This window comes from Pipistrellus kuhlii, unplaced genomic scaffold (genome assembly GCF_014108245.1).
Source record: "Pipistrellus kuhlii isolate mPipKuh1 unplaced genomic scaffold, mPipKuh1.p scaffold_m20_p_4, whole genome shotgun sequence".
In the NCBI taxonomy this organism is placed as follows: domain Eukaryota; kingdom Metazoa; phylum Chordata; class Mammalia; order Chiroptera; family Vespertilionidae; genus Pipistrellus; species Pipistrellus kuhlii.
In genome coordinates this window covers 24855255-24926205 of record NW_023425540.1, presented here as the reverse complement: position 1 = coordinate 24926205, position 70951 = coordinate 24855255, and the positions used below count along the sequence as shown (strand labels likewise).

At 45.7% G+C, this 70951-nt stretch overlaps 2 protein-coding genes across 10 annotated transcripts; one reads left to right on the top strand and one right to left on the bottom strand.

Annotated features, from left to right (window-relative positions):
• Positions 1-21158: 21158 nt before the first annotated feature.
• IRX2 (iroquois homeobox 2) lies at positions 21159-55357 on the bottom strand. 4 transcript variants are annotated; one of them, XM_036409942.2, is made up of 5 exons: positions 54947-55357; positions 53153-53555; positions 52110-52850; positions 51266-51345; positions 21159-21496 (listed from the first exon to the last, which is right to left on the bottom strand). In XM_036409942.2, the coding sequence occupies exons 1-4, from the start codon at positions 55193-55195 to the stop codon at positions 51293-51295; spliced, it is 1446 nt and encodes a 481-aa protein (XP_036265835.1). In that variant the 5' UTR covers positions 55196-55357; the 3' UTR covers positions 21159-21496; positions 51266-51292. The 4 variants fall into 4 exon arrangements, with proteins under 4 accessions (XP_036265835.1, XP_036265832.1, XP_036265834.1 ...); XM_036409939.2 differs by lacking the exon at positions 21159-21496 and adding an exon at positions 50052-50659; XM_036409941.2 differs by lacking the exon at positions 21159-21496 and adding an exon at positions 50581-50771.
• On the top strand, positions 55037-59129 carry LOC118703206. 6 transcript variants are annotated; one of them, XR_006739665.1, is made up of 5 exons: positions 55595-56296; positions 56461-56559; positions 56680-56773; positions 56886-57112; positions 58720-59129. XR_006739665.1 is itself a non-coding variant. In XM_045571214.1 (2 exons), exons 1-2 carry the CDS (start codon positions 56093-56095, stop codon positions 58969-58971), a joined length of 456 nt encoding a protein of 151 aa, XP_045427170.1. In that variant the 5' UTR covers positions 55696-56092; the 3' UTR covers positions 58972-59129. The 6 variants fall into 6 exon arrangements, 1 of the variants encoding a protein (XP_045427170.1); XR_006739664.1 differs by lacking the exon at positions 56886-57112; XR_006739668.1 differs by lacking the exons at positions 56461-56559; positions 56680-56773; positions 56886-57112 and adding an exon at positions 55037-55174 and having other exon boundaries at positions 55904-56296.
• Positions 59130-70951: the final 11822 nt, after the last annotated feature.

The following is a 70951-nucleotide window of genomic DNA, read 5'->3' as shown; positions in this document are numbered from 1 at the left end:
ATATTCAGGGTGAGAAATAAAATAAATCTGGGGTTTTAAACTATTGGAATTGTAAAATTACTGACATCACTAAAAATAGCTTATCATAAGTGATACTAAGCTTGACACCAGAAGTGGGTGCTGTCATAATAGAAAATCTAAAATCTGTGTCACTGATATAGAAGACAGATGTCAGCCAATGGGAAGACTGGTATGCCAATGTACCTAATAGATCGAAGAGATGGGATGATGGTAGGTTAACAGCCTGTGCTAGTTATTGTTGGCTGCATTTAACATGATACTAAAAGGAGATTTGAGCTCAGAATAGAAAGTAGATAAAATCCAGAAATTCTCCATTCTCTCTGCCCTAGCCTCTGACAAGCAAAATTCTACTGTCTGTTTCTATGAATTTGGCTATTCTTTGGTCAGATCTCATATAAATAAAACCACATACTACTTGTCCTTTTGTGACTGGATTACTTAACTTTGCCTACTGTCTTCAAGGTTCATCCATATTGTAGCATGTGTCAGAACTTTCTTCTTTTAAGAATATTCTATTGTATGTGTATAACATGTTTTGTTTACCCATTTATCTGTCAATGGTTATTTAGGTTGCTTCCACCTTTTGGCTATGCTGCTATAAACATGGATGTACAAATGTCTCTTCTAATTCCTGTTTTTAATTATTTTGGATTGCTGGATCCTATGGCAGTTCTATTTTTAATTTTTAAGGAACATCCATAATTACTTTCCACAGTGGCTGCAACATCTTACATCCTCACAACATTGCACAAGAGTTCCAATTTCTCTATATCTTTATCAACACTTGGTTTTTCCTGGATTTTCTTTTATAATAGCCATCCTAATGGGTATGAAGTGGTATCTCGCTGTGTTTTTTATTTGCATTTCTCTGATGATTAGAGATGTTAAGCATCTTTTCATTCTCTTTCTGGATATTTGTATGTCTTCTTTGGAGAAATGTCTAATTAGGTCCTTTACCCATTTTATAATCAAGTTGTCTGCTTATTTGTTGTTGAGTTGTAGGGGTTCTTTACACATTCTGGATAGTAACCCTTTGTCAACTATGTGATTTGCAAATATGTTCTTCTAGTCTGTGTGTTGCCTTTGCCTTTTTACTCTGTAGATAGTGTCCTTTGATGGACAGGGAAACTTACTATGTTTTAAAGATAATTGTCTTTTCAAAAACTAATGAGCTAGGATTAAAATACTCTGGAAATTAGCCGAATCCAGTTTGGCTCAGTGGTAGAGCGTCGGTCTGCAGACTGAAAGGTCCCAGGTTCGATTCCGGTCAAGGGCATGTACGTTGGTTGCGGGCACATCCCCAGTAAGGGGTGTGCAAGAGGCAGCTGGTCGATGTTTCTCTCTCATTGACGTTTCTAGCTCTCTATCACTCTCCCTTCCTCTCTGTAAAAAATCAATAAAATATATTTAATAAATAAATAAATAAATAAATAAAATACTCTGGAAATTAAACAAGATTATACATATAAAGCAGTTAGCATAACACCTAACAGTTGTGTCCAAGTGATGTTAGTTTTAATGTACTGCATACTTGCTCTAAATAGTAAAGTCATGACTTAAAAAATTCAGAACTTAAAAAAATCCTTGGGAATCATCTTATAAAACACGTTTTAAAATTTCAAAAAGAATCAGTCTCCAGATTTATAAACAAAATTTTTTGAAGTCGCCAAAACAAATAGCATTGGTTTGTTGGTTACTGGATTTTGCATTTACGTTTTCTTCACCTGCTAAGTGTGAATAGTCTGGGATAGTTCCATACAGTAAATCTACCCTCAGCAAGAGAATATCTGCTGTCACTGTAGTGCACGGAACAGTGGTGCCATGTAGATTCTGGCTATTCTGAATCTTCATTGTCATAGGTGAAATGGACCTTAGTTTAAATGTTCTTCCCCACTGGAAACATCATCTTTAAGAGAGAAAATATTCTTTTAAAATACAATATGAAAGTATAATTCTAGTTCAGTCACTGGGCAAACAGCAACCTTCTTCTTTCCTTGTATTACTCGAAAACTCCACTGCTGCTTGGTATTGTTACTGTGGCTTTGACACCCTCTGGTCCTCTGATGAGCCTGGACGTGAGCCATGTTCTTCTTCCTCCACCCTATCTGTCACTAAGTCACACAGCCAGCATCACCCACCATTACCATCTGCAGGATTACATGACCAGCCAGATATACGAATGGAAAGGCTTCAGAAACCCAAAGGTGATTTTGATGCTATGCCACTATTGAGCTGTGATTGGCACTCTTTGTCACAGACAAAGCTCTATAGAAACTTATAGAGAAGAGAACGTTGTTCATTTATTCAACCAATAACTCTGACCCCTGGCAGTGCTTCATCCTAGACTTCAGGTGTGCCTGGGTAAACAGTGATTTGATCAAGCTGAAAATTCTGTGTGTTCTTATGGATACCAAGAAGCTCTGTACTCCTCTTTTTAAATTGCACAGAACAGGAGAAGTCCTGTTTATATCTGTTACCTCAAGAAGAATATTTTTTATTGGTTTGGTTTACCCAACCAATCATTTAATTATGTGCTTCCTAGAGAATGATTTGCATAACTAAATCTGAAAACACAGAAATGAGTGAAGTTCGAACACGCTAGTTGTTTGATCTTTGTGTTCGTACAAAAGTGTTGCCTCACTAGCTTCAGTGACTCTATTTGTGCTTTGTCTTCAGCTCCAAACCTTCAATAATGATATACTGTGAGAGAGGCACTGGCACAGTCTGAGCAATGACACAGTATTCTCAGCCAAAATAAATTCAGACAAAGAAATCGAAGCCTGCCTGGTTGAAATGCTGTGCGCTACACAAAGCCAGCGGTGTGCACAACTTACGGAATCGAAGCCAGTGGATTCCTCAGCCGACTCACCATCACAAAATCCCAAAAGCCCAAGAACTAGAAGAGCGCCAAAGAACATAGCTCATATTACATGATACACACAGGGTGCCAAGCGCAGGAGATCAAAGCAGAATCTCCAGGAATGAAATGCAGCCTAATGTGGAAGTTGGCAACCAGAGTTTTAGTAAAAGTTGATGAATGAGATGATTCTTCTGGAAGCCATTCTATTACCTGTTTATTTTAATCCATTATCAATAGACAGAAGTGTATGTGGAGATATTTTTAAATTATTTCTGTCTTGAGACTAAATAATAACTGGATTCTATTCCATTTATAGTTGAGGAAGAAATATGCCACTGAAGAGGCAAGTAGTGGTTCCCAACACCAGTCAGCCACAGAGTTCCCAAAAGTCTTGGATAAATACAAGAAATCAGAAAAATGTAATGTTAGATAGGTTTATGGTTGCCAACCAACCATGCTTGGAAAGCATTCATGTTTCTTCTTAGATTACACCTTCTTATGGTTTGGGGGTTAAAATGTCCTTTCCTTTTCAAAAGTTGATGATAGTATTTAATAGTAGTTGTGTTTTGGTTTTGTTTATTTTTAACTAGAGGCCCAATGCACAAAATTCATGCAAGGGTAAGCTTTCCTTCCCCTGGCTGCCACCTCCACAGTTCCGGCTCTCTCAGTCCCAGCTATCTAAGCCCCCTTGCAGACCTGGCCCCATCCACCACCTGCACCCACATTGACCTTTGAGTCCCCTGCCACACACTCCCAGTGCCCTGGTTCGATGGAGCCCCCAATCTATCACTCTACAGAGGTTAGCTTGGGCCTCCCTCTTTGGGGTGACTGCAGAGATCCCCGATTGATTGTTCTGCTGGCCAGTGGCATGGCCCTCCCTCTGTGGGGCGATTGTGGGGTGATGGCAGGCCCCCCGACTAATTGCATGGCACACGCCTGAGCTGGCCTGGTGCCAGTGTGTGTCATAGTGTGGTCATCCAGAAGGCCATCCAGACTGTCATTCTGCAGGTTTGGTTCTGCTGTTTGGTAGTTTGGTCAATTTGCATATTACACTTCTATTATTATAGATGTCTTTTTTTAAAAAACAAAAGTTGGCAACTTTTCATCCAACCTACAAGACACTTATTTTAATTATGAGTTCTTAAACATTTTTGGTTCTAATCTATTCCTACAGAAAACAATGTAAACTGTACACAAGAGCTTGAGTTTGAGTAAAGTGTGCAGAGATAGTGATGAAAAAGAGGCAAAGGGAGGCAGGTCACAGGAGGAGAGATGCTGGGCCAGGTCCTCATCCCTGTGACTACAATTAGTCTTTGAGGACTAGACCCCTCTCCCTGGGCCCTTGACTTTGACATGAGAAAGATTCACTGAATGGGAGAAGCTATGGAATTGGAGAGAGTCTATGGCCCTGGAGAAATGTTGGCACATTATCTTGACAGATGAAGAGGTCTTACAAAGGGGAGACAACTCTCTTGATTTCGAGGGAAGTCAAGAACTTTTTATTTATCATTCCACACTTCAGGTAGTGTGGAGCTGAACAGGTAATTACACAGACCTTGGTCAACTACTACCAGAAGTATGCATGTCTGTTGGACCAACTACTGTCAGAGCTGCTTTGAAAAGCCAACCAGCTCCACCATGAAAAATGTGGCCATCATGCTGGGCATGGAGCTTCCATTTAACCTCACAAACAATTCAACCAGTTATAGCAACCACAGAAGCAGGCATAAAACACAATGCGGGAAAGTCAGCGACTTCCAAACTCCAAGGCCAATGACCTTGAATTGCTTTGTGTCCTGCTGCTCATCCTTTCTCAGCTTGACCAGGGGCAGGTGGCCTTGTCACATGCAGTGGGGCCCACTAGAGGTTAGCTCAGCTCACCAAGCTCCAGCAGCCATGCATACCATGTATGCAACATGTATGCTATCATAGCAAGTTGACTTGCCCAAATTCTCCCTGTGTGCTATTTCACTGGATAGGACTTAAAAGAAAGAAATGAGGGTTAACCAGAGAAAGCTAAAAAGAATGGGAACTCAAGCTTAGGCTCACATTCTTTACCACCAAGTTCCATCTTTAAAAATGTTATGTGGACCATGGAGTCAGCTGGAGGGAGACTGAGCTGCCTTGTCAGCTCCACTGGGCTACAGACACTAAACCAGGAGTAGGCTACTCATTGAGAGCCAAGGTCACTCAGACAAGCAGACACCCCATAGGCATCACACTGTTGCAGGGGCTCCTCTTATTGAAGAAGCTCTTAGCAGGAAGGCCTTTTTCACAGTTGATCATGGGAAGTTGCAAATATCCATCAATCCTGGGACTCTGTTTATGGGAAGTCCTGGGAGGGACTTCCAACTGGACTCAATAGATCAAGAGTACTTCCTTAAACCATTCCTTTGGTTGTCATGTCCTGGACACATTACATAGCTAGTTTACTATTTGCATTTTTTTGTGTGTGTTTTTGTTTGTTTTTAAGTAGATGATGAAAGCAGGAAGCGATGTGTGGGAAGTTTATCATTCCTGCCTCCTTCCAGCTCCCGTTCTCACCACTTTTTGTCTCTCTTTCCCAGCCCTCACCCCTTCAATGATGTTAAATGTCATTTCATGTAGACTGGGAGGCACTTCACATTCTCTCAGGAACATCATGGGGCATAACTAAAGAGTAAGTGTTATTTGAAAATTTGATTTAGAATTTTTTAGGATTTAAAAAGTACACAGGCAAGGAAGAATCACTGTTTGTATTAGGAAAATGCTATATATTTATCAAATCTTGCAAATTATAATAATCAAATAGCAACAAAGAAAAAAGGGAAAATTCAATCTCTCAATGAATTTGTACATTTTAAATTTAAACATTTTTTGTTAACTTCCTCCAAACAACACATAGCAATAGATGGCATGTGGCAGTGCAGGCATGGGCCCACCAGCAACCCCTCTGGCTATCACCCTCTGTGAACTGTTTTCCTGCTTAAAATATGGACATTTAATTTCCATCTAGTTCATATTTTTTCCCATCAGCAAGGTTGCAAACTTCTGGTAGGTTTGCAGGCCATATGTGTGGTTACTGCCATTATAAAAAATATCTGAACTTTGATTATTTTTCTATTCGGGGGTTTATGTCCTACATTTGTAGAGTTCTTTTTGTTGTCATAAATGTATTTTCTCCATTTTACTATTTATTCATACTTTACTTTTTATTTATCCTAAGTAGATTTTAAGTTTTTATTAGTCAAATTTTTATTCCTTTTCAGAATCATTCAAACCCATATTTTAAATGCCCTTCCAAAAACCAGACCAATGTTACAAAAATGCACTTATTGATAATTTTTTTTCCTGAACTCCCATGGTTTCAATTAGAATATTTTATTCACCTTAAATTAATTATTTTTGTAGATTAATATTTGTATTCTATCAGATTAATTTTTCACCTGATATGTTTTTTTTCATATAATATACATATTTTTTTTTTCCAATCAGTTAGTCCAAAGTCTCATCATGGTGTAAATATCCTACCATTTTCTTGTCAACATAAGTGTAGCCTTTGTAATTAGTATGATGCCCCTCTGTGTGTCATCCTCCTTGGAGTAGGAATTCAGTTCCACTCATTGTTTTGTCTTTTCCTAGACAAGAACTCTAGTTAATGACTAGAACTATTTTGTGAAATAATATGATAATCCTCCAAGAAGTATTTTAAAATAAGTCATCTATGAGTAAAAATATATAACTACTTACGAAAAATCACCCTAAGCTGATAATACAAAAGTCAAAGGGAAACATTTAAATCAACAGCTGAAAGAAGACACAGAAGCCAGCATAATCAAATACCTTGTTGACATGTAGTTGGGAGAGATCACTAATACCAAAGAACAGAATCCAACTTTGCAAAGCAAGCAGGGGGGGCAGGCTTAGCAGGTTCTGGTCGAGGGATAACACTTAGGACTAGCAAACTGACTCCTCTTGCATTGGGATAAAAAGTCTGGTATTAGCACGGCCTCTTGTGAAAAGACTGAGGGGTTTAACTCACCACAAGGGCACCGGCAGCCAACAGGCGCGTTTGGGCAGCACCAGCAGAATCAGTCTTGGAGCAGACAAGAGTAGACCTGAACTTTCCACTCTGTTTGGCCCTCATGTTGCCCCTACATAACATTTACTTTGGGATCCCCAGTAAACCAATAGCTTGGGGCCAGGGGTTTGCTTTCTCTATCTAGTGTAGCTCTTGGTAGGGACCCAATAAATGTTTTTGGAAGTAATAATCTGTCTTAAGGCTAGAACTTGCCTACAAATGTTCTCTCAAAACTATGTTTTTAGAAAAATAATCCTTTTGCCAACCAAAACTATGATATTCAATAAGACTGCTAACCACCACCTAAATACCTTTTGGAAAGGGTGCTAAGAATACTCCCATCTCTACTTCCATCAACTAAGCTGAGTGCAGGTGGTAGGAAAACTGAGCATGACCTTAAGTGTCCTGAAGGTAGAACGTTGAGAGCTTATTGTTGGCAGAACAAGACACTAAAGTTGATCATGAAACAGAAGATACTATAGAAAAAAAGGAAAATGATAAGAACATAGATCTAAAAATATATCAATCTTTTTGCAGAAAAGAAACTCAATGAATTTCTGTTATCACTTTTGAAAGATAACTGCATTGAAACAGTCCAGATGAGCATGGATTGGCCTTGGAACCCCATTTTCTGAAACTTACAAATAAACTTTTGGAATTCAATCCATTTGTAAGCTGAAGACTACCCATCTTTCCCCAGCCAGCATGGCTCAGTGGTTGAGCATCGATCTATGAACCAGTAGGACACGGTTTGATTCCCAGTCAGGGCACATGCCCAGGTTGTGAGCTCGATCCCCAGGAGGGGGCATGAAATTGGCAGTCAATCAATGATTCTTGCTCATCATTAATGTTTCTATCTCTCTCTCCCTCTCCCTTCCTCTCTGAAATTAATAAAAATATATTTTTAAAAAAATTTAATTAATTAATTAATTTTAAAAAGACTCCCCATCTTAGCCATGAACAAATTTGCACACTGCTGGGGTGTGAGCCAGTTGATTCCAAGTATTTCCTTTGAGAGCCTGCAGCTGGAAACTTGGAGTGGAGGTGCTTGGATCTTCTGGAGCTAAATCTGCTCTGACTCCTGCTGCCTGCAGACCGGGCTCTGGTGGTTCTTAGGGTCAGTAACCCAGATGTTAATGTGAGAGATGTATGGTCCAACTAAAGCCCAGTCACACAATTACCATGGGAGATCTCCTAAGAACTCAGTGCTCACTCCAACCCAGGCTCGTCATTATTTCAGCCATGTCAGCAACACACTGGGCCCTGTTGCTCAACAGTTTTAAGTGACTGATAGAAGCCACACTGTTGCTTATTTATTTCTCTAAACACAGTTTGGAAAGTGTCAGCCTGTAGTTTAATGTATAATTGCTACCAAAATATTTGTATGTCAAGTAAACAGTTACAGATAAAAGGAAGGCATTGTTCAGAAAATGGATTAATTAGCATTTAATTGCTATAACTTGCAATTAATCTGTTAATATTAGGAATGCAAGCTTCTAACAAATTACCAAGGAACAAAAGAAAAGCAATAAGGAATCAGAGATCCATTGCAAGTCCCTAAGCCTCCAGCTTCCAGCTCCTGCAGAGGGGACTCAGGCTGGTCAGGAACCTCAGGGTCTTTACACTGGTTAAAACTCAATTTCTCTTTCTAACCTCAAGAGGCATGTTACATGGCTAAGGTGGATTTGGTACTGGTTTGGGTGACTCACCTTAAGGTGAGACAGAGTGGGTGTCTTCACAGAGAATACGTCTGAAAATAATTGCTTCGCCGGGAGGAAGCATTTAGTGAGGCGTGCTTGGGAGTACACAACACCCTGCATGTTCACGGCCCACTCAGATGCTCTCTGGCAGTTCTGGAAGCCTGAGCTCACACCAGGCAAACCTCTGTCCTGGGAGGGGGCTGGACACCCTGCCCACGGGCCACTGCTGGCTCTGCTCAAGCTGTCCACCCCACCTGCTCAGATAGCCGAGCTTGAGGCACTTTAGGGTGAACACATTCTCAGCACCCATCCCAGGCATTGCCCAGGACAACCTAAATGGTGCGGACCCCATCTGGCTTCACCTCACCCCGGCCCAGGGCCCAACCCAACCCTGCCCTGATCCCCCTGTGCTGACTTCAGCTGCTCATTAGGAAGCTGGAGCCCCCACACGACGGGGTTCACCGGCAGCCCAGTGGCTCCCTCCCACACGGTCCACCCACTGCCAGCTCTTAAAGGCTTCTCGGCATTGTTTGCTGTCAGCAAAACAAGTGTGTGCCCTCCGATCCCACAGACAACAAAGCCCGCAGCAGCATTGCACACGGGTGATGTCACCCAGGTAAAATTGTACTGACAAGCTTTTAATTAAAGTTTTCCCACACATCTTTCCGAGGGTCCCCGGAGCGATTATTCACTGCACGCCGACTGCCAGCCAATTGTGAGTTGGGAGGGAAGTGTTTTATTTTCAAAGCTCTTGCTGACAGCCAGAGAACACTTTGTTATACAATCTGTTTACGTTTTTTCACACACACACACACTCACACACGGTCTTGCTAAAGGGGAAATGGCTATACAGGGTGTTCAGCGTGCATGGCAGTAATTAAAGACATCTGGTGCTGAATGAACCAAAGGGGGGAGGAGGGCAGAGCTCCCTCTATAAACAGTCACCCCATCTCGGCGAGAGCTCCCCCAGCTTGTCAAGGGAGGTGACTCCAGGAAATCACAGGTTCAAACAGGTGCACGGAACTCGTGGCTGCAGTGCGGAGGCACCCGTGCTACCTGGGAGCAGATACCAGCGGAAAAAAATGCACAGACAGGTGGGATGGTACCTGGAGCAATGGGCAGTTTGGAGCAGGCTGTGTCCACACTCAGACATTGTCCCGCATTTCTGTCTCTGAGGATCTATTTCGGTAGGAAGGGTCCAAGATTCAAGGAGCAAGGTGAGCTATGGATAGATAGGTGTTCCTGTGGTCCCTGGTTCCTGCTGATAGAATTTGTGCAGGACACGGACCCTGTCTGAAACCTCTCCTTCTCTGTGACAAATTCTTCAAAACCTGGAAGGGAAGAGGGACGGCCCTGCTCTGGACAGGTGCCTGGGCCTCCAGCCTTCTTGTAGGAAGAAGTTCCTTTTCATGGTGGCTGGACCACTCTTGGCATCTTCTCTCTCAGCTGCCCGGCACCTGCCTTCAGACTGGGCTCCCACTGTGTCTGTAACCATTGTTATGTAAGAGACTTCGTATGTAGCATGCCATCCTTAGCCTCAGTTTTCCCACATGTAAACTGGACACAAGAACACCTGAGCCAGGGGCGGGTCATGACCTGAATTCAAAAGCACCTACTAGTGTCCTAGTGGCATCATCCAAGGCCATAGACACTGAAGCACAGGAACATGTCTGAGTGGGAGCCCAATCCTAAGAATCAGGAAAGGCTCCAAGGAGAGGCACTGAGAATGGGGCTGTGCTGCTGAGTGAGAATCACTCGAGTGAAGGAAAAGCAAGAGAAGGGGGCTCCATGCAAAGTTACTGAGGCCGAGAAGAGAGACAGAGAGAAAAACAGGATGAAGTAAGGAGGGAAGGGAAAAAGAAAAAAGGAGATAGAGGGAGAGGGAAGAGCAGAGAGGGAGGGCATTGATCCCTGTAAACACAGCACCATGTGCTGGGCTCCTGCCCTTGGCTATCTGCCTGGATAGCAGAACCCCTAAAAGTAATAAAGAAAGCTTCTCTGTCGACCCAAGAGTCCACACAAAGAGGGGGACTCCAACACTCAAGACAACCGCTGAAGGTCACATCCTGGAGCAGCTGGAGCCACAGGTGACAACCTCGCATCCCTGCTGCCTAGGAGTACCACCCAGCGGCATAGCACTGTGACACAGCCCCTTCCCCCGCTACTTCTGCCTCGTCCTTCCTTCAGGGATGGACTGAGCTGTGATTGGGGGCACACGTGGGTATTCAATACAGAGCACCTTGACCTCATGTCCCATGGACTCATCATGGCCATAGCTAGCCAGTTTGTGGGGGGCAGATGGAAGTGAATTCCTGATTGAACCACAATGGTCTAAGAGGACCCTGGCCTTGTAGGGATGTCCTCACCTGTCTGTCCACCCATGGCAGCTGCTGATGTCCACCTCCTGGGAACCCTGGGCACCAGGCCTGGGACAGATGCCACAGGCAGCCTGGACCACAGACATGGCCTACACTTCTGCTCTCATGTGGGTAACTGCTGAGGTGGGGCTTTTCACCATTTGTTTGTTTTTATTTGTTTGCTTTTTGTATAGTGAGAGCTGTATTTTTCTTTCTTTCTTTCTTTCTTTCTTTCTTTCTTTCTTTCTTTCTTTCTTTCTTTCTTTCTTTCTTTTTTTCTTTTCTTTTCTTTCATGCTTTCTTTGTTTCCTGCAAGAATACTGGAATCAAAAGCCTTGTTTTGGGTACTTTGTTACTTATCATTCAGATGCCTCCCTGGGTATGGGCAGGCACAGTAACTACAATCTCAGACTCATTGGTGGGCGAAGTAAAGAGAGGAGCATCCTTGGAAGTACCGGGCACGTGGGTAATACCCAGAACCTGGCACAAAGGGAGGTTCCAGATGCAGCTTCGGACAACACCAGTCCTTGGACTGAGTTTGGCTAAATGAGATCAACCAGTTGACCTCAAAACTGGTGCTTTCCGAAGAACTGCCTTATATTAGCTCCAAATTGTGACCTCCAGTTTCTCATCACTGATCCCATCCCAGAGACAAATACCATAGAAAGATAAGAAGGGTGGGCTTCTCAGCTCCCCTGCTGTGTGTGAAATGTCCCTGTCACATCAGGGGGTGGACACCAGGAGGTGCTGGGCCAGCAGGCCTGGGGCAGGCATCTGCTCTATGCTCATGCGGCCAGCAGATGTGCCGGGGCTTTGATAACTGGGAAACCCCAAAACAGTTCGTGGGGGGAAATGATCTGCAGATGTGTCACAGGGAGAAGAGTCTAACTATTGCCAATAAATTAGTCAAAACTACATTCCCCCAGATCAGCCTTATCTTCTGAAGTAGAAATTATGGAGCGAGGCATGCAATCTAATTTTCCGAAGTCTTCAAACAAAAGGCACCCAGAGTCCTGGATGTTCTTGGCAAATCTGTGTTTTTCCTTAAAAGTACTCACAAGGGAACTAGGCATGCTCCAGCAGCTTGCCATTTAATAATGGAGCTAGTTAGGCAACAGGGCGGGATGGTGAGGGGCTGCCCTGGGGGCAGAGCCAAGGGCTTGGCCTGGGTCATCCGGGGTCCAGCGAGAGCAGCTTCTGCTCAGCTCCCAGGTGGAGCCAAGGTTTACGCACCTGACACTAACTGTCTGCAGCTGGCACTGCTGCAGCTCAGCCTGCTTCTCATATGGTCTTTGTGTCAATCGCCCCTAGGGGAATTCTAGCCCTCGTGCACTAATGCTGCATTCATCCAGCGCCCCTGACATCATTATGGCGAACAGAGAGATTCCGTTTTTATTAATTCCCACTTTAAATGAGAGGAAACCGAAACACAGAAAGACTGAGGTCAAAACCCCAGCACTCTTGAGATATCTGGAATGAAGCTGGGCCAGTTTTCCTCACGAAGAAAGCTTTATTCTGGTGGGGACGATAATTTTTCAGAGCAGCGGCTCCTGATCTAAAATGCATCCATTATCTCAAAGGATTTTCAGATAGTCTCAAATTCCCAAGACAGAATGCAAAATAAAGCCCAAAGGAAAAAAATGAAGAAAATATGCACACAAGAAATATATTTTTTTTTTTTACAAAATCCCTTTGACATGAGGTTTTAAATAGGTGACTTGAATTTCTGCCCTAGCCATAGAAACTATGTTGATTGGTTTATTATGAAATGCTTAACAAATGGACAAGATAAACATACCAGAAGAAAAACAAGAGAGCTGCTGAGGTCACAGCATTCTGATACCTCAGTAAGTCACCATTTCAGGCAACCTCACCATAGGGAGTCACAAACTGTTCCTCCAAAAGATGCATTCACCTGGAACCTCAAAATGTGACTGCTTAGTCTATTTCAGCTGCCATAACAAATTGCCACCAACTGGTGGGCCTAGAAGCAGCAGAAATGTATGGCTCGCAGCTCTGGAGGCTGGCTGTTCAAGAAGCTGCCAAGGTGGCTGGGTGTGACAGAGGCCTTCTTGCAGGGTCAGACAGCTTCTTTCCTGCTGTCCTCACCTGGCAGGAGGGGAGAGGGAGTTCCCTAAGGTCTCTCCCATATGGGCACTAACTCATCCTGGCAGCTCCACCCTCATGATCTAGTCACCTCCCAGAGGCCCACCTCCTTACACAATCACCTTGGGCGTTAGGATTTCAGTGGGTGAATTTGAGAAGGCAGTGACCTGATTCACAATAAGGGACTTTGTAGATGTAAACATGGTAAGGATCTCCATATGAGACCTTCCTGAATTAGAGTGGGCCCTACATCTAGAGGTGGGTGTCCTTGTAAGACATGGAAAAGGAGAAGGCACAGAGGAGAAGGCGACGTGAGGGCTGAGGGCGAGATTGCAGTGATGCCTCACTGTCTCCATCTGCAAGGACTGCTGGGTGGAGGAGAAAGACATCATGCCTGGCACTCTGGGCAGTGAGTCTATCTGTGCGGGAAGAGGCTGGGCCCTTCTGCCTCCCTGGGGTACCCGGCAGAGGCCACTGAGCCACCAGGATGGGGTCATTGAAGGTGCAGAGAGTAGGGACAAGGCGGGAGCTCCTTGCTGTCTCCTTCCACACTGTGGCTCCAAGCTGTCCTGGGTTTGAGCTGACCCCCTCTTTCTCACCCCCATGAGAGGATTAGGAAAAACTCGGGAGCAAACGTCTCAGGAAAATAGAGCAGAGACAGGAAGAGCCATGGGTGGAAATTTGAGGCCTTCGAGGAGACTGAGCAAGACACTGAAAGGGGCGTGGTCAGATTCTGAGTTGCCTCCGTGGGGGAAGGCCATCCCCAGGACAGCCAGTGCTGAGTGCCCTCTGCCCACCACACCTGTGGCCCATCTGGGATCTGAGGTCAGGTCTGTATGGCAGCTGGGGTTCTCACCCACACGGGAGCTTCTCCTTCAACTTGGGTCAGGAATTTGTTTTCAGAGTCGCCCCTGCACAAGCCTGTTCCTCATTGATCCATGTGTTTTTGTGTCTATTCATGTCCTGACTCACGCGACATCTCACCCAAGAGGAAGTCAGAGGACTGACTGGGAAGCGGCAGGACAGGTTGCACAGTGAGCAAGGGCCCAGCGCTGCGACCACACATACAGAGACCCCAGCACCCTCCAAAAAGCGTGCAGCCAGCTCACCAAGAGGGTGCTCCTGTGCACTTCATGTTATAGGTCAGGAGCCTGTAACCCCCACAGAGAAACCCACGGTTGATGCCTAACCAGGGTTCCACATAAAGCCAAGGAGCCCCCAACCCATCCCCAGAGAGCCCCTTGGGAAGGCGTTCTGGTCTGCTCCCGATCCTGGCCCAGGCCTGCGCTAACTCAGATCAAGCCTTCCAAGACTGCTGGTATTCTTGCTTCCCTTTATCTCCCAACCACGTGGTCCCCTCAGCTCCACACATCCAGGTACAAAGTCAGAATCAATGGGACACACGAGCCTGCCATACCTGCATTTTAGCTGGAATAAAACCCTTCTTAGTAATGACTTGATGCGTCTGGCCCTACAGAGGTGGAAGCTGATCCAGCGAGAGCCCAGCAGCGAGTGGGCAGGTTGAAAACCCACAGCTCTAAATTGGACCCATTTCCAGCTCTCACATTCAGTGCTCCTTATCTCTCCCGCCTTTCCCCCTTCATCCTCACCCCATCTGAGTACTCTCCCGGGCTGTGATGGTTTTCAATCAGCACGAGCTGGGAACCGTGCCTGTGACAGCACTGGAGGGGAGTCTGTCCTCCCCTCTGTAGTTAAACCTGCCTCCTACGCCAGCCCTGCCCAGTGCCAAGAGGCAGTCCTCCTCCTGACTTTTCTTCAGGAGCTCATTCTGCCCTCCCTGTGCAGAGAGGTGCCTGGTAGGGACACTGCCATATTCACACTACAAAGCCTCTGCAACACCTTCTGAGGCAAGAAATGGGATTCCTTTTCCATTCCCCCTCCACCAGTAAGGCTTCCTGCCTCTTCATGCCTGGCAGACCCAAACAATCCTTTGTCCTGTACACAGCACTGCCCCTGGATGTACACCAGCCCCTGGAATAGCACTATTTTCTCATTAGCCCACCAGCTCCTTGAGAGAAAGAACACAGGTTGTCTGTGTTTGACTCTAGGCAGTAGCTCCCAACTCTGTCATTCATTCTCTCATTCATTCATTCACTCATTCACGCATCCATTCACTCATCCATTCATTTATTCACTCACTCTTTCATTCACTTGGTCATTCATTCATTCACTTGGATGGGCTTCAGTGCACCAGCTCCTGCCCTGACATGAGAAGGAGCAGTGAGGAGACAGGTGAGGCACTGTCCCTGGATCTCAGCCATGTTGGGAAAGCTGACACCTAGGTATGTGCAGCGATGAAATTCATGCACATGTTAATGGAAAATGCCAGCTCCAACTTTAAGATGACTAGATCTTAACAACATACTTTTGAGAGAAAGATAATCAGGTTTTACATACACTTTGATCTCATGGGCATTAAACAAGGAATACAAGAGTCTTTTCCATTGGCAACATGCATAAGCAGTGTGTGCCTACCATACGATTACACACATGCACACATTCCATCCTTTTATACCTCTAAACTAGGGGTGTCGAACTCAATCAGAGAAGGGGCCAAAATCTAAAATCCAGCCTAAATCGCGGGCCGAATGGTTTACTGAACAGTCATAAACTGTCATTGTGATGGAAACGCAGCGGAGTGCAGTGATGACAGCGCAGTGCGGGCCACATTGCAAGGCCTGGAGGGACGGATTTGGCCCGCGGGCCTTGTGTTTGACACATGTGCTCTAAACTGTTCACCCCCCTTCCCAAATGATCACAACCCCATCAGCTAATGTTTGCTGAGGGCCTTCTCCACCAGGCAGTGTCCCAAGAAATGATTCTCTGCACCTTCTCTTTCTGTGGCTACCTGAGGTGGCCCCAAGTACCTGACAACTGCCCTGTCTCCTCAGGACCTGGACCAGGGCAGCCTGGCTCATAGGAGGAGAATCCAGCTCCTTTGGCCAGCACCCTCCCTGGTCTCCTCTTGTCTCTGAGACTCAAGGAGCCAGGCTGGAATCACAGCCCAAAGAGCAGGACTGAGTTGGCCACACTGCTGGATGCCCTCCTAACTTTGTGTTTTGTCCACCCTATAAATCACTGTGCTATAGGAGTTTATGTGTGACACACACAGGACCCTGGGAAGGCAGAATGGCATCATCTCCCCAGTCTCCCTGGAACCTGACCTCAGAAAGAAGAAGCCCCAATGCAAGTGGAGGCCCAGCCCCCCCATCTTTTGCAGCTGGGGGTCTTTCCAGACAAGACAGGCCGGAGCCGCAGCAGAGGCCACACTTGGCACGTGGCCCCCAGCGCCGTTCTGCCCCATTGCCTCGTGGTGAAATGAAAATAATAATAATTCCTAAGACTTTCAGATTCTGGCCCCAAAGTACTTTTCCAGGAATGTACTCTGAAAGAATGCCATAGAAAATATGGTGCCTGTGACACTAGACTTCAGACATCCTTGTGATTTAGGGGGCGAGATCGCTGAGGGGCTTCTGGAAGAATTTTTTTGTTGTTGTTCCTGACATTTCAGAAGAAAAAACACACCTTTGAGCTGAGCCCGTTCCGTCAGCATTCAAAATTTCACGTGAGCGTTGCTTGGCCGGCGCTTGTTACAAGTATAAAGGAAGTATTGGCTGTGAGCGACTGTCTGGCTCTCTGCAGTTGCTCCCCTCCTAAGGGGAAGTTGGATCTCAAGGTGGTGTCTGAAGTACAAAGTATTGTAAGATTTCTGTAAAGCACAGAAGAAAATATTCCAGCACAATCCATGGGTGTAAGTGAAGCACAAAGCATTTCTTTGGGATATATGATATGGCTCCAGAATGCGTGTACAGACTCTAGGTAGGGTGTAGATTCACCAAACATGCCCCCATGCATGGCGCAGTTACTGTGTGCCAGGTACATGCTAGGCTCCAGGGAAGGAAAGAGGAAGGTGGAAGCTGTGCCCTGCAGCCGCTTGTCCATTCAGTGGAGACCCCTACAGTTGCCTGTACAGGGACCATGTGGAGTCAGCGCCCAGAGGGCCACACCTTCATCCTGACACCAGCTGGCACTCAGTGACACTTGAATTCTCAGATGAGAAGAGTTTTGCTTTGTCTGAGGGAGGAATTAAAGCTGCTCTTTTCTCACAGATTGACCACAAAGCTACAAAATGTAGGAGGAAGAACTGGCACCTCAGCCTCCCTGAGCACAGCAGCAGTTCTGAAAATTCAATTCAAAACCCCTCATCAGCTGGCAGGTTTTCCCACGACTGCTGATCTAAATTCTCATTTCTACCCACACATCCTTTGCAGCACAATGTTGAAGAGAATGATATCTTTAGCATTGCCCTCATCCTTCCTTGGGAGACAACCTCAAACAATGAAGAAAAATACTTAATTCTCTCAAGAAAATAGCAAATATCGCCTGTGTTGTGGACTGTAGCCACACCTCCTCTTCCCCATATCCTGCCTCACAGGGAGCAGTGGGGTCCTAGTCAGTGGGCAGGTCCCTGGGAAGCTAGCTCTCGGCCGGCTGACGCCTCATTGAAGACCTGCCACAGCCACATGACAGTGATACTGTATCTTATAGGTAAGGAGACAGGACGATGGGCTAGGTTAATACTTTGCCTTTTTAATCTATTAATCTTCCACCTTTGGGACATGATTTTAAATCCACTCCAGAGCAAAGTGACTGAAAATCATTCTGGTCTGACAGCTTTAAAAGATCACAAGTGAAATATGTTAAGAAGGTCTCAACCCGCTGGTGCCGTACACCAATGGCTTCTGGAAGTTTCCCTCACCCTGGCAATGGTTCTACACCCTCCCATTGGGAGTCTGAAGCAGACAGTCATACACCAACACAAGAAAATGTTCCTTTTAGACAGGGTTAACAGGAGGCGTGCCTATTTTGTCAGAATAATCTGGGTTCTGTGCGCTCATCACTGTGAGTGTAAAGATGCTCAGAGTTCCTGGGAACATTTGCTTCCTCCTTCCCCTGCTGATTTCTGGTGTCACATGATGCAGTTGGCAGAGGTTGGGGGAGGGGGATGCAGGTCTCCCTTTGTAGACAGTCATGCTGTGTGACAACATGTAAAACATTTTTAAAGCTTAAATTTTGATGACACGGAAGCAAATGTGTCTTCATTGTTTAAAATACCTTTTTATTGTTTTTTTCTAGAGAGAGAGGGAGGAGAGAGAGAGAGAGAAATGCCAATGTGAGAGTGAAACATCAATCAGCTGCTTCCTGGATTTTGGCTGATTTACCAGGGATCAAACTGAAACCCATGCATGTGCCCTGACTGGAATCAAACAAACAACCTTTCAGTGTATAAGACAATGCCGAACCCATTGAGCACACAGGCTAGGGCTGTGTCTGTATATATATATATATATATATATATATATATATATATATATATTTCAGAGAGGAAGAGAGAGATAGAAACATCAATGATGAGAGAGAATCATGGATCAGCTACATACTTCAGACACCACCACCCTCCCCCCAACTAGGGATTGAGCCCACAACCCGGGCATATGCCCTGATTTAGAATCATACCGTAACTTCCTGGTTCATAGGTCAATGCTCAACCACTGAGCCACGCCAGATGGGCAGCATCTACATTTTTAAAATAAAAGACTGGGTTCTGCTTCCCTGTTCATCCTTATGTTCAACATTCCAGATGTCCTCACGGCCATGGATGATGTCCCTGAACAAGTTCTGCAGCCTGCTCCTCTACCAGGTAGTCCCCACACCACAGACATCTCCAGCCAGCCCTTAGCCAGCACAGGGGTGGGGGTGGAGATCCGTGAATAAATATTCCAGCTTGCTCACCTGCTGTGGACCCCCTGAGGCATGTCCCCAGTAGAACAATCTTTTATACCTGATCAGGCTTCCTGGGTCACACCCCAGACAAACTCCCAACCCTAAACCCTTCCCTCAAGCTGCTTTGGGGAAGCCCAGTATAAGAGATTTTAAAGCATGGAGGAGATATAGCAGAACTTTTATTAAAATGCCTCTTAGGAAAAAAAAAAATCCAAAAGGGTTAGTACTGACAGTGTAGATGGAGAGTAGGTTGATGTGGAGTCTTCCTTTGAGGAATTCAGGGGATGCCCAGGGGGAGAGGGGTCAGAGCAAAGATACAGAAAATGCCCATTTTGTGACATTTCAAAAATTATAATGATGATAATAAGAAATGCAATTACTGCAGTAGTCAAGATTACCAAAACGTGACATTATTAATAATAAGAAGGAAGAAGTTTGGATTAGACCCAAATTTAGGACACCCAGCCCTTCTATGACATCTGCACTCTTTGATTCGGGAGTTTATGTGGATTTGCACACCTGAGTGACACACCTTTTCTTCCAACCCATTGCCCTGCGTGTTGAGAAGAACAATTGCTGTTTTCCCTTCTCTTTGGATGTATTCCTAATTAGTTTTCTTTTTTTTAATTAGAAGACACTCTCTCAACCTTCGCATCATCCCCCAACTTAATGAGCTCCTCCAGATGTTGAATGAGAAACAAAAAACCACAGGGAGAAAAAGAAAACAAACAAACAAAAAAAAACAGCTGGACATTAAATACAGTGAGAATTACCAACAGCTTATTTTGGAAACCAGGCCACATTCTCATATATTCTAAGTAACCACTGGTGTGACATTCTCCCCCTAGAAGTGATCCGCAAGTGGTGTGGGCACGTGGCGAAGATACGCTCCTCGGTCCTGCAGCAGCTGTCCCCAGCGTGTGTGAGACCTGCCTGCGAGGCTCTGCTGATGATGTCGCCCAGATTTCTCACTTCCCATCACGAACACTGACCTCCTCCACCTGGCATAAAGGACTTTGCCATATTTTTTTTTCTTAGAAAACAAACTCTTTTGGGTGACAAGGGGTGGGGGGCAGCATGTGTGGTCACTACTACTGACCTGCTTGCATTGTTGTGGAAGTCTGTAGTGAAGAGCCCCTGCAGGACAGGGCATACTGCAGCCATTGCAGCTTCCCCCAGGTGCTCAATGAGCAATGAGTGACTCTGTGAGCCCAGGACCAGCCCCCTTCCTCGCTGTCAGATGAAGATCAGCTGGGATCCACAGTGGAAGCCCAGCACCTCTAAGGCCATTGTCATTGGTCACACGGAACTTTCTTTATCAGGGGATCCACTCGTGCAAGAAGACGAGGAATGATCTGGTGGTCACTGTTAGTATGGCCTCCTCAGAGCCTGAGACACTGCAGTGCATGCGTGGGATGGTACAACAGGTGGACACAGGATGGCTAAGAAGCTAAGCCAGAGGCAAACTCCATTATTCATGAAATAAAACCAAAGATATGCTTCCATAGTTTTCATAAGTGTGTAATAAACATGTATAAGTAATTATGTAGTAAATAAGTAAATATATATCAATACATATTCAAGTTTGGCTAAGTTCATAGCTATGAATGAACTCATCCATTACAAAAAAAAAATGGGGGGGGGGGAAGTAAAATCACCTATGTGATTTGACTAGCTCTTAAGTTTAATCATATGGCACACATAAGCTAATTACTAAAATTCTTTGGTATACAACACAATATGTTATATTTTTGCCAATGTGACAAAAAATAGGTATAGTTTTGATTTATTAACACCAGAAAGCTATTGTTCCATTGACTGTTGTCATTTTTTATTTAACTATCTAAGGGAAAAGAGGTCAGTGCCTCTAAACAGTCAGGCACTGCATGTTTTAAAATTCTAGAGACACACCTGTTGCAAGTCATTGGCTTAGATCTTCCACTTCAGTGTCTCTTCTATATATGTACATGTTTCATAAAATTAAACATGATGGCTTGCATGATTTCATGAACCATTGCTTTTACTTACTATTATTAAAAAATTATATATTAGGCCTTTGGCCAATTATTTTTTACTTAAAAATGTCTTTGATGTTTCCTATCTTTTGCTATCTGATTTATTTTTAGTTTATCTACTCTGGGAATCTGCAGGATATATTTATCCTGCCTTTAGTTCTTCACATGACTACTTTAAGTTTAGAAATTTCTCAGTTCAGATTTTTATTATTAAAGTCAAAATCATTTTATCTCTTCACAAAAGATAAAGTTTAATTTTAGAAACAAAGGAACCTTATTTACAGCCATGAGAGGGTCCCACAGGAGTACACAAAATACACATAAAGTGTACACACAAGTGAACCTTTGAAGTCTATTCCTTGCCATGTTCCTGGGTGGCAGTGCCCTCATTGGCCTACCGGCATTATCATTACTGTGACTTTGCCCCCAAACCCAGCTGCATCACCTTGTGGGCCAGACTGTTGCAGGCTGCTTCATAGCAAGCATGAATGATGGGTTTCCCTTGCTGGCTCTGGGTCTTCTCATCCTCGAGGCAGACAAGATAAAGTTCACAGCTTCTTTGGGGGTAAGACCTTGAAGAAATAACATTTTAGTCCATTTTTACCATCTCCCAATATCCCAGCTTTTCCTGATGAAACTTGAGAGCCAAGACACACACCACCCTCCTTTGAGGAACCAGGTCCTCCATCTTGCTCCTGTTGGCCACCACCTCTCCTGCAGCATTTTGCATTTACTCAATGTTCCTTTTCAATGCCCTCTGCTGAGTCTTGGCCTGTGCTCCCCAATCCTGTTTGCTTCAACACCTACTCTTCCTTGACATAGTTATATCAAAAAGTTCTGTTTTTCAAAAAAAGTAACATGCTGTGTGAACCATATGATCCAGGTGGCATGCCTGTGTCAACAGGAAGTTTTTGGCTATAGTAACAAAGGCCCTACACCAAGCAAGTCAAATTCTCAGCCTGAGGGCCGCATTCAGCCCACAACAAATATTTTTGTGGCCCAGCCAATATAACTGTTGGTAAGAAGTGTTTTAATAAAAATTTCATAACTTGATTTTTATAATATCCTGTTATACATAATTATTAATAATGAAATAAAATGTTTACTAATGGCTGATTACTATAATCATGTTGCATTCATTTTTCTTATGTGCCTTACACACACAGCCACACTATTTCTCTCCACTAATACTAGCAACAAATATTTTAGTAGCCAACTGCTACTTGGACTGACTTGTTTGTTGTACACAACAGGAAATATTTCTCTTTTGGAGAACAAGAAAAATAGGTTTATTTGTGTTATGCTTATTAATTTGTGCAGTTATTCAGTGTCTGGTAAGTTAATGTTCAAGAAAAAAAATATTAATTTTATTAAAATGTTCTAATATTTTATGTTATTGGTTACTAATTTATTTCAGCCCTTTGTATTCAGCATGTCTCTATCGAAATAAACCTATGAAAATTGAAAGAGTTTTGTTTTTTTGGCAGCCCATATAAACTTATACCGTGTTTATTTCACCCATGTTAGCCTTTGAGTTTGACATGCTTGCCCTACACCAACAGGCTGGAACAAAGGGGACCAACTAGCTGTGCACTGAGGTCTGATCTTCCTCTTGTGCTAAGACATGGAGCATTAGTGTTGTCCCAGGCTGGAAGCCCTCATGGTCACAATGGAGTGGCCAGTGCCCCGCAGCACTGCAGGTTTCCTCCGTAATCCTGCCCTCTGTGCCACAATCAGAATGTTTTCTCAGCAGCCTCCACAGATCTCTCCTATGATCTCTCTGTCTGAATTGGGTAAACTCTCATACCTCCTAGGGGTCAGTCAGGGAATGGAGTCAGTCCTACAAAAAATAAACATGATTATATTTTTGACCATGTAAATAATTTTCTTCTTGCAAAAAAAAAAAACCCTTGTTCTATGCAGAGTTCTCCCTCCCTCTCCATCCCCTCTCCCATCCCCACTCATCTCCTGAGTGACTGTTTCATCATCTGTATTTCATATTATTTTGCTAGAGAGTGCCCAATCCCCTCCACAGGGTAATAGTTCTTTTGGTACAAATGGCATTAAATATATACCCATGTTTAAAAAAGAAATTTGCATGTTTTTTCAATAAAGTGTCTCTTCTTGATGTTTGCACATTTTTCCATTGACTGGTTAACTTTTTTGTTCCTTGATTGCTTAAAGCATATTATCAATTAGGGTTTTTATTAGTACCATGCTCAAATGAGGGTTTTGAGCCCTTACAGGAGGGTAAGAGCTGTTAGTACTTTCCTCAGTGTGCCATTGCTTTTCATCTTACTGTTCTGGGGTAGGAGAAGGAGGGCAAACATTTATATATTGTTGACTTTATTAAATTTTCTTCATTAAATATTTATTTGAATCCTAGTTGGAAGGTTTTCACTACTCAGGTTTAAAAAAATGTCCATGTGTTCTTCTAATAGGCTTGTGGTCTCATTTTAATTTTTATAATTCTCTGACCATTTGTACTTTATTCTCTTGTCTGGAGTGAAATGTGGGTCCAATGTTGCCATTTTTAAAATTCCTATTTAGTTCCCTTGATGTTATTTATTTTTGCCTTGATAATATGAGATTCCACCTTTATCAGAAACTAAAGTACCTTGTTTCCTTGATCTGTTTCCTCCTCTGTCCCCCTGGCCTATTTGTCCAGCCATACTCTAGAACTATATATGGTAGGCCTGGCAATCCCCTTCCTCCTTCCTCATCTTTTATAGAGATTTTCTAGAAATTCTTGCACAATTACTTGTCCATAAAACTTTAGAATTAATTGCACAGCTGTGACAAATACTGGCATGTGTATTGAATTGGTGCTCAATTCATATGCTAACTCACATGGAATTGAGTCTTCCTATCCAAGACCAAGGGACACCTTCCCATTTATTCAAGTCTACTTCATAGGCTTTTGAAAGTTTCTCACATAGATTTTGCAATTGCTTATCAAGTTTATGCATAAGAATTTCACGTTCTTAGTTGTCATTTTAACTGAGTCTTTCTCTTTTCTTATGTCTAAGTGGTTGTTACGATTCCATAGAAAGACTATTGATTTGTGTGTGTGTCACTTTTATATCCTCCTAAATGTTCCCAAGGCAATTTTTAATTATTTCAATAGCTTACTCATATCTCAAGGTCATGTTAATGAATGGAGCTCTCTTTGGAGGCAGTAGACACACAAAACACAGGCACCAAATACCAAAAAAATCTCTACAACTTACCCTTAAGACTTTTAGTGAGCCAATCCCCCAGAAATGAAGGAGACTCCTCCTTCTGAAAAGTAGACTTTACCAGCTGTTGTTCTGAACAACAAAACAAAGGAAAGAAAATATACCAAAAAGTAGAAGCACTGGCCTCTCCCACTGTGTGTGTGGAAAATAGTTACAGAAGACCTGTGCATGGAAGGCAGTGCATTAGCATATTTAAAATATGCTTTTTACAATGTGGCAACTCAGCCAGGGGCCTTCTTTCCTCCACAGGCACTAAAGGACCGATGACAGGAATCACTTGGCAATTGCTCACGGACCCTATTCAAGAGCATGATATTAAAGTTGAGAGTCTACCTCTGCCCTCGGTGTTATTTGCAGATTTAAAATAACAAAGTGCTAAGGATATATATTATAACAAGTTACTCCCTACCATAAATGCATCAAGGCAGCTGGAACTGACTATATTTAAGGTATTAAAATTGAAGTTGATGGTGACCCCACATTATTCATTACATCAAATGGAGATGGCTTTAAATTTATATTAAATTCAATTTAAATGCCATCAAAACCATGGTTGACAAAGTCCTGACAGATGAATATTTTAGTATGATTCAATAGCAGTAAACTTTATTTTCTTACCTTGAGGCAAGGTGATGCCGTTTTATATGCAGTAGGGTGAACTGGGTTTGTAGTAACATGGCTTATGATTTCCATAAAATAAAATTTTATCTTTAAAATGATTTTAAAGGGTTTAAGTCATGAACTCTGAAAACATCTCTTCAGGGTGTTTCTTGCTTTGCTCATTACTTTATACTATGAAATCCATTAACTCCCTAAGACCACTTTTCAAAATATCTTCTGGTTTAGCATTAACAATTAGTCATTTTAAAGGTTTTATGTTTGATGTTGACATTCAATAATATTTCACTTTGACTTTTCCACTTACAGCTCTTGGTCATAGGAGGAAAATTGCTTGCCCAGAAATTCACTTGTCCTTCATTTTGAATGCTTAGGTATTTAGTGAATAAATGAAATGATTAATTAATTGATTAGTTCGCTAGTCTTTGTAACTGTTTCTAAAAAACAGTCTCCTGTCTGCCCACTAGAATTGTTTTTGGCATAATAGTTTTCAGGCCATAACCATTCTCCCTAAAGTGATTATTAGTGAGATACATTGATTCTATATTAATAGAGAGAAATAGCTGAACATCTCTACACTCATGGAAGCATGGAGACTTCAGGGAATGATTTTCTCTTACTATTTGGTTCCTAGAACTGAGAGTTCTGACTTCCCAGTCTATAGCCTTTACTGGAGATTTACAGAGGCTCCCTGGGTGGGATCACATCCTATAAAATACCCTTAATGTACTGGAATTGTCAGTAGACAAGTGCATTTTTAATTTCTGTGAATTTGTGTCTAGCTAATGGCCCATTGCTCCCTAAACCGAAACAGAGGCAGTGCAGTTTTAGAGTCAGAATAGATGAAATTAAAAGTCTAGAAGCCATTGCTCAGCTGTGACTTTCAAAACAGCCTTTAAAAAGCAAACAAACAAAACAAAACAAAACAAAAATTACCTACTGGATTTGGGAGCCAGACGGTTAACTGCAAAATCCAAGTATTTGAGAAAGAAAAGGATTTCTTGAACTTCAAAAATTCCCATGAAACACCAAGAATCCAAGTCTGGTGGGAAGAGGACAGAAAGGGCATCCCAGAGAGGTAGACACAATACAAATCTTTGCCATCAACAGAGGGAAGAAAGGTCTGGAGTTAGGGTACTGCTCAGCCTCTGCCCCAGCCACCAGAGATCTCCCCAACCCTGCAGACAGGAGGACTGGCTCTGCAGTTGCATGAACCCAGAGTGCCCTGGAGGGAGCTAAGACTCCTGGCCACCCAGCTCACCAGTGCTGGGATGGGCTCCTGAAGTCAGAAATCCTGTGTGCTCAGAACTCAACCAAACAGAGCAGCAACCTGGGCCAATAGGGGCCGAGTCTTGGGTTGGGTACAGGAGCCAAGGTGTGAAGTCACACATGCCAGCTGCAGAGGCTGCCAGGGCAGAAGCAGAGAGGAAGGAGAGAAAAGAAGAGCAGACACAGAGTCTCTTATGCCCTAGAAGAGTATGGAGTCTGGGTCAACCTGGTAATGACTGAATACAGCCCAAGCTAAGAAGATACCCTCCCACCCACCCATGCACATGTGGCCACCAGCAACAGAACCAGCTTCTAAGGAAGTTGATCTGATACAGAGAATGGAGCTCCTTATCTGTGTGTTAGGACAGTGACTGCCAATTTTAACTCAAACACTAAAATCTGAAAAGAAGATGCCCCCTTGTTTTTTTTGTCTCATTTCTGTCATGAAGGAAGGCAGTACAGAAGCCCTGGCTGCTGGAATATCAGGGTGTGGGTAGGAGACCAAAGAAACAGAGGTAATCAGGTACCTTCAGACCCAACATTCTTTTGCATTTGAATGATGGTGCCCAGTGGGCCATCTTCACATGGCACACTGGTGTTGGTGTGCACACATCCCTGTGCCCTAATGTCCTGGTGTCATCTTTGAGGTAAATATTTCTCCTCTGGGAGCCTCATCATGAACTTCAACTAAAGCTATTTCAGAAACAGCAAGGAAGAAGATGCAGAACTAAGTGTATTCCTTTGCACAAAAGTATTTCCTGAACAACCCGGGCAAAGGAAATGTGGGAAGGTGACATACACAGCTGCAAACCATGTTTCAATAACCATATGTTGAATGTGCGGTGTCTTCTGCCTGTTCTCCTCAATGCTCTTTCGACATTGACATGGGACTCAGATTTCACAGACTCCATAGAAAGAAGGAAGTGAGGGCTGAGGATGAAATCTGATGACATCAGCCACAATCTTGCAAGCTGTGATTGGCCTGTAAATGTGCCAGACCAAGCAGTGGCCCCAAGTGCATTCCTAGAGTATAGCTAGCGCCCACTTGGCCCACCACTGCCTCTCTCCCAGGGTGGCAGGTATGGCATCCCTGGTAATGAAAGCTTGACCATTTTATGGAGATACTATGCAGACTAGCTTTCATTTTACTCCTTGTCCTCCAAACTCCTTAGAAATGCCTTCTGCCAATAAATAACCATGATCACTGTTGCAATTAACATCATCCATGATTTCATCTCCAGAACAGGAGGGATGGGTCCTGTGGCCTAAGGCAGGTTTTTGGTTCTGGAGTTCCACACTGTTTTCAAGGCTAATCTGATGGGCTGCTCAGTTGAAAGAGCAGCTGTTGATCCAACATAGTTTTTGTGGTGACCATTTCAAGTGCTTCATTTTGATTGTCCCATTATTTTTATAAATGCTTGGAAATTTTACTTCAAAAATATTTTAAAATTAATCCAAAATGGGCCATTTTTTAAATTATAGTGGGGGAGAAAGAATCCATATGTAAAGATGTTCAATTTCTGCACAAGATCAGTCACTGCTGGGTGGAAAATAAAGATTTATGACCCCCACAAAGCAGGTTTCACCTCCTTTCAGCTCTATGGTACCCAACTTGGACTCAGAAGTAAAAATAACTTCATGATGTGATGGTTCAACTAAAGTATTGCATTTTGCTGGCTTTTCACATGATTAATTTAAAAATTACTATGTGATCATGCATATTTACACATTATTTGTCAATTCAAAACTATATTTTTAAAGGAATGTTTATTTTTTTCTATGTCAGAATCCAAATATACATTTATGAAATTAATTACCAAGTCCATTTGATGTTTTTGAATCATCCTAGTACCCAAAGGCTATAGAGAGACACTGGTACCCTTAATGATTTTGAATATAATATCCCTGCACACGCATTTAAAAATAGAAGCCATTACATTTTCTATCTTTTGCCAAATTGCAAATAAGTGAGCAGAGTGAAGGATAACTATGATGAGTCAGTGCCGACTCAGCGCCTAGAATATCCTCAACCCCAACAAGCATCAGAGTTATCCTGCGGCCGTCACCCCAAGTCATGCACAGTGCAGGGGAGCACCCTCTCCTTCGATCCGGCACCAGCACCCCTCCCCTGGTAGGCACAGAAGTCTCAGACCTCACTCAGGGAGGCAGGCACCAGGGTCAGGCTCATCCATACTTCTTGAGTATCTTTGAGAAAAGCCAGCAATGCCCAGCTCCTAAAGATGCCTGGATGTTCGTTAAAACAAACGAAACCTCAGTTTTCTGTCAGTTTTCTACCATGTCTCCCTGCCCAGGCCAGAAGGAGGCAGCCTTTGGGTGACCCAGCACTGGGAAGAATTGCTTTACACATTCACACTCTCACACAGAGTGAGAGTCAGGGTGTCTTCCTCCAGGCAGAATTTCAGGGAAACTGAAGGCTCCATAGCCAGGAACTCAGCTCAATGTAAAATCCCAGGGGATAAAATTTCGTGAATTACTCTGATATCAAAAACTCCTAACTTGGAAAGTCACATGCTCGTGCTGGTCTGTATTATTCGGGGGGGGGGGGAAGATAAAAGATAAAGGCTTATTATTAATTATGTCATTAATCACATTATTAATTATATCATTAATCACATCAATCAGATTCGTCTGTTAGTGAGACTCCTGTGGTCACAGTAGTCGCAGAACCCTAGCATTGCCTTTGGAGATGTGACTATGAGTCATCTGTGACTGCATCAGTGGCTTTGGAATTGCGGGCAGTGGGTGTTTGGGACAAGTATGGGAAGTAGCAGGTAAGATGGGCTGGACATAGGTTGGCCCTGCCTTTCTGGACACTGAATTGCTGCCCCACCCCATACACATGCTTTATTGGTCCTACCAGTGGGGCTGATCCCATTGCAGGTATGAAACATGCGATTGGTCTATGTTCAGGGGCTGGTCTGGGACTGGGATGGTGGCACAGTTCAGGTAATCAGCACAACCCCTGCTCTCAATGGCCACAGTGATGGTCCAGAGATGAGCATCTCCATTAGCAGCCCAGTTAGTGGCCACAGCTGGGATGGTTGTTTCACCCTTCCTTTAGTCCACCTCTCCCTAAAATATCAAGGACACTGCTTCCATGTGCAGACGAACAGGGAGCCAAGGTCTCCTGCATGTTTTGTGGTCATGCGTAGTGACCATTGATGGTCTGAACACGAGGAAAGGGTAAATGGAATTTACCTGTGGGAAATAAAATGGGTTTCTGTAAGCAATGAGTCCTATCATTCTGGGACGGTCCCTGCCCTGGGGGACAGGCTTCTCTTACACTCTGGTCTCCCCTGGGCTCACAGACACCCCATGACACCGCACTCCAGTGCATGTGAACTGCCATGCACTGGTTTAGACAATCGGGCACATCCTATTCAGCCCTCCTGTAATGCTAGCCAGAGAATATGTGTCAAGATAAAGTCCCATTGCAAAGTGAGCATCAGAGACACACTTTTTGAAGGAAAGCATTTTTCATATTCTGAAGTAGAATGAAAGAGAAGATTATACAGTGTCTCACTGGGCATGGGAGTGAGCCATCCACTACACATTACCTGGCATGCTGGTCTCCAACCATCCCGGGACTTCAAGTCCAATGGATTTTAAGAGTAGATATGTACTTGACAAAACAAAGACTTAGCTGGAAACCATTTGCACATCTCCAGAAATTTAGTGTGTGTGATATGCATTAAAGCGTGTCAAAGTTAAGCCTGTACGTCACAGACTGGCTCCTGGATTCAGGGACTGGTTTCAGAATGAAATGATAAAAGTGGGATTACATCGCAGAGCTGCAGTGAGACCACAAGAGTCCCGAGAGTGGCTGGCTTCTCCCTCTCCGCCTTGTCCTCCTCCGAGTGGCAGGAAACAGCTGGCCAGAATTTCTGAGTGCCCTTAATGAAGAGGGCTCTTTGTTGCTCAGATCTGCTGATTAAATGGAATAAGACTAATATTCCTTGGTGGTTCCCAGAAAGAAGCTTGCCTGGGAGGACAGTTGAGTTTCCACATCCGTTCTGGGTTCCTGAGGGGGAAGAAATCGCACTTGGAAATTAAGCTTCGGCCGGGACCGGTTTGGCTCAGTGGGTAGAGTGTCGGTCTGCGGACTGAAAGGTCCTGGGTTCGATTCCAGGCAAGGGCATGTACCTTGGTTGCGGGCACACCCCCAGTAGGGGGTGTGCAAGAGGCAGCTGATGATGATTCTTTCTCGTCGATGTTTCCAACTCTCTATCCCTCTCTCTTCCTCTCTGTGAAAAATCAATAAAATATATTTAAACAAAAAAAAAAAAAAAGAAAGAAATTAAGCTTCGAATGGCTTGGTCTTTGTCAGTGTGCTTTTTTCTTTCCACGTATTTTGAGCAAGTTTCCTAGATTCAATTCAGAGGTCTGGGCTGCTTTACCTGTTGAGACCTCTGTCCTCAGAACTAGAACCCAGGGATTTGTAGAAAGGTCTCCACGTGGCGTCCGTGGAATGATGGAGTGAACCCACAGGGTGCTTAAGATAGAAACAGGCAGCCTGGAAGCTTTCAGAAGCGAGGGCTTCCACAAGGGCACCACAAAAATGTTTCTGAGCCCTGCTAAACACAGTTTGGGCACCAGGAGCCCTCTCTCCCTGGCAAGAAAAGACATGACAATCATGGGTCATTGTTAGTAGTTTGTACCCTTAACTGTTTACTGAGACAGGGACCCATCACCACAGCCCATTTTTCTCCCTGATTAGGTAGTTTCACTCTTGTGTTGGGAGCTATTTAGTCATTTTATTGATAGGCGTGCACTATCCCCAATCTCCTGTTAGTAAAGGATGCTCACCACATGCAGGAAATGGCAGAGGGCGGACTCAGCTTTAGGCTTGCTGAGTGCACTGGCTTTGCCCCACTGAGTCCCACAGAAGGGAGGGTTTCAGGTAGGTTACAACAACAAGCACCAATAATCAGCTACTGACAGATCTACCAGTCGCTTCCGAACCATTCACCACACCCTCAGAAAGAAACTTACTGTAGAGCTACACACACACACACACACACACACACACACAACTGAGACACAAGTTCACAAACCTATCCAATTATATTTTCTATTATATCCCATTTCATCTAAGAAAAACTGCTAATTGAGCTTATAACCCACTATGGGTCTCAACCCAGAGTTTGAAAATAAAACAGTTACTGAGTCCATCTCACATACCCATGGGCATTTCAGACCATGGTCAGCATGTGTCCATGTGACAGTTTCTACATGAGTGAGATACTTCTGTTCCTATAGCCATGCCCTGTCCTATGCCAGGAAGACACACACTATCATATGCCAGGAAGGCTGAATAGCTATGTAATGAAAGTTATGACTTGGCCTTTTATCCAAGGTAATTTAAACAACTTAAAGGACAAATAAATGTTATTGGTGAACAAGATATGAGACTTGCTTTGTTCAAAGAGCTCTTAATAGCACATCAACCCAGAGAACCTTGGGATTAAAAATTCTTAGATCTAGAGTAATTACATTGATGCTCCTTCCCTGTTCTTGTTTAATAGATTAAAGGTACAGTACCTATAAATGGCTAAATTGGAATCCAGCATCAGGAATACAATTAAGTGCAGCAATATGAGTTGAATTAATTAACACGCTGATGTGGGCAAGGCCATGGCCACATAAATTGAGGCATGACATTGAGGTCCATACTTTTGATCCGAGGCTGTGCATGTGGAAAGTTCTGTTTTATACTCTGGGTTCCACAGTCTGAGCTGGTCCTCCCTCCCAGAGAGGAGCTGCTCACTCACAGTCAAAGGCACTCCCACTTGAGTAGACAGAATTATAGACACTTCGAACTACCTGAAGATTCTTGAGTAGTCTCCAGCCCTCTCAGTTTAGAGATAAGATGGGGATTGTGGCTCTTGAAATGATTTTATCTTGCTCTAAACTCAGAGAAGTCAACCTTCAAGTCTAATCTCATTAGCTCTACATTTTGGAAAAAACAAGAAGGTTGTTTTTTTGTGTTTTTTTTTCACCCAAATTCACACCCATGAAATGGTGTCCCCAAAGGAAGTTAAAATGAGACTTTGAAATGAAAATTGTCTAACAAATTATATAAAAGGGTTGGGACCCATTGGGACCCTTCTGCCTACTTTTTACTCGCCCCTGGATGTGGTTGGGACAACTTTTCATTTGTAAAATCCAAGGTCATTTTAGTCACTGGTGATATGCTTGTGAAGAATTATTAATAGAATTTGGAACAACACTGCTCAAACAGAATCATGATCTATATGCCTATGACAAGTGCCATGTTAAGGATTCCGAGAGGTTTGGATAACAATAGCTGGGGTTTCTCATATAAATGGAGCACCTGTCAGCTTTTCCAATAAAGAACTTTCACTCTGAGCATACTAAACTCTTCCTTACCCATCTGCCATCACCCTGCCAGCCAGGGAAAGGTATTTTTAAATGTCTTTCAATCTGTTTCATTACTTCTAAGTGCAGCAGGAACAGTCTGTCCACGGGTAAAACACTTCCTCCTGCAGCCTGACTCGGAGCCAGAGAGCATTTGAGAGGTGGCAAGCCATCACCTGATCACTTTTGCCTTTTTTATTCAAAACCTCTTCATGAACATGCTACAATCTGGAAAAAGGGATTCTTCTCAAGGGGAAAAAGCCGGATTCTGGTTCCAAGTGCAGTGTATCCTGTGACCCGTGTGCTATTAGGGACTGTGGTCACAGCTCCTCCCCAGCTCTGGGACAGGTGCCTGTGTACTCAGGGAAATCACATCCTCTCTGGAATGCAGTTTCTGGGGGAGCCTCCCATGGCTAATGGAGCATTAATGAATTAATATTTGTAAAGTACTGTGAGAGTCTTGAAGATCAGGAATCCCGTTCCTCCTCTCCCAGAGTACAAATACATGGAAAGAAGACACGCAGACAAGAACCTGGCTTTCACGTCATTGCTATGTTTTAAGTTACAAACCCCCGCTGAGTCACTCTGTCCCTTGAGCCCTGCATTCCCAAGCATCCTGCCTAAAATAGGGACTCAGAAGTTCCTGGGCCCACCTGGGACATCAAAGCAAACAATTTGCCAATACTATCCTTCTACTGTTCTAGCAGCAAAAGCTCTAAGTCAGTGAAGTGAACTCACACAGGCTTTCTTTTCAATGTTATTCACCTTCTGCAAATCTCTCTTCTGTCCACTGTCAAGAAAACATACCACCATTGGAGGGTTGCATTGCTTTCTTTTCTAAACATTTCCTTTTAAGTTTGGAATCATATTCATGAACAGTATACCCAACATCCATTTGTAGTTTACAAGTTTTGTGAGCCATTCTAAGTTATTTCTCTAGTAAAAATTTCTGTAAATAATGTGATAGAGTTAATAATATTCAATGTATTGAATAAGATACTAAATAATTATTAAAGTATTATAAGATCATCTGATTTCTGTGTGCTTCACATGTACTTTGTTTTAAATATAACCTTTTCTAAAGAAAATCATTCCAAATTTGTTACTACAATGTTCACTTCTCAACCAAGAAAATTTGTAATGAAAACATTTCATCCGGATAATAAATTAATTGCTCTGTCATCTGATAATTGTTAAAATTGTTAAGTTTTGTAGAACTGTCTAACAGCCTACAAACTGAAAAAGAAATGGAGTCACGGAGTTTCTTAGGAGTGGTTCTGCGGGACCCTCTCTGGTCACAGGAGAGGTGGTGAGACTGGAGAAGTTGAAGGATGTGGCTGCTGGAGTTGCAAGGTGGGCTGTGATTCTACAGCCAATCTGCCCTTCCTACAGCTTCTCAGATTATGAGACACCAACGAATATACATTTAAAATACAGTGTTCAACATATTCACTCTAACAGTCACTCTTTTGAAACACATGCCTCGCACTGTGTAGAGAAGGGACCCACTGCTGTGTGGTGGGCAGTCCCTCCTGGACACTTACAGAGAAGCCTATAAGGAAGCTCACTATGACCCACAGGCCTCCAAGGGGGCTCTCAGGGAGGCCAGGCAATGCAGCAAGGGTCCCCTTGGTGAGGATGGCTCCCACGAGAGGCCAGTTGGGGGGATGTTGAAGTCACACAGCCAGTGGTGGGTGCACATCTGCAGGAGGATGTGCTCAAGAAGAACTGCCCCACTGCTCCTTACTCTTTCAGAAGCAACTTGCTTATTGACCCTCAAGCAGTGCCTTCACGATTCAACTTAAACTTAAAATGTTTACTTCTCAAAACCTGGAGATGAGCGCCCACTGAAACTTGGCATGCGGGCACCTCTTGCCCAGCTCTAAATATATGTGAGAGAGACAGCCTAATGAAAGGAAGAGGGGCTCCACTGTGCCTTGCAATTTCTCCAGGCAGCTGGTGCTAGACAGAATGTGCCAACTTGCTGACTGGTGATGAGTGACAGTCCCAAAATATTCCTGAAATACGCGGTCAACTTAATACGTCTTGCTTAAGGGTTGTTAATCCATGTGAAATAACGTAGACATAACTCCTGCTCCAAAATTAGATTGTGCAGGCGAAGCAGGAATCACAGGGGATGAGTCTCAGTGTGCAATTAGGGGAGCAATGCAGTCTCCTCCAGGAACTCTGTGTGTGTGTGTGTGTGTGTGTGTGTGTGTGTGTGTGTGTGAGAGAGAGAGAGAGAGAGAGAGAGAGAGAGAGAGAGAGAGAGCGCAAAAGGCAAAGATATTGTGCATGATGTTTGAAACTTAAGTGACTTCAACTAATGTTTGAGCCAAGCAAGCTCAGTGGGGAAAAAAAAAAGGGGGAAAGAGTTTAATGGAAAGTGCGAGAGATGGGACATGCTTATGTGGGTTATTCCCTCAGTTCAGTATAAGTATACCTGGCTGGTGTCCCATGGAATCGAGTCAGCAAGAAGCCAACAGTGCACTCATTACAAGAGAGAAAATTAAAAGAATGGTTGGCATAAGCCACAGCTCTATATAGCTCATCTTGCTTTCAGATTTTGAGTTATTCTTAGAAATTTAAACTCTATGGACAAGGGGAAAGATAGGTAGAAGGAGGGTAGAAATAGAGATAGAGAAGTTTATAAAATCAAAAAAGTAAAAATCTCAGAAAAGAAAAAGAGGGCTGAGTTTTTAGTTTCAGGTTCCAGAAGAACAGAGGCTAGAGTACTTTCTTAATCTTCATTTGCTGAGCTCTGGATGAGCCTGAGGTCAGTCCCAGAAGTGTCCCTGCCCCAACCAGCACCCATATATGACAGAAGGTGGCGGCCACCTGGGCCTGACAGCTGAGAACAGTGATCATTGCTACCTTTTTGCTTAGCAATGGTTTTGGATTACACAGTTTGCTTGTTTTTGTTTTTGTTTTTTGTTTTCCAAATGCTAAAGCCCTTTTTGTAAAGTCATTTAAGAAGGACTGATGCTAGCAGCTAGCTACTCTAATCTACTTAAATTAGAAGGGACATTCTGCCATTCCCTATCTGTTACATGTAGAATGGAGTTTGTGTTCATTTTCCTTTGTTATATGTTCACAAACAATTATAGGTGGACACTTACTGAGAAGATTGCCATTGATGATGAGAGCTTGGGAAATCCTCACCCACACAACCCTGGGCTGGTCCTGGCCCATTGTCTTCATTTTATCAATGGCATTCATTTACCCAAAGGCTAGTTAGCTAGTTAGCTAGTTAGCTGAGGGCCTTGCGGGGTGTGGCACAGGGAAGGAGAAATCCTTGGAGGAGCAGACTTTGGGTGAAGGTTTATCTGGGCTGTGTAGGAAATCTAGAGCCTGCCTAACCTGCAGCGGAATCCAGAACAAACGCTTTGCCCTGGATTAATCTGGGCAACTTCTCAGCCTCAGTTTTTTCACCTGTAAAATGGGGATTATAGTCATCACTGTGCCGTAGCACTGCTGTGAGTATTAGATGAGATCATCCATGCTAACTGCACACAGGAAGCACTAAGTGAATGCTGGCAGTGACTGCCTTGATAATTAGCTGTGTGTGCTTAATTGCTCACAGCCTCAGTACTTTCCTGTGTGAAAGTGAAGTAACGTCAACCCAGATACCTCAGGGATTTGTAAGAAGTTTATATGAGACATGGATGTGATGTGCTAAAATAATCTACTGCTAAATCTTGGCTGATCCCACAACTTGCATCAACTTTTGGTCTGAATCAATACTGTTGTGAAGCATCTCAAGCCAAAAGCCCCCTCCCCATGCAAGTTACATGAGAGAGACCCTGATCACTCTTCCAAAGTGCCCAAGCTTCTTATCTTTACCCTGACCACTGGAGTTAACTCAGGTTTCCACATTAACCATAAAACATATGTGTGTTTTTTAAATGAGTAGTCCTGTCCAGCCAGTGTGTCTCAGTGGCTGAGCATTATCCCTGAATCAGGAGGTCACAGTTTGATTCCTTGTCAGGGCACATGCCTGGGTTGTGAGCTCAATCCCCAGTAGAAGGAGCACAGAAAGCAGCAGATTTATGATTCTCTCTTATCATTGCTGTTTCTATCTCTCTCCTTCTCTGTTCCTCTCTCTGAAATCAATAAAAAAATATTTTTTTTAAATGAGTGGTCCCACATGGGACAAAGAAACCATGACATAACAAATGCTGGAATGGCCCACCTGTGATGTGACCATGGATCCTGAATGAACAGTCTCTCTCATCATTGGCTGCTGTCAATCTACCCAATCTCTGTCATCAAAGATTCCTCCCTCCACACCTGCTAAGTCAAATAAGCCCAGAGCAGACCCATTAGCGGAAGTACAACTTAGTTCTATCATAATTATGCCTTCCCACATTCCCAATAGAACCACCCCAAAACAAAATGTCCTTGAAAACCAAAACAAAAACATGAGTATAATCTATTTGTTCCCCAGCCCACAGAATGCTGGCTCAGTTATGATACAGATGATGTTTGTAGCCACTAATTAAACAAATCAAATGCTAGGCTGGGAGGAAATTTTTCAAATGCATTTATCTATTGAACTACTCTTTCAAGGCCATTCCTTAAAATTAATAGCATTTAATGTTCATAAAAATGGTTTTGAATTTCACGAGTTTCTTTTTCATCTTTGAGTTTCCTACCCAATCAAAAGGGCTCTGCGCTAAGTCTTATGAGCAGGGAAGAAGGTCTGGAAAATGATACCATTCTTCCAGGGGAGGGGACCTGGCAGAATATGCACAGGCAGACATGCTCACGCTTGCACACATATGCGCGCACAGAGACATACACAGTGTTCCTGCCCACTTTAAATTTTTGGCTATAACATATACATAATGTATTTATAAGCATAGTTTCCAACTTAATTGATGTCATTGCTAAAATGCCATCCCTTATTCTGTGGCAGTTAAAAGCCCATAAGTTCCATGAAGTAGTAATTAAACTTGTTCTACCAACCCAAGTTCCCTTTGCATATGTACCTAACAGGGATTCAGCACTTCTCACAGAGAGTTTTACTAGAAGACGTCTCAGTTAAGGAAGCGTGTTTTTGCTCACTTTCTGCATAACGAAGAGCTGGAGGCACCACCGAGGTGGCAAGTTAATTAACTGTGAGGAGCTGTCAGCAAGTGGAGGGGCTGGGAATCGAACCCCAGCTGCTGTTTCTCCCCTCCCACTGCTCTCTGCTCCTGTCCTCTTCTGCTTCTCACCTCACACATATTTTAACCAGTGCATGGAATTTCAAGAATCCTTGATTATTTAACAAGTATTTAATAAGAACATATACCTAGAATAAACTAATTGTCTGCAGCTAATTTAAATTGCACTTAAGAGCAGGTGAGCCAATTTCATATGAACAGGTCAAATACCATTAAAAATATTGCACAGATTTTTTGAGAAGACGAGGAGGACAAAGAATGTGAGTCTGAGGGTCTAGCCTCCTGCACCTGACTGTCTACACAGCCCTCTACAAGTTGTCATCTACACAAATCTCTTGAAGTTATCTACACAAGCTTCCTGCAGTTGACCTTCTAGACAAGGAGGCCTCAGAAGGCGGCTGTCTATACTGGGTGCCTGCTGCTAGCAGTCTGCAGTGTCCCAGCACAAAGATGTGTTTTCCAAAAAGAACCAGCTGGAAAAGATGAGGACAATTATGCAAGAGGTTGGCAAGACCCATGACCTGCTGCTGAGGGCTGAGAGTCTCTGACTCTGCAGGCAGGGGTCCTCTTGAGCCCCTCGATCAGGCTGGTGTCAGGCCTGCAATCTGCTTGAGGAAGATGTTTTGAAATCTGGGTGTGGAATGGCTTGGTGAGGGAAAGGTTTTGAGGCAGGAGACCAGTGTTTGTAGGCTGTAGTGGGCAGGTAACAGAATGAAGGCCAAAGGGAGGGTTATATTGGGAGACTGAACAGGCAGGGAAAGGAGAGGAGGCAAATATCTAGGCATTGCCTTTTCAACTATCACATGTCTTCCCTTCAAAACAGCTAAAATGAAAATGTTCCATTTCATGTGGGTTCATGGCTCAGTGTATCTCTTATTTTTCCTCAGTGTAAGTTTTCTGCTTAGGACATACTACTTGAAAGTCACATTTTCTATGAACAAACTTGTCTTTCCACAGACCACAGAGCAGGCACAGTAAATGAGGAGCAAGTAGAGCATTGTGCTGGGTGGGGGACCAAAACCAAAGTTCAGTGGTCTTCCAAATACGTAATCTCAAGGACACAGAGTAATTCCAATCCACTGAAGCTGACAGGAATCTCTTAAGAATGCTATGTCCCCTGTAGGATGTGAAGAAGCTCATTGATAACACTTCTGGCTTCATGAGTGGCATTGCACAGCATTACAATGAAACAAACAAAAATTACTGAAAGCCCCAGTTAGCATCACTGGCTTTTTGTTATTGTTGAACTGAAAAGTGGACACTCTAGCCCAACCAGTATGACTCAGTGTTTGAGCATCCACCTATGAACTAGGAGATAAAAGTACAATTCCTGGTCAGGGCAAATGCCCAGGTTTCTGGCTCTATCCGTGGGGGGCATGCAGGAGGCAGCCAATCAATGGTTCTCTCTCATCATTGATGTTTCTATCTCCCTCTCCCTTTCTCTCTGAAATCAATAAAAATATATTTAAAGACAACCTGTGCATATGACTAAACATCAAAACTGCACAATTCAAAGAATACCTCATGACCAAAGCCATGGCTTTGATTGCATAGTATTGCTTCTTGCCTTCTCCATCTGCAAACACGTGAGCTTACACATATTCCCTATGTGATTTCAGGTCACTGCACACCCAGCAGTGTCCCTGCCACTGGGACACACAGTCTGATAAATCAATCCAGCTCCAGAAAACAAGCCAGGTTCCAGATTTGGATGCTATCATTCCTTCTTCCTGCTGAGTGTGGGGAAAGGTGGCTCTGGGCCCACAGCTGAGTCAGAGCTAAGGAGGTTTCCAGTACCAGGAATCACAGCCTGAAATAGATGTCTTCTATTTTATTTGGCAACTATGTTATTTAGCATATTTATATATTTATGTGTTCATTGTATTATATTTTTATTGTACATATTTGTTGATTGGATCAATTATTTCTCTAGATGTCTAAGAGACACCTCTGAGGTCAGGAAGAGATCTAGTTCTGTGCTGTATAAAATAAAACGTCAGGACATTATGCATTTGTCAAAACCATAGAATTTGCAACAAAAGAATGAGCCTTACTGAAAACCTAAGGACTTGGGTTAACAGTAATGGGTCAATGTTGGATTGTCAGTTGTAAAAAATGCACCACACTAATGCAAGAGGTAAATGAGAGAGGAAACTGGGGGAGGGGGGGGGGGGGGGGGGTTGTCTCTGCACTTGCTGTGTTGTGTTTTGTAATCCAAATATTACTTAAAATATAGAATCTATTTTTAAAATTAAACATATAATATGTACACATGCTAATATTTGATTTTTTTTTTATATGATATGAGCAGTACAATGTGAGAGGGGAGAGCAGGGTCCAGCTTCCTATGTGTGAAGTTAATAGCAAACTGACAATTCAGCTAAGGGAGGCTGCCTTTGGAATCACACCTCTGATGAGCTGGTGCTCCTACAAAGGCAGTGGTCCTTGGTCACTGCCAGAGAGGGGATTCCAAAGGCAGCCTTGACTGTTCCATAAGGCACTCCTGAGTGTGGCTGTATTCCACCCAGGCCAACAGTTGTTCACCTCCAAGGAAAAGAGTGAATTCCAGGCCCTCTCCATGTGACCCTGTCTCCTTTTAGGGCATCATTAGCCTCTGCTCCTTGGCCTCAGACTATCTGAAATCACCTTGTTGCCCACCCAGCTCACCCCCATTGATGTCCAACCCCTGGTGTCTTTGAAACCACATTCCCAGTCTTACTCCCAATTTCCCCACTACACCTTGGCATTTAATGTTCTTTACAGCACTGGTGACGTGGCTTCCCATATGCAGAAGGGCAGAAGGAGGCTCAGCAGGGATGACCATGAACTTGCTCTCTACTGGGCCCTAGCGGAACACTGCCACAGAACTTGAGGGCCAGACCCAGGTCCTTCTACCCATGTCATCTCCACTACCTCCTGTCCGTCTGTGGGGTTCCTCAGACCTTTCCCTATTGGGGATCAAATGCATTATTAATTTTAAAGTTTTTATTTAAATTTCTGATATTTATAAATTATAATCCACACTTTGCCTTTAAATTTTAATAGATAGGTTAGGATATTTTAGAAGAAATTTGATTTGGAAGGAAAAAACAGAAGTTGTTTATTTTTATTTCTTACATCTATCTGGTTTACTGTACAGATGCTGTTGAAAATATGCAGTGTGTCCCCCAAAAATGTACACACACTTTGAATTATTATAAAGTTGGTGTTTATAAACACAGTTCATTTTCAAAATTTAAAATAATCTGCAGAAATGAATAACTTTTTTGTCAATTCCTGTTTTCAAACTGATGACCCTTCTGGTCCAAGCACTGCTGATAATGCAGAGCAAACATCAAGAATCATTTAAATCCCCCATATTTATTCGCCCTCAATTTGTCAGTTGTTGAGGTGCTGTACTGTAAACTTTATCTTTTATGTATCTCCATAAAAAAGAAGTCTAGTGGCAATTTAAGGTTAAATGTTCTTTGTTCAAAGCTTAGTTTGGCTTCACCCATTATTTCAAATCAGTTAAACCCGAAAAGAAGTGAAAATTAAGTGAGTTAAAGCATGGATACATTTATTGGGACACCCTATATTTAATGTACACTTTCAATGAAATTGCTTTTGAATTTTTGAATAATTATTTCAGTGGAGCACAAATTATATGAACATCTTGATTATTATAAGATAAGGAATGATTCTACTGACAAGAAGACAAGAAAAAAATCAATGCAATAAATACGTAATTTATGAATTATTCTGTCTTCACTTTATTACAAATTCAAACACTGCCCCCTCTCAGAACAGAATGTTCAGACATGCACAGCGATCATTACAGTCCATCCTCTTCCATATGTCAATGACTTCCATGCAAATCATATTTTGTAATGTTGTCCTTAGAAGGTATATTTTCCCAAGTAAGAGGACAAAGCACATCCTATTGAGCAGTTTATAAGCCTGAGTTCCAGATGTTCACTATTCAGACTCTCGGTGTGGGATTCATTTGTTCTCTATTCGTATCCTTGGGCCTCGGTAGGGTGAGGACTGTGAATGGGACAACAGGGCCAGTGGGTGATGATGCCTAGGCTGTGTGGGAGGAGGTGGGCTTTGGGAAGAGGGCCACTTGGTCCACTCAGAGAACCACACAATGAGAGTCTTGAGTGTTGCCATCTCCATTTCCAAGGTCATGGAGGTCACCATCATGCATAGCATTGTCTGGGGCACCTTTGCCCATCAGCACCCACCTTCAGAATGCATGTACTACCCCTTCTGCCGGACCACTGCCCAGAGCTAGGGGTGAGACCAAGCCAAGGCATCACCTGGCCTGTACAGAGCTCACACTCCCTCTCGCTTGGAACGCACTCCAGGTGATGGCCCCACCATAGTAGTCAGCACCTGCCCCCAAACATCCTGACCCAGGTTGCCAGTGCCAGGAGCACATGCTTCTCTGGGCCTCTCACACCAGATGGTTTAGGGACCATCACTGGGTTTCTGTTAGGAGCATTTTCAACCTCAGAGTCACGGGCTGAGTGTCCTGGCCTGGGGGTGCCAGCCCTGCAGCCTCAGCCCTAGGAGCCAGCCTCCTGTTCACTGTGCACTGTGCACCTGAACACTTGACGACTGTACAGTCAGTAGAAATTGTTTACAGCATTACCCCCGTGAAGGTCTGTCTCCAGCTTTATCTTCTTTCAAAGCACAGCATTAACCCAGCCCCTTTCTTTAGCAAGCATCCACCCCACCAAAATGTTAAACTGTCTCTCTCAACCTGGCTTAGGCTCAAATTCACACCCCACACCCATCCCCATCCCCAGCCAGACGTCCTTCTGGAGGAGGTATATACACAGGGCTGGGCCCTTCAGTAACCCTGTTTATATCTGGGCCCATTACCACCAAGGGCACTTTTATTTGAGGGGCTGAATATCACATAATTATGGAACAAATGGTTTTTTCACTGCTTGAGAGGCAGGAAGAATAAACCTGGAATCAGCCTGGGCCTCCTGTTTAAATAAACTAATGTCATCGCTTGGTAGGCAAGGAACCTGATTTTGCCCCCACATTTGGGTTGAGCCCCCTCCTCTGCCTGCCAGTGTTGGGGAGCTGGTCCCAGGCACTCATCTGCCCCCCATTCCTCATTCTTGGCTCTGTGGACCCCCAGGGATCGGTTATCCCCAGGTGTAGTTAGGGGTAGGATAGGGCTGAGTTACCTCAGGGCCACAACTTCCCGCAGATCAACATCAGAGCTCCCCCAAATGTTACAAATCACACCACCACCTCAGGCCCTATCCTCACCTGCCCTCAGCCCCAACCCAGGGCCTCCCCTGTGGCCGCCTGTAGGTCCTACAATCAAGGATACTTCCCAACCTGTGAGAGATGTAACTCCTAGGGTCCTGCACCTGACCTACCAGCGCTGGCCTCCCAGTTCAAAACCACCAGTGGCCATCCGAAGAAATGGCCACCAGAAATGGCCACTGAGTTTGCCTATCCTGGTCCCATGAAGGAAAGGGTGGGGAAGGGTTGGAGAAAAGAATCTGATGTTAAAATAACATTTCCCCCTGTGATTCTGTAGCCTGCCCTTAGGGGCCTGTCGCAGGCCCAAACCCAGGCGATCTATCATAGATCTAGAGTGCTCACGGGCGCCCCCATCCGGGCCGAGGACTGCGCTGCGTCCTCCTTGGCTCAGTCACCACCTCCAGGAAGCCCTCCAGCCAGTTTTTTGAGGAGGAGCGCAGAGAGTGAAGGAGTGTGTGGAAACGACTACAGTTGTGTTGTTAAGCCCTGACACGTCTGGAAATTTTCCTTAAAAAGAGAAACTTCCCTGGCCACTTGCCTGCGGGAGTCCTACGGAGACGCCAGAGGCTTACTCAGGGCTCTCGCTCCGTTTGTCCAAGGGCGTCCCCTCCGGACGCCGCTCGCGAGGCCGGCCTCCAAAACCGGTTCTGCGCGGGTCCCCGGGAGGAGGCCAAGGGTGCGGGTCCCCGTGGTCACGGCCGCGCGGGACCGTCGGGGCCTTTCGGGAAGGCCTGTGCGAACCGAACCGCAGCTACAGAGTGTGTGCGCCACCGCTACCCCGCTGGACGAAATGGGGTGCACGCAGGGGGGATTAGGAAAGGAAGGGGACGAAGGGAAGGCGGGAGGAAGATGCCCGTCCTGGACGCTTGGAGGGCTGCAGAGGAGAGCTGCCCCCCCCCCCCCCACACACACACACCTGCGTGATTGCCTCCATGGAAAACTAGGGAGCCTCCGGGGCTTTCGATTCGCGGTGACCTGCCGGGCCCCTCCACCGCGCACCCCCGCTTCCGCGCGCAGTGGGGCCCGGTATCCAACCAGCACTCCCCGGGAGGGGTCTGGACACCCCGAGCCTGCCCCCAGAGACTGGAGGCCAGGAAGCGGTAAAAGAAGGGAAGCTGGGGAGCTGCTGAGGGGAGAGCTCCAGAGAAGGGCCTGGGAGATGCGAGCATCGAAAAGACTGGGGGGGGGGGGGGGGAGGGACAGGAGCTGAACTGGGGGAGCCCGCCAGGTTGGGGGTCACTTGAATGCAGCCTGGGGCGGAGTGGGGCCTCCTCCAGGAGCTCGGTCCTACAGGCGTGTCGGTGGTTTTTTTTTCCAAGTGGTTTGCACCGCGCCGAACCCCCAGATACTTGATAAACGCGTGCAGAGCGCAGACCCCAGACGGGAGCTCGGACCCCAGACGCCCTCTCCCTTCGAAGGGCAGGAGCCTGACGGTGGCGGGAGAACATGAGAAGGCGCTGGACCTGGGCCTCAGGTTCCCGGCCCTGGGGCGCAGCCTCCTGCAGGGAGTTTCCTGGTGTCCGGCTCTGCCCTCTCCTGCCCCCCCCCCATCCCCCGGGCCAAGCTTCCCAGCTGCGACCCTCCCGGCAATGCGAACCGGATTGTCCACTTCCCTTGTCCTGCTGCTGCTGGGTCACCGCCTAAGTCCAGCCGCTGCCTTAGGACCAATGAAGCGCACACGTGGCGGCGCTGCGCTGGCGGGCGCAGGACAGCATAGGGGGGCGGAGGGGGGTGTAAGCTGAAGGATGTCCCCAGCTCGACCGCTCCAGGGCACTGGAGACATGGGGCGGGGGGCGGGGACAGTTCCCCGTGGAAATGATTGCAGTTATGTGGGAACAAAATACGCGCTCGGAGCCCAGCCTGGCGGGGCTGTACGTGCATTAAGGAGGCTCGGGCGCCAGGGCTCCCCGGGAGAAGGTGGGCAGGGAGCAGGCCCGCCGTGTTCAGCGGGCTCCTCCGGCGCCCGTACCTTTGCCCAAGACCGCCGGCGTTTGGAAGGAGGCGTAAGGGCTACCGCGGTGACAATCTCGGTCTTCCTTCCCCGCAGCGGAGCAGCACCCTGGGCTGACACTGCCTCTCTCTTCCATGCCTCTCCAGCACTGAGCGCTGCTCCGCCTCCCGGGCCACCTACCGGTCCCCGGCTCAACTCCTAACTCACTCCCTAGCCTTCCAAGGAACCCCTTCTCGGAGGCCCCGGGGGCGGTAGGTGTAGTGGGAGCGGAGTGCACTCAGGACCTGCACCCGCGCTGGGCGAAAGCCTTCCCATTCATCCCCAGGCCAGACCGCCGCCCTGCCCGGAGTTAGCAAGGCCTGAACACCGGAGTTTGCAGGGTCCTCCCTCCCCCGGACCACCCCTCCCCTATTAGAATAAGTCAGGGGTTAAATGTCCGCTTTGCCCTTTCTCTTGATCTTGGAGGGAAGGCAAGAACTGCTGGCACCTTTCTGGACCTCAGACCTGCGCTGCTGCAAGCAGTCCCAGCCCCGCTAACTTTGATCAGCCTTATTAATTCCAGCTGCGCCCTATTTGTTTGTCATTTTCCCATTTTCCTCTAGAATCATTATTTATGGCAGGAGGGAGCGGGGGAAGGTGCCTTGTGGTAGAATGAAGACAGGCAAGAGATGTCTGAGAACAGGAGGATGAACGCGAGTGTTTTCCCTAAAGGTCATCAAAAAAGGAGGGGGGGCCCAGAAGGCCTGGTCTCCAGGTTCATTACTCAAAGGCATTAACTAATTACCGGATCAGAGAAAAGAAAAAAATAAATATGAAAATAACCAAAGGTAATTATAGCCCTGTTGTTGACACTAAAGATTAATAATTGATCAGGAGTTACACTGGATAAATTGTCAATTTATCTCCCCACAAGGATGCACGTGCTTGGGTAGCATTGTTTTGTTTCTTCCCTGTGGGCATTTCCAACAGAGATCAACTCCGTTCACATGGGGAGTCAGCCCCAAACCTCAGAGCGGCTTCTTTAAGAATATTACATTTCATTTGTCTTCAGTTTCTTATAGAACGAAGTTACTCTGGGACATCTTAAAAACAAACAACTTTTCCTTTTTACCTTGGGGCCAAACTTAAACAAAAACATTCTTCCTCTTTCCTTGTTCCTGGGATTGCACAGAACAGAGGACAGTGATTTCATAACTCATTTCATTTTTATTATGTTAGCAGGGTAGTCTTCCTTTATAACATCTTCAATTTCTATCTTTCTTAGAAAGAGGGAGACTGAGACCGCTCTGTCCTCCGGAGAGGAAACACAGGCCTACTCTGTGTGTGTGTGTGTGGGGGGGGGGGGGGGGATTGGGGAGTGTTAGTGGAGACTCTCTTTGTAGGAGTAGCAGGTGAAGCATGCAAATGGGGGGGGGGGTTGCAGGTAAAACTGGGGTTATAGGTTTCTTCTCCCTCTCCCACCAAGCGCATATCATTGGATACCATTTCCCTAGAGTTCCAGCCAAGCCAAAGGGAGGGCTGGCCTGGCGTGTGCTTTTATTGTGACCAATAGAAAGTAATTTTCAGCAACTGGAAAATTATATTGTCATAGATTACTTTTCCTTATAGTAAGCCTTTAAAATATCTGCAGGGATTTGTCACATAAAGGTTTGAAAAAATACATCAAAGAGACATGTCTCTTTTGCGATATGTAGAAATTCAAATGGTGTTCATTATAATAGCCACCTATCACAAACGTGGATTGTTCCCAAGATTGCCTCTTGGGTTAACACATTTTAGAAATGTTTGAGATGTTATATTTTGTAAAAGCAGTTAAAAACACATATTTAAAGATCTATTTAAATCCTCAATTTGTACGGGGGGGAAAAAGACGTTTTCCTTGGGATTTCAATGCACTGGATAACTAAAGAAAACCTACACGGTTGATAATCATTGTATATTGCTTTGCTACTCGGGAGAACTTTCTAAAAAAAAAAAATCACTATTTAAATTTGAAAAGGGTTGACTCTGAAAAGAGAAATTGGCTTGGAATGGTTTTTAAACTTATGTCTGTTTACCTCAACTCTAGCAGTGGAAGTTTAGGGCACATTTATAACGAAACATTAAAAAATGAAAGGTCCACTTTACTCTTAGCCTTTTTAATAAATAATTTAGTGCAATTTTAAATGACCCTAAAACTCAGGCGGGTTTTGCGCGCGGCTGCTGCATTCTGTGTTTTGTGAGATTTTTTTTTCCAAGTGGTTTGCACCGCGCCGAACCCCCAGATACTTGATAAACGCGTGCAGAGCGCAGCCCGCAGGAGCTCCGCTGCCCGAGAGGGGGTGCAGGCAGGCGCCCCCTGGACTCCAAGCAGAGCGGACAGGCTCCAGTCCTCGCCCTCCGCTCCGCCCCTCCCCTCCTGCCTCGCATCAGACAAAGGTGGATGAAGTTCTTTTCAAGTTTCAAAGGCAGTGGCTGGGCAGCTTTGCAGAAACAATAACTCTTTTATTGGGAACAAATGTTGACATTTGACGGGCGCGGGAGGCAGCGGCCGCCGGGCATGCGCTCCCGGTGCTCTGGGCAGCGCAGGGCCTCCTGGCCCACCTGAGATTAAAGCGTGAATTCCGATAAATCAGCTCTAATGAACCCCGGACTGCAGAGGGCAGAGGGGCCACGGAGCCGGGAGTGTGACCAGGCCAGCACGCAGCGGCTTGCGTGGCACCGGGTCCCCCGTGTGCCCGCTTCCGGGAACAACTGCATGGTATGGCTGGCGACTGTATTTTTAATTAACTACATTTTAAAGCAAAAATAAAATTAGACCCCATTAATCCTTCTCCAATGAAAGATGCCTCCTCACACCCACTTCCCTTCATCTTAACTAAAGATCTGTATGGCGAAGAGCTCATAAATCACTCTGCATTTCTTTAAAAAAAGATCCCTCTAACCACCTGCACGTTTTATGTTCTTAGTGTACATTTTTTAAAAATCAAGTTCTCCAGGAAGAAATCCAGGTCAGGAGGCAGGGTGGGTAAGTTATGGAAATCTCTGATAATTTGTTGGGCATATAAACATCAAAGAAGATTCGTTAGTCTGGGCTAATCTCCTGAGCTGCTCTGAGTTTTCACCAATTGAAAGGTGCAGTTGTCCCTGAGAATGGGGTCTGTCTGGGGTGTGTGCCTGTGTGGGGGGATGTATCACATGTCCAGGTAACACAATCTTCTGTTCCAAAGGGAGGCAGCTTTTATCCAGGCTACAATTTCTGAACATATGCACGGAGATCAATTTTTGCTGGGGTTTTCTACTCGCACTCGCCACCCTTTATAGAAGATGGAGTGTCTCCAGTATCTTAATGAGGCTGTATGGTCTTTCAGTGTTTAATTTGTTAAATATCATTAACTTTCATCCTTTTCACTGCCGTCTTCAAAATGCTCAACTTGGAATATTACATAAAGCAGGGATATTGCCGCCATGTGTGTTGTATTCCCCGCTGATTTAGGAAAAGATGGCTAATATTAATAAAAGCCAACGGTTTATCAGCTCCATATTGTAATCTAAAAATGCTATCTGGGGGGAGGAGGATCATTATCTTCACAGAAATTCTATGGGGTTTTCTGTCTCAAACAAAAACAAGCAAAGACGCCCCAGCAGCTCCCTGTAACTTCCACAGATAGGCATTTGTTTTCCTCCAGACACACTGCCCCAGTGGCCAGGCGCCCACGTGAACAACCTTCCTGTCCCTGAGAGAGAGCTCAGCTCCAAACCTCTCCTCATCTGTTATTGGGGAGGCAGAAAGGAAAGAGTTCTGGATCCCAAATAGTCACGTTAAGTCTAACCTCCAAAGGGTTATGTATCCAAAGCCAACAAAATGCCTAAGAAGTCACAGAAAATCAAAAACTAAATCTGCTCCTTTCCCCCACAAACCACAACTGCTCTTCCCACGGCCCAGTCAGTGTCCAGTTCACAGCCTCCTAGCTTTGCCTCAAGTACCTAAGATTACTTTCAAATACCCTTCCTAACAAGACCCCAGCAAGAGGCCACTAATTTCTACAGCACAAAAAGCCACTGGAGGGAGATCCGTTTGTCAATATCAACCGGTCCAGCAATTTCCCATCCTCAGACACATGGGCCTATCTGAGCTGGCAGATGTTTAGACAAGATTTTATAAATTGTTCAATATCAGCCCATAATGAACCCCAACTGACCATTCCAAAGCAGCTAAAAGCACCCGGGACGTCCCCCGCTGGGATGCAATAATGTGCTCATGCTGCAGCATTATTAATCATGGAATAAAATAGATGAACCTCTTGAAAAATAAGTGTATGATTGATTAAAGGGCAATCTGAGGAGCTATTATTCTTGTTTTATAACCGTAAGTTATATTCACTCAATTTATCTTTGCAGGGGAAATAAATGATTGTTCATTTCTTTTCTGAAATTATATTATATGAATATCCATATAATGTTGCTGAAAATTAAAGTGACAGGTTTCCTGCTTTTATGATACTAATCAAAGGAAATATGTTACTTGCCTACAAATTCTAGACTTGTCCTATAATTAGATAGTGAGTAACACAATAATGAGGCAATAGTCTAAGGGTGTTTAAGCTTTTCTTTTCCCCCAGGGCAAGGGTGAGAGCCACTGAGAGTAAAATAAACCTCTCCTCCCAGTTTTCACCTTGTGTTTAATGTGAGTTAAACAAAAAGGAGAGTTAAGAAATATTCAGTAAATCTGAATAATCTATGCCAATTTGGATAATGTAAGCTTTAAAGATATTTAGAATAAATAGTCATTTCCATCAGTAATTTATGGTGGGGATGTAACTCTTTATTACCCATGTTACCACAATTTTCCAGTTTACTGAGGAGGTAATAAATAAATATTAAATGAATCCTAAGGTTCAGGGATGTCAGGTCATTTTATTTTGCTAAGCTTAAAAAAAAAAATTTACACTAACAAGTATTTTGCATATTCAGAGAACAAAATTTTAATTTTCTTGCAATACATGTGTATATAAATAATCTAAAAATCACAGGTATCTCCCTACTGCTTATTTCTCTCCCATCTGCCTTTTTATTTTTTATTTTTTTATGAGCAGAAAGTGGAGGTTATTTTACACATTATCTTTAAAAAGCCTGAAGTCAGATCACCTGGGGTGGGGACTGCTGTCACCACTATCACTGGGGCTCTCTACCCAGAGCACTCTTTTAAGAAAAAGAAGCCCCAAACACCATATTGCTGTAGTCTAGTCTGTTTTTATTTACAATTTAAGATATAAATTAGTAAAGAATTATTGTTAAACAACCAACAAAGATTGTATAACCAGCAATGTTCAAATAAAAACCAGGCAGAATTTATTTACAAAAAGTTTAGATTCCATTGCAATACAACTTGCATAAATTACTAGAAGCTTTATATCATTATAAAAATAAATATCAAATTTGTTTCCACTTTTTAAGTACTCAAGTTCTTCAATCACGTTTTATTTCTACTGTGTACATCTTTTACAAATAAATTTTACAGTAAATCCTATCACACCTATAGCATATATACCGTGGCAATGAAGTGATCAATTCAAGATATCCTGAGAAAAAAGATTGTTTTCAAAAAGTCACACATACATTGGGGAAGCTATACTAATGCCAACAAATTCATGTCTATCCAACAAAAGTCTGTTCGGTTCGGTTAGTCTGAGTTGACAGTGCTCTGTGGCTCCTTCCTTTACAGTGGCACAAGATGCGGTCCGGGTGAGCGCGGCTTTTTACGTCTGTGTATTTATGAACTTGGGAAGAAAGAATGGCCTGCTGACTTTTTTTTTTTTCCAAAGCAATTGTGACACCTACCTGTGGACCAAGGAAAAAACCAAATCATCCCAAATCCTTCAATTCCACACCAACATCATCCCATTATAAAAAAAAAAAGGAGTTATTTGAAAGGGTTTGGCCTCTTTCCCACGTTTAAGAAGTGAAATAAGTAATTTTGCCTATTTGTAAAATAGGCATTTCCATCTGGACTGGGGGGGGGGGGGGGAAGCAAGATGGGCCTGATAACAGAGGAGTGCTTCTTGTCTCTCAGTTTTACTATGCAAACATCATCTAGAAAAGGTTTCTGATACCAAGTCTCAGTAACACTTGCTCATCAAAGCAAGTGTCTATTCCGTGTCTAGTGGAGCAAAAGCACTCCGTATTGCACACAATTCCCAGACTGAGAAAACAGCATACATATATATAGAGTGATTCTTCAAAGCAGAACTTGAGCAGAAAAAGAGGGACTCGATAAAAGAAAACCAGTCCTCTCCCACTTAAAGGGAAAAAAAGACCAAGAAGATTGCAATGCTGTCTTCAGACCCCATGACAAGAAGCAAGAAATGGACATTAAGGAAGTTTTCAGAGCAATTGGTGCAGGGAGGATCCCCCAGCGTGGGCAGAAACACCAGGGGGCCCACTTACTTGTATTGCTGTACACACACGGCCCTTCTATAGGTAGGACTGGATGCCACTACCAACCACGGTGCAGCCCTCACTGGCATCTGTCAGGGGAGGGGGCAGTTAGTCAGAACCAACCCCATAGCCCATCTATCTCTCAGACACCACAAAGCCACCAGCCCGCACACCCAGGAAGCCTGCTCCCTGTTTGGGGCAAACAGTGATAGGAGCCTGAGTGTCCACCACCAGTGTCAGAGGTAGATTTTGGTCACATTTCTGAGTTCTCATTTTTTACCCCCTCGAGCTCCTTTTACAGGTCTTATCAGCTCAAGTCTGAATTATGAGCAACAGAGGATATAAAGGGAGAGGAAGGAATAAAGCTCTGGTTTTCCATTTTGAAGAACTAAGGCCCCTGGGAATAAACTGGAACGTTTTGTTTCCTTCCAGCCAAAGGCAAAAGAGAGACTGTTAACAACAGAACACACCAAAGCCGAAGCCCAGACAAACTACAATTCGAATTTCGTGGCAGTCTGTGTTTGGCAAAAACTAAAACTCGCTGCCCTGGCCATCATAAGAAATAAATACTAAGTAAATAGTAAATAATAATGAGGTGGGTCTTATTGCAAGGCAGGGATCCCTTGGTCCTTCCCATCTCCTTTTGGAGTCATCACTCCTGCCTGCCTTCACTTCTCCTAACTTTTAGTCAAAGGGTGGTGCATTCTGTGTTTTTCCTCTCTCTTCTAAGTGACAAAGGTTCCCCCTGCACATCCACAGGTCTCCCAGCCCCTTCCCCCGGTCGCTTGGGAGTGCTGACAACCCCGGCCCTGCTGGCTGTCCCTCCCAGAGGACCCGGGCCCCAGCAGCCTACCTTTCTTGGGCTCATAGCTGCCGCCCGGGGGCCGGTAATGGGGCTCCAGCGGGTGCGCGCCTGCCTTGCCCGCGTCGCTGGCCGCCTTGGGCGCCGCGTGCAGAGCCTCTCCCGGGCCCGAGGCCGCCGCGTTGTACCGCAGGAGCCCCTGGCCCTGCAGCGCCGCGTTCAAGTTCCCGTAGTTTGTGTAGTTGCCATAGAAGGGCGACGTGTAGTAGAGGTGGCGGCCGAGCAGTGGGGACGCGGGGTAGGGAGAGCCTCCGGGAGGCGCCCCCGACGAGGCTGGCGCTGCGGCCGTGGGCAGCCCTGGCGGCGCGCAGCCCGGGCCCGCGCTTGGCTGCTTGAGGTCCGACGTGGCGATCTCGGCCAGAGACCACAGCTTGGGCTTGCTGGCGGGCGGCGGCGCGCCCGGCGACGTCCGGTTGCCCAGGGGGGTCTTGCCACCACCGCCGCTGCCGCCGCCACCTCGGGGCGCGGCCTCGGGCGGGGGGCTCAGCAACGGCGCCTCCACGCCGGTGAGCGGCGACGAGGTCACGGCTTTGGACGGCGCCAGGTCCCGCTCTCCCTCCTCCTCCTCCTCCTCCTCCTCGTCCTCCTCGTCGTCCTCCAGGTCGTCGTACTTGTCCTTGCACTCTGAGCCCGATTCGCACAAGGGGTCCCCGGCGCGGCAAGGCAGCTTCTCCCCGTCGGACTCCGCAGAGCAGGAGTGATCCGTGAGCGAGTCCACGTGCAGGCTGATCCCTGCAGGGACGCGGGCAACTTCTGGGGCGTGTGGGGCAGCCCAGGCCACCGGGGACCCCTCTGCCCCACGTCCCAGTGTATCAGGCTCTCCCCATAATATTCCTCACCTCCACCCAGAACCTACCAAGGCCTATGGTGTGAGCACGGCCTCCCTGAAAAGCACCCGAGGAACCTCTGGGCCCTCTAGCTCGCAGGCCCCCTCCTGCTAGAAGGCCTGCAGCCTCCTCCCCTCTCCCTCCGCTCTGCGCCCCGCCTGGGAAGAAAAACTCCCCGGGACTCCCAGCCCGCCAGGCCTCGCTCACCTTCGTCCTCCGCAGAGGTCTCGGTGCCCTCCTGCGCTTTCTCCAGGCTCTCCTTGCCCCTGGCCGCGTCCCCCTCCTCCTCGTCCTCATCCTCGCTTTTGTTCCTCGGGGCCCATGTCATCTTGTTCTCCTTCTTGAGGCGCCGGCGCGCGTTGGCGAACCAGGTGGAGACCTGCGTGAGGGTCATCTTGGTGATGATGGCCAGCATGATCTTCTCGCCCTTGGTGGGATAGGGGTTCTTGCGGTGTTCATTGAGCCAGGCCTTGAGCGTGGCCGTGGCGTCCCGCGTGGCGTTCTTGCGGTACGCGGGGTCGTTGAGCTGGTACGGGTAGGCCGCGCTGCCATAAGGGTGGTAGCTGATGGCGCCCGTCATCCCGGTCGTGTGCGCGTCGTAGGGCGCGCCCTGGAACCGACAAGAGCCTGGGTGAGTGGGGTTGTGCGGGGACCTGGCAAGGCAACTCCCAAAGGCAACCAACCCACCCCTCGGCCCGCCGTGGCCGCCTTTCCCACGGTGAGTCTCCCGCGGGGGAGCCTCGCTTCCCGCAGCAGCAGAGCAAGAAACAAAACGAAACAAAACAAAAACAAAAGCAAAAAAATCGCAGCGGGTTATGAAGGCCAGCTGTTGATCACAAAAAGCGCCGCAGTTTTATTCCCAAATTTTTTAACGATTTCACTTTCCTAAATGGTCTATATCTCCCTCTGCAATTCCCTGGGCCGCGAGTATAGACGCACGCAAGCACGCAGGGCCGAAGGTAGTTTCTTGATATCTAAATTTTTTTCTGGATTCTCAAGCACCGAAACCTCCCCCATTATCCCGCCCTTATATGGTTAAAAATTCACCCCAGCCCCTGCTCCGCCATTCACCAGTCCAAAGCTCCGCAAATCCAATTTGCAACTCAGAAGCCAGTCACCGTTTCGAATGCTTCAAATACGCGGCAATTAGCATTTTAATTCAGACTTTAACGTTTACATTGGAGGCTTTTTTTTTTTTTTTTTTTGCAGCCTTCACCAAGGTCCCTGCTCCTCGGGGCGCTGCCCTGGAATTCCACCGAGGGCGGGCGGTGTCGACCTAAAAGCTACCATCGCCCGAAACGCTCTCCGCCTCCGGGCCCAGGAGCAGACCCGAGGCGCGCGGGCAAGAGCTGCTTTCGGTGCCCGGAGAACCGAGAGGTACTTAGCGGGCCACAGGCCCGCGGACACGTTTATTCCGAAAGCACAGCCTTCGAGATAGTTTAAGAACCAGACCACGTCGGGCTGGGCCGGGCCCCAGAGACCCTGGCAGATGCTTCGCCCCTCCCCCAACCCAGTGCCCCCCCCCCCCCCCTCCCTCCCCTCCAAGCCCAGCAAGTAACTACTAAGCGCCCGCAGCCGCCCCGGAGGTGCTAGTGGCACTGACCCTCGCTCCCCGTGCCCACAGAAGCCAGCCCCGAGCCCGCTCTGGACCCCTCGCCAAGCTTCGGTGTCCGAGCTAAGGACAAATCACAACAGATCCCGACACCGGCCGGCGTGCTCGCACTTCCTTCCAGGCTCTTTGGGAAGTAGCCTAAGGAAGGCGGCGCGGGACGCGGGTCCCAGCCGGGCTCAGGCACGTCGCCTGCCGGTCGCGTCGCCTCTCCCCCTGGACTTTTGTCCCGCCGGCGGCAGAGCAGCCCGAGCCGGCGACGCCGGAGCCACCGCCCACGGCACGTTCCCCGCGCCCCCGTTCGTTCGCGGACCCCCAGGCCCGCTCGACTGCGCTCCGATCGGGGGTCCCCACGCCCGGTGTCCCGCGTTCCCGCCCGCCCGAGCGGTTACCATGTAGGACGGGAAGCCGGCGGCGGCGGCGGCGGCGTCGGCCGAGTACTGCAGCGGGCTGCCGAAGCCGGTGGCCGCCTGCGCCGTGAAGGCCGCCGAGCCCGGGTAAGGGCTGAACGCGGAGCCCGACGCCGAGCGCGCCAGCTCCTCGCTCCGCGGCGCGGCCAGGGCCGACGCGCCGTACGCCGGGCACGAGTACAGCGCCAGCGAGCCGGGCGCCTGGTACAGGTAGCCCTGCGGGTAGGACATGGTGGGCGCGGGGCCCGCGTCACGCCGAGCAGCGGGCAGGGCTCACGGAGCCCTCCATCCACGCCCGGCCGGGGCGCGGCGCGGCGGCGGGCGCGGGGGCCGCGGGGGCCGCGGGCCGAGGTCGGTCGGCCCGGGCACTAGCCGGGGCCCACAGGCCTGGGGAGCTGCGGGGCGGCGGCGGAGACGGTGGAGGCAGCGGCGGCAGCGCGGAGCCGGTGGGCGCAGCCGCGCGCCAGGCCGGCGGTCGGGGTTTGGGGGAATCTGAAGTCGGGAGTGAGGAGTTGAGGAAGGAGCGCTCGAGTTTCCGAGGGACATTGGAACGCTGAGCTGTCCGTCACGCGCTCATCTGCATATTCGGGCGCCCGCCCCTTCCCGGGCTCCGCCTGCTAGGCCTCCTCCAGCGGCCCGGCCGCAGCTGGGGGAGGAGCTGGGAGCCGGGTGGGGAGGAGAGGGGAGGGGAGAAGGGGGAGGAGGGGGGAGGCGGAGAGGGCGGCGGGAGCGGGGAGAAAGGAGGAGGAGGGAGAGACACGAAGGCTTTTGTGGCATAGTCGCCTCTCGCGCAGCCCCAGCCCGCGGCCGGCAGCCCGCAACCTGGCAGGACCGAGCAGCGCGCACCCACTCCTACCCGCATGTACTCCCAGCCCCCCTCCCCACGCCCGCCCTAGCCCCCCCTTCTTACCCCATCCCTGCCATCCTGTCTCAATCCAGCCACTGGCCCGCCCGCCCAGATCAACTCGAAATGATTAGGCTAGAGGCCGCCTGCATTCTGGCCAGGCTGGTCCGCTTGCGGGACGAAGGGCCTGAGCCCCTCTCTTCACCGGGAATAGGCCCACCCAGGTGACTTCCCTCAGAACCCGTGTCCCAGCGGACAGGTTACTGGGCGATGGGGGACGCTAGATGGTGGCACCGGCGGCCCGAATCTTCCTGGGGGTGGCGTGCGCGGCTCTCACTTGCACCTTGCTGGGTCTACTGTGCCTTACTGTGGGAGGCGCCCCGCGTGGCCTCGAGTCTGGTCGCCTACCCCGCGCCGACCAGCGTGTCCCCGTGGGACCCGGATCCGGGGCGCCTTCGTTGCGAGTTGCCAGCCAGGAGAGTCTAGAGGTGAGCTTTCTGCCCCTGAAGTCCTTGATGAAGACTAGGTCCCTGGGTGTTAGCACTTTGGGATGGGAATGTTTTGTCACTCGCTGCCAGTGCTTCATCATCGAAAGGGGTTTAATTTTGTCTTAATAACTTGAGTTTTCGGCCTTGTGTTGTAAAATACGCAGGGGGATGACTGTCACTGGATAGATGACTTTATCTGAGAGGACAGGAAGCCTCGCTGTCACTTGGGCAGGAAGGAGCGGTCGGCAGCACAGGTAGATCAGGTAACACAGGGCTCCAGAAGAGCCTCGTGGAGCCCAAGAGAGGCTTAGCGAGGGACCGCAGCCTCCGAAAAACCCCACTTCCCATCCCTCTTCTACCCTTTTCCCACCGGGGTCCCTCAGAAGAGAAGGCCAGGAATCACCCCGAAGGGCACTTCCAGGTGCTCCACACGGAACCCGGTGTGTGCAGGCCTGAAGGTCGGCGCCCACCCAACAGGTGCCTCTTCCTCAGGGCCATCTCGGGTGGGTGACTGGGAGGGGGGAACACCTTAGGCGGGAGCTCAGGCCTACAGCTCCCCTCCTCCCACATTGCTTCCGCCCCACCCCAGCCCTGTTGGCTCTGCAGCTCTCGCAAGGGCCTCTTTTATTGGATCCGCGTATCCCTGGGACTCAGAGTCGAGTCGCTCGGGCACAGAGGGAGTCTGCTGTGCATGATCGATAGGCTCCAGTCGCCACCAGAACCTTCAAGGCACAGGCAGAGTTGGATCGCCATCGGATCAGAGGGAACCAGTTGCAGATTGTCCTCCTTGGCCCGCAGGCTTGTGGCTCCTGTTAGGTACGGTCCAGGCAGTTATACCAGCTCCTTCCTCTGCTAACCCCCAACCCATTGGTCCTTCTTCAGCCCCCCATTGCTCCCCAAGCCAGTACTCCTACAAACCATAGCCCTGCCCCCTTTACCCATCAATCTTCACTTTACCCTCTAGCACAGCACCCCCATCCTCTCCCCCCTTCTCCTCCACACACACCACTTCCCAGCACTTCAGGCCACTGCAAGAACCCAGCAGTGGCGCGGTCCAACAATGCTTCCACCCCAAGTAGGACCTCCGAGTCCAGTGCAGGGCCAATATTTTATATCAATTATTGTAGAGTGAAAAAGGAAAGAGAAAGGGAGCCCGAGAGAGGCCCCAGCCACCCTGTGGAGCATGCCTGCGACTGGATCTATGACATTTTTGATCTTTCTAAAGGGAATTCAGCCAGGGAGGAGCCTTAAATGAGTCGCACACACTTGGATGACAAGCACTGGCAGCAACAGATCAGATTGCAGCCATTCAATTTGCTTCCAATTAAACAGTTTAAGTGTAGAAAATCAGGTCTAACTTTTTATTTTCTCAAAAGACAGGTCTTGAGAGAATTTCCATTTCTAAAGACCAATTCCTGCTGTGGTTTCATTAGCATTTGGGGCTGCCCTCCCCCCCACCCACCCATCCCCTTTCCCCCCCACTCCGTCTCTGCCTCCGGGAGGAAAAGAAAACAGCGAATTATTACAAAAACATCCCCAGTTTGGAGCGGGAGCTTAAGCTGGGAATACAGTTGATTTTGACATCAATTAAATACCTAACCAGACAAGTGCACGTGGCTTTGGAGGGTCTCTCCGTCACCCAGGCTGACTCTCCAGAAAACATTGCCTGCTCCCGCTCTGCTCAGTGCTGCTGATTCTAAAGACAGCCTCTTCCTGAGTGTATTTTCCCCCCAGCAATTACACTCCTCCACCGAAATCTAAATTTTCCATACTGCTGCCTGCTACTAATAAAAACCGTCTACCTTGCACTATTAAACAGTCGAATCGCACTACATGCCGTTTTTATTGGTAGTGACTGTAGCAAATTAAAATGCCTACGCAGAGACATTAAAACTCACGGTCTGCATTGTTACTGGAATGTAACTCGGTTTCGATTTAAAGCTCCCTGATTTTGTAAAATCACTTTTCCGTTTCTTAGATTAAAGTTGGCTTGGCTTTCTCTTTTTTGAAAAATCAATCGAAAAGACATGCTGCGGCAAATGTCCAGGCCAGACTCAGTGGCTCCTAGCACGCCCACCTGCGACGGTGACCTGGACTCGCTCGAACTGCGTGTCCAGTCACTGCGGGGAGCGCTGCTCCCGGCGAGCGGGGGCCTGGACGCGTCGCTGGTGGGCGCAGAGGGATTTGAGAGCAAAGGACGGTCTGGTACTCAGCTACTGCTACTTTCCAGTTGCCTTTCGAGCTGGAATGGGAGAAATCGGGCGGCCAAGAGGGGCAAACCTAGGAACTCCCTTGACAGCTCCAGCTTTTACAGTTGCGTGGGTCATGTGCACCTCCAGGTTTAGGATGGGCCCTCCGCTCCCCCGTGAATGCATTTTAAAGCAAGTTTAACTTGGTCACGTTTTTGTTTCTTGTCCCCACAGTGGTCGCTGCACTTAGGACAAGGCGGCATGGACGTGCGCGTTTCAAGAAGCCGACTTCCCCACGGAGTTCAAGCGCTGAGAAACGCCAGAAACGCGGCCAGGGCTTCAGGGCCAACCGGCAAAGTGGCAGTCGCGGGCCCAGGCTCTCTGCAGACGCGGACCTTCCCGGCTTGCCGGGCCGCGGGGAGGCCGGCGGCGCGGGCCCGAAGTCGTGCGCGCGGGCGGCGAGGGGGCGCTGTGGCCCGCGGCTGAGGCCTCCTCCCTGCTGCGGTGGCCCCAACAACGGTCCAGGCTACCGAAGGGCGGTGGGCGTCCCTGCCCTGGCGAGCGACCTACCCCTTTCCACTTAGGTTTATTTCGGGGAGGAACAATTATATCAGGCATTGCAATAAAACTTACTCCACATACGATCTTTGTCTTATTGCCCTAACCTTCGCTGGACTTTTTGTAAGTTTGGTGAATATTTGAGAGCGTGTAATTTTCGTTTTTTGTTTTTCTTGTCAATTAAGATGAATACATAGCTCAGCAGATGTGGCTTCGTGGTTGAGTGTAGATCCACGCACCAAGAGGTCACCGGTGGGATTCCAGGTCAGGGCACATGTCTGGCTTGTAGGAGGGCTCCTTCCCCAGTACCTGGCTTGCAGGAGGCAGCCCATCAATGTTTCTATCTCTTTCTTCCTCTCTCTCTCTCTCTCTCTCTCTCTCTCTCTCTCTCTCTCTCTCTCAAAAAATCAATAAAAGCATTTTTTGTTTAAAACATTACATGTGTCTCCTTTCCCCCCAGTCGTCTACTAATAAAAGATGAGTAACATTTAAGAGTAATTTCAATGTATCAAATTGACTGCATTCCCAATGAAGGCCCCTTTGGTCCCGAGATCCTCCTAGCTGTTTGTAGAGGGCGTGACAGCAAGAAAGAAAAGGCAAGGAGAGTGAAAAGTGTGGTTCTGCAATTTCCTTTCTCTCTCTCTCTCTCCGAAGTTTGTGGTTATAAATTGTACAAAATTTAAGTCCAAATGAAAAGTTTCTTTCAAGCATGGCATTCCTCACTCTTGGCATCCCCTGAGCATATTTTTTAGGGGTTCCAACACAGTGGTATTCCCAGAGTCATGCTGCAGCGAACGCCTGGAAAACTTGTTCAGAGGGGACACCCTCCCTCCTCCCCACCAACAGGCTGTGAGCGGTCTCCCCCCCCCTCCGCCCCCCCCCCCCGCCGCTCCTTCCTGGAACCCCAAAGGGGGGCCTAGCTGAGAGGTTTTAAAAGGGCCCCAAGGCCTGAGTCCTTCAGGGAGTGCCTAGGGCCTTTCGAGGGGACCCAGAGCTGCGGAGGCTGGAGAAGTGTCGGGGCGCCGGGACCCTGGACACCGGGCGCGCTCCTTTAGGTTATAAGACCAGCATCCTCACTTCCAGGGCTCCTCCCCATTTAACTGACTCTAGCTCATAATTACTGTGATTTCTCTTCCTCGCTGATTCGTCCCTACCGGTTTCTTTAGTGGGCAGCACCCTCCCAGCCTCTCCTCCGACGATCGCCTCAGACTTGTATCCTGAAGGTTCTCTCCCCGCAGTGCCCAGAGAATCCTCATCTCGCCTTTTCTCTGCATCTCCAGGACTGTCTCCCTGTCCTCTCACTTCGCCCTTCTCCTCCTCCTGTCGCTCCTCTCCTCGCCCCTTAACCGAGTTTCCCGACCCCGAGCTCCCGGTCCTCATGGGAGCCCCGGGAGAGGGAGAAAGGGGGACCTGCGGGCCGGGTCTGGACAGGCCAGACTTCTTTTAGGGGATCAGAGTCTTAGGAGACACGTTTCCCCAGCGGAGAAGACCTGAGCGCCCTGTTCTTGGTCTGCGGCTGTTTGGAAGGAGAAAAGTTAGAGGTGCTCAGCCTTTCCACTTGCACACCGGACACTTGGGCAGGCCCGGACCCCCGACAGAGCGACAGACACAGGCGCGCGCCGCTTCCAGGAGAGGTCCGCGCGGCGCCGCTGCAGCTATTCCGGGCGAGTGGAAACAGATGAAGAGTTGTGAGGTTCTTTCTTTTTCTTTTTTTAAAAATGTTTCTGCAAGACAGTCTTTGGAAGAACTTAGCTCACCTCTGTGTCCCCCGCCTCTCTGGCAGCTGCTGCTCCGAGGTGGCCGAGGCGACTTTCGGGTGTGAGCGCCCAGGAGGCCCCGGGGGCCGCGGGAGACCGCTCTGCCCCGGCAGGTAGGACTCCTCGCTCGCAAGAAAACATTAGAGAAGGAAGATTTCCTCTAGTCTTTCGACAATTGCGTTCATCAAACAAGCGAGGGTTGGTCAGAGGCCATGTTTCCCATCCTTCGGCAAACACTGGTTCGGTTTGAGCCCCGCAGACCGCCAATTCTGCAGCGTGTGGTCGCGCGTGCTTGCCCCCCTTCCCCTTCCTTAACCCGCTGGCACACTCCGGTCACACCAGGGATTGTGTAGATAAGAAAAGGGTATGGTGTGGTGTTTTTTCCCCCCTTTTTTTAAAATAGAAGGGGAGGCAGAAAGAAAACTTTGACAAATTTGATCGTATTTAAAGTAAAAACTCAAGTTAAACGGAAAATAAGTTACAGAAACCGACTCTGAGAGAAGACATATGCAGCACTTATAAATGCCAAAGACTGTCTCGGAGAATTCTGACAGTCTGTGAAGACAAGACCCGGATGGAAAATGGGCCAGGGACAGGCACAGACCCTCTGCCTTAGCTGCACACACTCACTAGTGGTGGGGAAATTTCCAGACAGTATGCAAGATGCCACTCTACACCCGCTCGCTCGCTCGCTCGCTCGCTGACATCAACCTGGTCCTGGTCCCAGTCCCATGTGCAGAGCCAGGCAGCTCTCTCCAGGACTGCACTAGTTTGAATGGCCATAAAGAAGTTGGGAAGACCTGTGGCAACAAACGAAAGATCAGGAGATGCCCGCATCCTGTCACCCTGCAACTCCTGGGCTCATTGTCCACTGTGAAGGAAATGCCAGGCACAGTGCCTACAGCATTGTGTGCAAAGTGCAAGACTGGACACCTCCTGAATGGCAATCAGGAGAGGCCTGAGTGAAGAATGGGGCCCATTGCATGCAGCAGAATGTTCCCTGGGGCGGAGAGTGAGGGAAGTAGCTCCACTTGTATCAACACGAATAAGTCCTGAGAGTGTAAATTTGGGTGGGAAAAATAATAAAGAAAAAGAAGGATGCAGAGAGGATTGGTGCTGATGATGGAGGTGCACAAACAATGCTGTGCTGTTTGCAGGTGCGGGGGAGGGGGCTGTCCTAAGAAGTAGAAGGACCTTTTCCCCCTTTGGGCACACTGAGGGCCCTTGAGGAGGGTTGGGGGGAAGGGGGTTGTCAGTTTCATTAGTAATACTTGATTTCTGAGAAATAGACCTGAAATAAATGACAAAAATGGTAATGATTATTAAAGGTGTTTGATGATTACTTGGGCTTATGTCATTCTACATATTTCTAGTGTGTGAAATATTTTGTCTTGAAGATTAAAACAAAAAATTAGTATTGGCATTTGAAAAGAGTGTCCTAGGACAGAAGTCTAATCTAATTTAGGAGTTCTTTCTTTAAAACAAAAAAATCTTAAAAGTTTGCATTCTTTCATCTCTTTCTTCCTCCCTCTGTTACCCCACCCTTCAAAAAACATAAACAGTATCCTGGATCTGCAGTCTAGACCTTTACACTCATAGTCTCATGTGTGCATGTCCTTGTGCCATGATTCAAAGCATGGCAGGAAGAGACAAGTGTCCTGGGCAGAGTGCAGAGGCTGGTCACTGCACTCTTTTCATGGAGGACACACAGAGGCTCCTGGAAGAGAAGGACAGTGCTGGATGCAGCCAGGCCTTCCGTGGGCCACCTGCACCCCCTCTGGGCTGGGGGGTGACCTGCCTTTATTCTGTTAGAATTCTGCACCTTCTCTTTATATCACAGTAAACGTTTTATGCATGTAAATCAAGATTAGAAAGAGGAGCTGTGGAAAGACAGGAAAGGAAAAAGGCTGAGAAGAGGGGCAGAACACAGTCTGGGAAGGGAAAGAAAATGGAGGCAGGGGTGAAGGAGGACTTCAGGTTTGTGGTAGATCCTCTCCTCACACCTCCTCTCTCTCAGAATAAAAGGCCAAGCCTTTTGACCCTTTAGCAGTTTCTAGAACCAATTCACTCTCTGCCCTCATCCTCCCCACTGCAGCTGGAGAAATCTTGAACTTTAAATACAATTCTATTTGAAGGCCTTGCACAGAGGAAGAGGCCTCAAGGCCCAGTCCTGCAGCCAGGCCTCATTACATGGCTACATGGTCCCTGTGGGCCATTCTGTTCCTTAACCTGTTCAGATCCAGGCTGAAAGAAGAGCACTATTGCTTCTGCCAGTGGCTAAGGAATTTTTCTACCCTATTTCAAGACATTATGTGGCTCCAGGAGTTAAGAGAGTGTAGTGCGATATTGGTGGAGGGACAGATATGTAGAGCATTGGAACAGAAGCCAGTCCAGGAAGTTAGTTTTCTTGACAATTAAACTTCCATAAGAAAAAAAAAAATCCCACAAAAATATCTCAATCCAAATTTTATATCTTAGATGATAATTGACTAAAAATGAGTCACAGACTTAAATGTAAAAATTTAAAACTTTTAGAAAAATATAGGAGGAAATCTTCAAAATCTAGGCCTAGTATTCTTAAGACCAGACACCAAAAGCTTAGTCCCTAAAAGAAAAGCTTGATAAATTGTATTTCATCCAAATTTAAAAATTTTGCTTTGTGAAAGATCCTGTTAAGAGAATGAAAGAAAAAAAAAAAAAAAAAAAAAGAGTAGCAGACTGAGAGGAAATATTTGCAAACCCTAGATACTAGCAAAGTACTAGTATCTAGACTATATAAAGAATACTCACACCTCAACAAAACAAGACAATCAAAACAGTCCAATTAGAATTTGGGCAAAAGTCACAAAAAGCAATTTCACCAAAAAGGATATACAGAGGGTAAATAAGCATAAAAAATGATTTTTTTAAACATCATTAGGCATCAAGGGAATGCAAATTGAAACCACAATATCATATATGCTCCTATCAGATTGGCTAAAATAAAAACACAAAATAGTGACTACATCAAAGGCTGATAAAAATTCAGAGAAACTAGATCATTCATACATTGGTTGTGGGAGTATGAAATGGTACATCTACTTTGGAAAGCTGTTTGGCAATTTCTTATAAAACTTGCAACTACAATCTAGCGATTGCATTCTTGGGCATTGGTCCCAGAGAAATAGAAACACGTTTACACAAAGCCATGCACAGCAGCTTTATCTGCAATAGACAGAGATGGAACCCCTCTCTATGTCTTCTAGTGGGCCAGGGGTCAAACTGCTGCTCAGCTGAGCCAGGAGGGAGCTATTGGTCCACACAAACTAAATGATGCACCAGAGAGGGAGGAGGAGGGACAAAAACCAATCCCAAAGGAATGTGTGTGTGTGTGTGTGTGTGTGTGTGTGTGTGTGTGTGTATCACAATTCTGCTTATAGAATGTTTTCAAAATTACAAACTTTTAGAAATGGAGAATAATTTTGTGCTTTCCAGGGCTTAGAGGCAATGGTGTGGGAGTGGAGGAGTGAGTGGCAAGAGGGAGGTGGGCTTGTTTATAAAAAGCAACAGGAGGGGTCCTTATGTTATTGGGAGTATTCAGTTCCTTGACCTGTGTTTTCAGAGATCTTCAAGGGATAAATAGGGCATGAGGGCTGAAGAAGATGTGAGGTCCATAATATATGATATATGATGCCCCTCTGAGCACAGGAAGAGAAGCATGTGATAAGGAGACAATAGCGATGCATCCTGTGAAGATGCAAATCCAGGACCTACCTCTGTGTCCATGCTCTGAGGGGACTGTGGTACAAAGCTGATTAAGTTCAAGTCAGACACAGTGACCCATGGGCAACTCTACTAGGGTACATTTCTGCATTGTTCTTTTATTTTAAGGAAGGCCTAACAAAGAGATGCCCCTCCCAGGCTGACCAGTTCTTAGGGCAAGAGGTTTGGCCAGAAGCACTCTTGTATGTGCAAACTATCAATCCTGTATGTACCCCCACCTTCTTATCTGAGCTCACACACCAAACCAATGTTGTCCGGTCTTAAATCACACCTAAGCAACTAGAGATCACCCCACCAGAATTGTTCAAACTACCAGTCCTAAACTGTTGAGTCTGCTCAGCCCTGCTCTCCCACAGGATTGCCAATAAAAGCTCTGCCTATTCCTACTTCTGCCTGCTGACCAGAAACTGCATGCTGTGCTTTCTGTCTTTCAGGAAAGGTGAGTAATACATTCTTTAAATGACATAACCTCTCCAAGTTGGCACTTAGTCACCTCCATGAATTAAAATCCCACAGGTATGTTTCAGAACAGAGTGGTATTTCATTGTGGCTTAATTAGAATTTTTAAAACAACTAATGACCTTAACTATCTTTTCACATGCTTGTTGCCCATCCATATATCTTTATTGAAGTGTCTGTTCAGTTCTTGTGGTCATTTAAAAAGCTGTGATTACTACACATTTTATTATTTGTTCAAGCTACTGGAATTATTTTTTTGCTGTATATTTTCAAGTTGTTCACTGTAAGTATATGGAAGTACAAGTAATTTTTGTATATTGACTATGTGTTCTGCAATCCTGTTAACTTCAGTTATTAATTATACTAAAGGCACAGTGCACAAATTCATGCATGGGTGGGGTCCAGCCAGCCAGAGGGAGTGGCACGGGTGGTTGGCAGCTGGCCCCGCCCCTGAACAGGGTATTGGAGGCTAGTAGGGGAGGGTCTGGCCAGAGGTGTTTGGGGAATGATCAGGACCCAGATTAGGCTGGTTGGCTGCCAAAGTGCACTTCATAGCCACCATTCCTTCTGATTGTTCTGCCATTTTGGATGCTGGGCTTTTATATATATATAGATTAGTTTTTAAAGTCTACATAAATGATTATAACTTTATGAATGAACAGTTGTCTTTCTCCCCTTCAAACATGTTTGCCTTCTGTTTGATTTCCTATCTCTATTGCACTAGCTAGACCTCCAGTACTATAAATGAAATAGAAATTGGGAAAGCTGTCTTTGCCTTGTCCTGACCCTGGTTAGAAAGTGCAACCTTTCTTCATTAGGTATGATGTTGTTTTAGTTTTGACAGTGTCCTTAATCAAGGTGAGAAATTTTTACTCTATTCCTAGGTTGCTAACAATTTTAAAGTATATAATAATAAAAGCATAATATGCTAATTAGACCAGACATCTGAACAACCTTCCGAACTTCATTCCAGATGTCCTTCTGGATGAAGTTGCCATGGTGAGGGCTGAGGCAGAGTGGTTAGGGGTGATCAGGCAGGAAGGCAAGTGGTTAGGGGAGATCAAGCAGGCAGGCAAGTGGTTAAGGGTGATCAGGCAGGCAGCAGATGAGTGGTTAGGTGTGATCACACAGGCATGCAGAGTGGTTAGGGGCAATTAGGAAGGCAGGTGGTAATTAGGGGCGATCAGGCAGGCAGGCATAGTGGTTAGGCATGATCAGGCAGGCAGGCAGAGTGGTTAGGGGCAATCAGGCAGGCAGGCAGGTGAGCGGTTAGGAACCAGCAATCCCAGATTGTGAGAGGGATGTCCGACTGCTGCTTTAGGCCCAATCCTGCAGAGATCAGGCCTAAACTGGCAGTCAGTCATTCCCCAGGGGGTCCTGGATTGTGAGAGGGTGTAAGCCTGGTTGAAGGACACCCTCTCCCCCTGTGCACGAATTTTGTATACCGGCCTCTAGTATAAGAATATAAGTTCTTTCGTTTATCTCTTCTCCTCTGTCCCTGCCCCCCAACCCCCTACCAATTCTGAGATATGTCAGTCTGTTCCATGCCTTCATGCCTTAGGTCTCATTTTGTTGGTTAATTCATTTTGTTCATTAGAGTCCACAAATAAGTGAGATCATGAGTATCTTTCTCTCATTTAGCATAATAATCTACATGTCCATTCAAGCTGTCTCAAAGGGTAAGAGGTCCTTTTTTATAGCTGCATAGTATTCCATTATATAAATGTACCACATGTTTTTATGCATTCATGGGTGTTTGGGCTCTTTTCAAATCCTAGCTATTGTGAATAACATTACTATGAACATAGGGGTGCATATATTCTTTCTGATTGGTGTTTTGGGGGGTTGGGAATATATTTCCAGAAGTGGGATCACTGGGTCAAATGGCAGTTCCATTTTTAATTTTTTGATGAAACTCCATACTGTTTTCCATAATGGCTGCACCAGTCTGCATTCCCACCAGCTCGTCACTGATAACCCGAGGTTTCCTCTCATCATCTTTCAAGTCTTCAGAAGAACATGTTACTCTATCTAGGATTTATAGTTTGCTATAACTTTTATTTTTGAAAGTGTCACAGTGTTCTCTCTGATGACATAAGCATGGAGTGAGTATGCAATTTAACCCAACAAAGATTCTGGGATAATTTGCATATGCAAGTGCCAAGTGGCCAAGGGCATGGTGGCGGCTACAATGCAGGCATTCCGCACCACCCAGCTGCTCCAGGCCTCTAGGCATCATGGGAAGGTAGAGGGCAGTTCCGGGCAAGAGTGAAAGGTGGTGGCAGCAAACAGGAGAAGGAAGGCCCATTCTTGCATGAATCTTCGTGCATTGTGCCTCTAGTAATTCCATATAAGTTTTAGAATCAGCCTATCATTTTCTATAAAAAACACCCTTTGGAATTTTGATTTGTATTGCAATAAATATAGTAATTAATTTGAGGACAATTGCTACTATTAATATAACAATATTAATTATTCTAATCAATGAATATGATACATCTTGCCATTTATTTAGGTCTCTTTAGTTTATATTCCTCAGCAATACTACATAATTTTCCATATATTTTGACATTTTTATTCCTACATAATGTTTTTTAAGTTGTTGATAGTAGGTATTTTAATGGTTTCATTTTTCAGTGTCTTATTGCTAGCATAGATAAATAGAATTAATTATTGTGAATATTGACTTTTCATTATATAACCTTACTAATTTCATTTCTTAATTCTAGAAACTTTTGTAGATTCCTAAGGATTTACTGCAAACAATATTATGTTATCCACAAATAAAGAGACTTTTATTTCATCTCTTGCAATCTGTATTGAGTTTGTTTCTTTTTCTTGCCTTATTCCCTTAGAACCTATAGAATATTGACTAGGAGTGGTGGGAACAGGCACTCTATCCTGTTTCTGATCTCCAGGGAAAAGCATGCAATCTTTCCCTGTTAAATATGATGTAATAGTAGGTTAACCTCAGATGAAATGGTCTTTATTAGTTTGGGAATATTTCCAGCTTCCTTTAGTTTGTTGAGAGTTTTAATCAAGAATGAATATTGAGCCGGGACCGGTTTGGCTCAGTGGATAGAGCATCGGCCTGGGAACTGAAAGGTCCCGGGTTCGATTCCGGTCAAGGACATGTACCTTGGTTGCGGGTGCATCCCCAGTAGGGGGTGTGCAAGAGGCAGGTGATCGATGATTCTCTCTCATCGATGTTTCTAACTCTCCATCCCTCTCTCTTCCTCTCTGTGAAAAATCAATAAAATATATTTAAAAAAAAAAAAGAATGAATATTGAATTTTATCAAATGTTTTTCTCCATCTATTGAGGTGATAGTACTTGGTTTTTCAAATGTTAAGTTAGTCTTGAATTTTTAATATGAATGCCACATGGTCACAATATATTTTCTTTTATTTCTCTTTTTTTAATTTAATTTACTAATGTTCTTTCCTTATGATGTCTTTGTCTGGTTTTGGTGTCTTAATAACAAGGTAGTCCTGGTCTTAGAAAATTAAGTGCATTTTATTTTCCTCCTCTATTTTCTGAAAAAAATTGTCTATTATTATTGTATGTTTATTATTATTATTAATTTTTCAAAATGTTAATGTCATTTATTACTGATGTCATTTGGGCCTGGAATTTTCTTTGTAGGAAGATTTAAAAACATACATTTAATTTTTAAGCCAATACAGATTTACTCAGATTTTTAAATATTTCTTACTAGAGGCCTGATGCATAAAATTCATGCATGAGTAGGCCTTCACCACTGTAGCAGCTGCCTCAATCCTGTGGCTGCAACCCCACATCATCTGGAAGGGGCTTCCTGACGGTTGTTCTGCTGTTCAGCAGTTCCATCTATTTTCATATTAGGCTTTTATTATTATAGATATTTGGTACTTTTCAAGAAAGGTCTTCATGTTTTGTTAATCCTTACCCAATGATATTTTTCCATTAATTTTTAGAGAAAGTAGGAGGGAGTGGGAGACAGAGAGAGAGAGAAATATTGATGTCAGAGAGACACATCCATTGGTTGCCTCCAACACACATCCCGACCAGGATGGAGCCTGCCACAGAGGCATGTTACTTTACTCGAATTGAACCTGGGACCCTTCAGTCTGCCAGCCAACACTCTATCCACTGAGCCAAACCAGCTAGGGCAAGAAATGTCTCCATTTTATCTAAGTGGTTGAATGTGTTGGCATAAAGCTCATTATAATATTTCCTTGTCATATTTTCAATGTCTATGGAATCTGTAGTAATGTACCCTCTTTGGTTCTTTTTGTTGTTGTTGTTAATCCTCACTCGAGGATATTTTTCCCATTGTTTTTCAGAGAGAGTAGCAGGAATGGAGGGGATGGGGAGAAAGAGAAAACACACACACAAACAAACATAGATGTGAGAGAGACACATTGACTGGTTGCCTCCTACATACTCCCCTACCAGGGAAGGGGAGCGAACCCAAAACCCAGGTACATGCCCTTGACCGAGAATCAAACCTGAGATCCTTAGGTGTGCAGGCTTATGCTCTAACCACTGAAAAACACTAGCCAGGGCAACCCTCCTTGATTCTTAATATCAATATTTTATATTTTCTCTTTTTTTCATGTTCAATCAACTAGAGATTCATGGATTGTATTGATTTTTTTTTTTAAATGAGCATCTGGCCCTGGCCTGTTTGGCTCAGTGGATAGAATGTCAGCCTGGGGACTGAGGGGTCCCTCTGTCAATTCCAATCAAGAGCACATATCCAGGTTGTGGGCTTGATCCCCAGTAGGAAGCATGCAGAAGGCAGGTGATCAATGATTCTCTCTCATCGTTGATATTTCCCTCTCCCTCTCCCTTCTCTGAAATCAATAAAAATATATATATATATATAAAAAAATGACCATCTGGGTTTTTTTATTTTCCCTACTGTTAGGCTTTCCTTATCCCATTGATTTCAACTCTGATCTTTATTATTTCCTCCCATCTCTTATTTTGGATTTACTTTGATATTCTATCACTTTTTTTTATGCTTTTAAGAGTGGAGTCTTAAACTATTGATTTTTTAGACTTTTCTTCCTTTCTAACACAAGCATTTAATACTATGAATTTCCTTCTAAGCACTGCTTTTGCTCTAGTCTGTAAAATTTTATATGCTGTGTTTTTATTTTTATTTAGTTAAAAATATTTCTAATTTTTCTTTGTTTTTATTCCCTCTTTCTCAACTCACTGGGTTATTAAAGTATATTTTGCACACTTTCCAAATACTTGGGTCTATAATATATGTATTCTAATTGTTTCTTTCTAAGTTAATACCACTATGTCAGATTTTGGCCTCATATAATTAAACACCTATTATTAGGAGCATATGAATTTAGGGTTGTTATATCTTATTGATAAATAGACAAATTTATCATTGTGAATTCTCTTCTTCTTTATATAGTAATATTTCTAGTCCTAAAGGCAACATTGTCTGATACTAGGATAGTTACCTCAGTTTTCTTATGTTAGCATTTGCATCAAATATCCCTTTCCATCCTTAAATTTTAACTTAGCTATGTTTTTATATTTGAAGCTTATTTCTTATATATATAGTATATAGCTGGGCCTTTTCTATCAAGTGCAACAACCTCTGCCTTTAACTGGTGATTTTAAATCTTTTATATTTAATGTAACTATATTTATGGTTTGACTAACTCTATCATAGTTAATTGTCCCATTTTTCCCTTTATTGATCTTTTTGCTGCCTTATTTAGATTAATAATTTAAAAAATGTTTTTCTACTTTATCTTTATTTTATTTTATAATATATTTTATTGATTTTTCACAGAGAGGAAGGGAGAGGGATAGAGAGTTAGAAACATCAATGAGAAAGAAAAATCAATCAGCTGCCTCCTGCACACTCCCCACAGGGGACATGCCCCCAACAAAGGTACATGCCCTTGACCAGAATC

Bases quoted from the DNA above. Each gene is read 5' to 3' on its own strand.
- IRX2 (XM_036409942.2), bottom strand. From the start codon at position 55,195: ATGTCCTACCCGCAGGGCTACCTGTACCAGGCGCCCGGCTCGCTGGCG. The intron at 53,556-54,946 runs GTAACCGCTCGG...TGTCGGTTCCAG, and splicing joins CCGGCTTCCCGTCCTACATG to GGCGCGCCCTACGACGCGCA. The intron at 51,346-52,109 runs GTAGGCTGCTGG...CTCCCCTGACAG, and splicing joins CAGCTATGAGCCCAAGAAAG to ATGCCAGTGAGGGCTGCACC.
- LOC118703206 (XM_045571214.1), top strand. From the start codon at position 56,093: ATGGTGGCACCGGCGGCCCGAATCTTCCTGGGGGTGGCGTGCGCGGCT. The intron at 56,297-58,719 runs GTGAGCTTTCTG...TTGTCCCCACAG, and splicing joins CCAGCCAGGAGAGTCTAGAG to TGGTCGCTGCACTTAGGACA.